At 41.4% G+C, this 72,089-nt stretch overlaps 1 protein-coding gene across 1 annotated transcript; it reads left to right on the top strand.

Moving 5' to 3' along the window:
- The first annotated feature begins 25,471 nt into the window (after nt 1-25,471).
- Nucleotides 25,472-67,136, top strand: LOC138090305 (membrane cofactor protein-like). The gene is made up of 8 exons (XM_068985790.1): nt 25,472-25,610; nt 26,164-26,208; nt 31,290-31,478; nt 31,819-31,921; nt 42,789-42,874; nt 45,185-45,379; nt 55,747-55,929; nt 66,679-67,136. Exons 1-8 carry the CDS (start codon nt 25,472-25,474, stop codon nt 67,134-67,136), a joined length of 1,398 nt encoding a protein of 465 aa, XP_068841891.1.
- The last annotated feature ends 4,953 nt before the right edge of the window (nt 67,137-72,089 follow it).

The raw sequence follows: 72,089 nt of genomic DNA, 5'->3' as shown, positions 1-72,089 counted from the left end.
TCTTAAATGCTTTGGTCACGTGCAGGTTAAAATATGTAAAATGTAACTTGTTTATCACATGATAGTATTCTTTTATCATGGAGATTTGTAGATACATTTTCTTTCTGTTGGTGTGTTGTATACACAGCCTTATGTACCATATTTGGGGATAGTTTTTCTATAACAGGCAGGGGTGGGACACTTCAGCTTGTCTCCCATAGTTCAGACAGTACGTGGTCAAGAACACGGTGAAGTACAGTGGTGAAGTTAGTTGGAATATAAAGATTTCTGGATAAGAAGATGAAAAGATTTCTTGATAAGAAAAGATCTATTACTTTTCTTTATATTAGAGTGAGGTAGTCCAGCTTGTCTTTTCATCCAGTGCACTTCGGGCTTGTTACATTTCCTTCTGAGAACTGTGGTCAACTTGCCAGTGTGCCAGGTGAACCCAGGGCCATTTTTCTTTTTTGGTGGGGGGAGGTGGTAAAGCTGGTTGAGCTTTTCTTCTCTCAAATGTATTTGTGTATTTTTATCTTTGGTTGCACGGGGTCTTCATTGCTGCGTGTAGACTTTCTTTAGTTGCAGCGAGTGGGCACTCCTCCGTTGTGGCACACAGGCTTCTCGTTGTGGTGGCCTCTCTCGTCGCGGGGCACAGGCTCTGGGCACATGGGCTCAGGAGTTGTGGCTCGCAGGCTGAGTAGTGGAGGTTCGTGGGCTCTAGAGCTCGGTAGGTATGGCACCCAGGCTTAGTTGCCCTACGACATGTTGAATCTTCCCAGAGCAGGGGTCAAACCTGTGTCCTCTGCATTGGTAGGTGGATTCTTATCCACTATACCACCATGGAGATGTGGTGTCGTCGTAAGATGGTTACAGTTAACATGAAATAAAAAGAGCAGAACTACCATGACATTTTATACTCTGAGTTAAAGGTAGAAGCAGAGGTCCTACTGACAAACGTTCATAAAAACGTGTTAGCATTATTTCTTGCCCTCTGGATTGTCAACAATGCATGTTTACATTTTTGCACAAATTTTTTTCCATGTGCCCTGATGTTTCATTAGCATTATTAGACAAAATCTTCTTATAATTAGAACTGTGTCTTAATCTGGGGACAGGGAAATAAGAAGGGTTGATGGTAAGTTAAGGCATTGTTTGTGAAAATTGCAAATAGCATTTGTGTGATAAGAGTTATAGAGCTTTATTGCCATTTATTCAAAAATCACACTATTAGAATAGTGTGTTAAATTCTTAACAAAATCATAAGGACTAGATTGAATACCAAACTGTAATAATAACAGAAGCAGAAGATATTAAGAAGAGGTGGCAAGAATACAAAGAGGAACTGTACAAAAAAGATCTTCATGACCCAGATAATCACGATGATGTGATCACTCACCTAGAGCCAGACATCCTGGAATGTGAAGTCAAGTGGGCCTTAGGAAGCATCACTACAAACAAAGCTAGTGGAGGTGATGGAATTCCAGTTGAGCTATTTCAAATCCTGAAAGATGATGCTGTGAAAGTGCTGCACTCAATATGCCAGAAAATTGGGGAAACTCAGCAGTGGCCACAGGACTGGAAAAGGTCAGTTTTCATTCCAATCCCAAAGAAAGGCAATCCCAAAGAATGCTCAAACTACAGCACAATTGCACTCATCTCACATGCTACTAAAGTAATGCTCAAAATTCTCCAAGCCAGGCCTCAGCAATACGTGAACCGTGAACTTCTTGATGTTCAAGCTGGTTTTATAAAATGCAGAGGAACCAGAGATCAAATTGCCAACATCCGCTGGATCATCAAAAAAGCAAGAGAGTTCCAGAAAAACATCTATTTCTGCTTTATTAGCTATGCCAAAGCCTTTGACTGTGTGGATCACAATAAACTGTGGACAATTCTGAAAGAGAAGGGAATACCAGACTACCTGACCTGCCTCTTGAGAAACCTATATGCAGGTCAGGAAGCAACAGTTAGAACTGGACATGGAACAACAGACTGGTTCCAAATAGGAAAAGGAGTATGTCAAGGCTGTATATTGTCACCCTGCTTATTTAACTTTTGTGCAGAGTACATCATGAGAAACGCTGGGCTGGAAGAAGCACAAGCTGGAATCAAAATTGCCAGGAGAAATATCAATAACCTCAGATATGCAGATGACACCACCCTTATGGCAGAAAGTGAAGAAGATCTAAAGACCCTCTTGATGAAAGTGAAAGAGGGGAGTGAAAAAGTTGGCTTAAAGCTCAACATTCAGAAAACTAAGATCATGGCATCTGGTCCCATGACTTCATGGGAAATAGATGGGGAAACAGTGGAAACAGTGGCTGACTTTATTTTTCTGGGCTCCAAAATCACTGCAGATGGTGATTGCAGCCATGAAATTAAAAGACTCTTACTCCTTGGAAGGAAAGTTACGACCAACCTAGACAGCATATTAAAAAGCAGAGATATTACTTTGCCAACAAAGGTCTGTCTAGTCAAGGCTATGGTTTTTCCAGTGGTCATGTATGGATGTGAGAGTTGGACTACAAAGAAAGCTGAGCGCTGAAGAATTGATGCTTTTGAACTGTGGTATTGGAGAAGACTCTTGAGAATCCCTTGGACTGCAAGGAGATCCAACCAGTCCATCCTAAAGGTGATTAGTCCTGGGTGTTCATTGGAAGGACTGAAGCTGAAGCTGAAACTCCAATACTTTGGCCACCTGATGCAAAGAGCTGACTCACTGGAGAAGACCCTGATGCTGGGAAAGATTGAGGGCAGCAGGAGAAGGGGAGGACAGAGGATGAGATGGTTGGATGGCATCACTGACTCGATGGACATGGGTTTGGGTGGACTCTGGGAGTTGGTGATGGACAGGGAGGCTTGGCGTACTGAGGTTCATGGGGTCGCCAAGAGTTGGACATGACTGAGCAACTGAACTGAAAATAGGATAATACATTTTAAAACAATTTTCTTCTAGTGAATTCTAATTGTTTCGGCCACCTTACTGAATAAGCTGGTGTGGTCGCTATAGCACACTGCAAAGAGTAAGGTTCCTGCTGAGAATTTCATGAGACAGACCCTAACCCAGGATAGATTTTGAAGTGTTCTGTGGTCAAAATGACCTGGATTCACTAGCAGTCATGCTGAAACCAGGTTGGTAATTTTTTCTTTGTTGTAATGATAGCTGATCTATGATCAGATCATTAAAATGCAGCAGCTATTTGAAGACACCTGTGTGTTTAATTTTCATCAATTTTTTTTTATTTTCCCCAAATATAGCACTGATTACAGCAATTGTTCTTTCTGTGTGTGAGTATCCCAAACTTTGATATGACTTAAATCAAGATATTAATGTGAAGTGCATTATCTTTTTTAGTGTTTTTTCAGTTTCTTTAATTTTAATAGTGTGAAATTAAGTAAAGCTGTTTATGAAAAATAGCCTTTTATATAATATACTACTTTTTGTTGGTGATCGTATATTCTTTTATGTTCTATATGTCCACCTACGAACAACCATAAATAATACATGTTGTCTCAAGATGCATAGCCATATGAGTTTGCATCCCAAATATGCTTTGGGTAATTTTCTAAATTAGTCAAGGACTGCTCTGACTTACTGTGAACTGTTTAAGTGATTCCAGGGAACTGGATTCAAATAGTAAAGAGATCAGACAGAATAAAAATGTATATGTGGTTAAATAAAATATCATTTTCTGACCACAGGAATCTAACCAACATTTTTTCCTTATGTTAGATTTTGAACGTTAAGCAGTGATTTTTCAGTTACATGCCATTTGTTTCCTGGTTTCTTGTAGTTGGTGCTGTTGCAATAGTTACTGCCTGTCTGTACAGATTTTCCACACGGCGGACATAGAGGGTACATTAAAGCATTTTTCTTTAACTTATTGGTCTTTCTCACTCTTAACATAATTTTATGCAGTTTTATTTATACTCTGTTTTATATGCCAACTTAAAAAAAATAACTGCCTGCATGTGTATGCTGTTTGGGTTGCATTTCTTTACTAAAAATATTTTTAGCTGCTTTTAATGTCAATTCAGGAAAATAATCCATGCTGGTCACTTCAGCTATTATGATGTAAGGAAACTTTCTGTGGGACTAGAGGTTTAAGTGCTGCAGCAAGTCATGGACTGTCATGGGACCTTCCCGCCCCTCCATATACCCTACTGCCCAGAATGGACCAGTATCCAAGATTAAATTTGAAACAGTTCACTGTGGATTTAAAAACTCTAGTCCCTGATATTCTTATGGTGAAAGTTTCATTTGCCTGTGTAACTTAGGTAGTTGTAAGAAGGTACATAGCTGTCAAATTAAAATACCTTATTTTATTTTTTTCTTTTAAAGTTGTAATTTATACAAGTTAAACTAGGGAATTAAAAGCAATACTATTTTATTCCCCTCTTATGTTCTTTTAATTTGCTGGATTGTAGTAAAGCTGATGGGGTTAAACTAAGTTGCTGAGTGGGATAAGATTTACACGTCACCTCATTAATATTATCTCTGTTTATCTATATAAGTGAACAAAAAGGAAGGGAACTTAGATTTTTTTTAAGTACAAATGCATATATTCTAAGCAGAATAGGATTTTTTAATCAAGCTTAGATTATAATGAAGTAGTTTACAACTCAATGAAAGACCTAGCATAAATCATGAAGCATAGACTAAGATTATGATTTATTGTTTTTAATGATTTCTTTCCTCCTTTAATGCTTTGGAAGTAGTTTTTAAATAAAACTAATACTTTTAAGACTTTTGCAACTCATGGTTTATTTGTGATTTTAATATATAATTTTTATATTAATGGTTTTACTTGTTTTAATATTATAAAATTTTTATATTGATGACTGGGCTTGAACTAAGTATAAAAATATCTTCTTCACTCATACGGAGCTCAAATTTTTTCAGTGTTGGTTGGTTATCTTTTTAAAATACCCACAGTGCCTCGATTTGGATCTTAAACCTTATAGTTATAGAATACATGATGGGCATATTTGATTTCTCTGTCCGTGTTTATTTTTAAAAATACACAAGCACAGCAGTCTGCATGGAAAGTTCTATGGGTGACTTTTTCCCTTTTCTTGACTGTGCTATGCCCCCTTGTGGCCCGGGGGCTCTTCACTGCGCCATGTGGGCTTTCTCTTGTTACTTGCAGGCTTCTCCTGTCGCAGAGCGTGGGCTCTAGAGAATTCAGGCTCAGTGGCTGTGACCTACAGGATTAGTTGCCCTGAGGCCTGTGGGATCTCAGTTCTCTAATTGGAGATCGAACCTTCATCCCCTGCAGTGGAAGTTGGATCCTCAATCTCTGGGCCACTAGGGAAGTCCTAGGTGAAATATTTTTAAAGGTCCAAAAGACCTGTGTAGAAATAACCTCTAAAGAAACGAAATAAAATAGCTTTCTGCTCCTCACTCTCCGTCTTTTTTTTTTAAACATCACTGCACCAAAATACTTAAAAGTTCTCAAACAAGTATTAACCAAGCTCTCTCTAGCTGTAACTAGTCTTTTAAAGCCAAACAATTATCTGAGCAACGTACCCCCAGAATAAAGTACCAGTAGCATTAGAGTTCTGAGACCCCATTTCTAATGAGTCCCCCAGTGAGGCTGCTGTTGGGCCTGGGCGATACTGAGAGAAGCCAGGGTGTACACTGTGAATGATGTGCCCACTCTCTTTCGCTTTGAAAAATCACCAAGCTTATTGGGAAATGGCTCACCTGTTCAAGATAACTGGATTTTTGAAAGACTGCTCGGCTATGTGTGTGCTTTCCAAAAGAATGTGGGGGTAATAACCTAGCTTTAGTTTGCTTTCCTTTTAAAAAAGTGAATATTTTTATTTTGTTATTTGCACTGTTGAATGCCCACTTTCTCTCCAAAATTGCATTTGCTGTCCATTCGAATTACGATGAAAAATGGCCACAAGGTTCAAGCATTCTGCTGTAGCTTTCTGTTTCTTAGCTCTCATTTAAGGATAGACTAGGATCCCAGTTGGGCTCCGTCTACACCTTTTTCCCCTCCCGGGCTGCTTTCTTAACTAAATCTTCTAACACACTTTCCAGACTTGTGAATCACAGTCTTTGCCATCTCTTTTGTCACTGCCTGAGTCCTATCTTGCAAGTCCTGACTGTGTGGTTCCAAAAACAAGATACCCTTTGTTTATATGTTTTCACTCATTTGTAGTGATTTTTCTTTCATAAATGAATGATTTAGCTTTCTCCAATTAAATCACCACAGGATAAATAAGAGTTTGCTGAGTTCATTAGAATTATTCTGTAATTTATGTATTTTATAAATGAGGACACTTTTTTTTCCATTAAGGAGATTTATTATTTGTTATAAATTATTTTATTGAAGTGTAGCTGGTTTACAGTGTTGTATTAATTTCTGCTGCCCAGAAAAGTGATTCAGTTACACATATAAATACATTCTTTTCATATTATTTTCTGTTCTGGTTTATTACAGGATATTGAATACAGTTCCCTGTGCTATGCAGTAGGACCTTATTTATTCATCCTATATATAATAGTTTGCATCAACCTAGACAGCATATTCAGAAGCAGAGACATCACTTTGCCGACTAAGGTCCGTCTAGTCAAGGCTATGGTTTTTCCTGTGGTCATGCATGGATGCGAGAGTTGGACTGTGAAGAAGGCTGAGCGCCGAAGAATTGATGCTTTTGAAGTGTGGTGTTGGAAAAGGCTCTTGAGAGTCCCTTGGACTGCAAGGAGATCCAACCAGTCCATTCTGAAGGCGATCAGCCCTGGGATTTCTTTGGAGGGAATGATGCTAAAGCTGAAACTCCAGTACTTTGGCCACCTCATGAGAAGAGTTGACTCATTGGAAAAGACTCTGATGCTGGGAGGGATTGGGGGCAGGAGGAGAAGGGGACGACCAAGGATGAGATGGCTGGATGGCATTAGTGACTCGATGGTCGTGAGTCTGGGTGAACTCTGGGAGTTGGTGATGGACAGGGAGGCCTGGCGTGCTGCGATTCATGGGGTCGCAAAGAGTCAGACACAACTGAGCGACTGAACTGAACTGAACACCAGACTCACAAACTATCCCACCTCCATCCCCTTGCCCTTGGCAACTACAAGCTTGTTTTCAGTGTCTTCCAATACATTGATTCTTTGCTTTGTTTTCAGTCCCTTATTGTATGTTTCAGATCAGTCATTGTATTCTTCAGCTCTGTGACTTCTGTCTTTACTTTCTTGTATTTTCCATCTCCTCCTTGGTGTTCTTACTAGGTTCATCCATCCTTCTCACCAGTGGTGAGCATTTTTATGACCATTACTTTAAATTCTTATTAGGTAAATAACTTACCACAATTTCATTAAGGTATTTCCTGAGGCTTTTTCTCATTCATTCATCTGAAGACATCCCTCAATTTCTTCACTTTTTTAGACTGTTTGTCTTTCAGTTCAGTCACTCAGTCGTGTCCGACTCTTTGTGACCCCGTGGACTACAGCATGCGAGGCTTCCCTGTCCATCACCAACTCCCGGAGCTTTCTCAAACTCATCCCCATCAAGTCGGTGATGCCATCCAACCATCTCATCCTCTGTCATCCCCTTCTCCTCCTGCCTTCAGTCTTTGCCAGCATCAGGGTCTTTTCCAATGAGTCAGTTCTTCGCATCAGGTAGCCAAAGTGTTGGAGTTTCAGCTTCAACATCAGTCCTTCCAATGAATATTTAGGACTGGTTGCCTTTAGGATGGACTGGTTGGATCTCCTACAGTCCAAGGAACTCTCAAGAATCTTCTCCAACACTACAGTTCAAAAGCATCAACTCTTTGGCACTCAGCTTTCTTTATAGTCCAACTCTCACATCCATACATGACTGCTGGAAAATCCATAGCTTTGACTAGATGGACCTTTGTTGGCAATGTAATGTCTCTGCTTTTTAATATGCTGTCTACGTTGGTCATGATTTTTCTTCCAAGGAGCAAATGTCTTTTAATTTCATGGCTGCAGTCACCATCTGCAGTGATTTTGGAGCCCAGAAAAATAAAGTCAGCCACTGTTTCCACTGTTTCCCCCACCTATTTGCTGTGAAGTGATGGGACCAGATGCCATGATCTTAGTTTTCTGAATGTTGAGTTTAAGCCAACTTTTTCACTCTCCCCTTTCTCTTTCATCAAGAAGCTCTTTAGTTCTTCTTTGCTTTCTGCCATAAGGGTGGTGTCATCTACATATCTGAGGTTATTGATATTTCTCCTGGCAATCTTGATTCCAGCTTGTGCTTCATCCAGTCCAGCATTTTTCATGATGTACTCTGTATATAAGTTAAATAAGCAGAGTGACAACAAACAGCCTAAACATACTCCTTTCCCAATGTAGAGCCAGTCTGTTGTTCCATGTCCAGTTCTAACTGTTGCTTCTTGACCTAGCATACAGATTTCTCAGGAGGCAGGTCAGGTGGTCTGGTATTCCCAGCTCTTGAAGAATTTTTCAGTTTGTTGTGATCCACATAGTCAAAGGCTTTGGCATAGTATAAAGCAGAAGTGAATGTTTTTCTGGAACTCTCTTGCTTTTTTGATGATCCAGCAGATGTTCGCAATTTGAACTCTGGTTCCTCTGTCTTTTCTAAAACCAGCTTGAACATCTAGAAGTTCACAGTTCACATATTGCTGAAGCCTGGCTTGGAGAATGTTGAGCGTTACTTTACTAGCATGTGAGATGAGTGCAATTGTGTGGTAGTTTGAGCATTCTTTGGCATTGCCGTTCTATGGGATTGCAATGAAACCTGGCATTTTTTAGTCCTGTGGCCACTGCTGAGTTTTCCAAAAATTCTTTCACAGAATCAGTTTTTAGGATTTGAAATAGCTTAACTGGAATTCCATCACCTCTACTAGCTTTGTTTGTAGTGATACTACCTAAAGCCCACTTGACTCTGCATTCTAGGATGTCTGGCTCTAGGTGAGCGATCACACCATCTTGGCTATCTGGGTACAGTTCTTCTGTGTATTCTTGCCACCTCTTCTTAGTGTCTTCTTCCTCTGTTAGATCCATACCATTTCTGTCCTTGATTGTGCCCATCTTTGCATGAAATGTTTCCTTGGTATCTTTAATTTTCTTGAAGAGATCGCTAGTATTTTCCATTCTGCTGTTTTTCTCTACTTCTTTGCATTGATCACTGAGGAAGGCTTTCTTCTCTCTCCTTGCTATTCTTTGGAACTCTGCATTCAAAAGGGTATATCTTTCCCTTTCTCCTTTGCCTTTTACGTCTTTTCTTTTCTCAGCTATTTATAAGGCCTCTGCAGACAACCATTTTGCCTTTTTATATTTCTTTTTCCTGAGGATGGTCTTGATCACTGCCTCCTGTACAAAGTCATGAACCTCCATCCATAGTTCTTTAGGCACTCTGTCTGTTAGATTTGATCCCTTAAATCTATTTTTCACTTCCACTGTATAATTGTAAGGGATTTGATTTAGGTCATACTTGAATGGTCTTCTGGTTTTCCCTACTTTCTTCAATTTAGGTCTGAATTTGTCAATAAGGAGTTCATGATCTGAGCCACAGTCAGCTCCCAGTCTTCTTTTTGCTGACTGTACAGAGCTTCTCCTCTTTGGCTGTGATGGATATAATCAATCAGATTTCAGTATTGGCCATCTGGTGATGTGTAGAGTCTTCTCTTGTGTTGTTGGAAGAGGGTGTTTGTTATGATCAGTGCATTCTCTTTGCAAAACTCTGTTTTTTTTTCTTTGTCTTTATAGTAGATGAAACCACCACCTCTCTCAGTATTGAGGGAGTAGTTTCATGTAGGAAACAAACCATGTTCAACTCTTTCTCAGCTTCTCATTTTCTCTCAAATCTCTGTGCTTGGCCAAGCTACCCACTGTATTTTTAATAGCTCCCAACAGTTAAGGATGTGCCAAGACATGTCAGTGACCCAAAAGGCAGGATCTCAGCACCTAGATTCGGGCTGACTAGAAGACAGACTGTCAGGCATCAGCTTTTAACAGTATGAAATACATACCGTCTTTTGGGACCACAGGCATAACCTCCACTGATCACCAGAGCCAGCCAATCTGGAGGTGCCCCTTGAGTAACCATCACAGACATTAGGGCTTCAGACAAATGTGTAAACTCTTTTCCAGTCCACGGGGTCACAAAGACTCAGACACAACTGAGCGACTGAACAGCAACAAGATCCCACCTTGTTAGATTCCCACCCCTTGAGCAGAACTCAGGATGACCAGTTTAAAAACCTTCACAGGAAAACCAAGCTCCTGAGCCTGTTGCCTCTTGCTGTGGCCAGGGGATGGTGCTTAAAAACTCTCTCTCCATGGATTACAGGCCTGTGACACCCACTAGGGTAAGTCCCACTGGCCTCCAGAGCCAAGTGTCGCAGAAGTGTCCCCTGGCAGCAGTCTGGAAAATCAGGGCACCAGATAGAGATATGAAATCCTTTCTGGGTGATACCAAATATTAAAGAAACAAACGTTAAAGAATAGGAACACAAGCTTCCCCCAGAGAAATGAGCCATGGATGAAGAGATGTTCCCAAGAAAGAAGCCACAAAAAGCAGGAGCGCTAGACACATGCAGAAGCTCCCCTCCCGGAGACAGCAGTGATCTGGGGCATAGTGGCAGGATGAGGGTGCACACAGCAGCTTGTGTTCTCGGGGTGCCTGAGGCTCCAAACGTCTGCTTAATTAGATGCCTCCCCCTTAGCCCTCGGCTATAATGTAAGCAGGTGACCCTTTTCACTTTAAGTCTGGACACTATTGGCTGACTATGAGCTGGGCTGTGGAGTGGGAAACTCTGAGTGGGAGCCCTTTAAGAGTGGCCTGTCATATCGCTACCATCTTGTGGGTCTTGGGAAGTGATCCTATTGGTTTTCAAAACCAGATAATTGGAGGCTCCTCTCTCAAGTGTATGTCTGCAAAGTGGGAATCCCTGATGTGGGGTCTGAAATCCTTGCCCTTCAGGGAGAAACTCAAGGTTCAAAGGTCCTGGTTGTGGAACACCATACTGAGGTAGGGTTTATGGTAAGATGGTTTCCTGGGGTGTCCTACCCACTTCGATGTCCCCAAGTGAATTTAGACAATGTGTCACTCAGCCAGGTCTTCACATGATTTAAGAGGAAATTGTTCATACGTAGCTATAGACTCAAGTGTGTCCACGGGAGGATGTGAGTGCAAGACTTTATGCTTCCATTCTGAAATAGACCCTATTTGTAATTCACTTGTAAAACCTTGCATATGGTTAAGATAGAGACTCAAATGTGTTCTGATGCCATGAGCACACACCAGTTGGGCTGTGAATGGAGGCAGCTACAACCTGAGTCAAAATTTGCTCTACACAGGTGGCGCAAATGGTAAAGAACCCGCCTGCCAATGCTGGAGATATAAGAGAGGAAGGTTTGATCCTGGGTCGGGAAGATCCCTTGAAGGAGGGGATGGCAACCCACTCCAGTATTCTTGCCTGGAGAATCCCATGCACAGTGGAACCTGGTGGGCTACGGTCCACAGGGTCGCAGAGTCAGACACGACTGAAGTGACTCAGCACACGTGCATGCTCTATACAATGTATTCTCAAAGTGATTTTTCTTTCATGGAGATTTTGTTCCTGGTGGCTTCTCTTGCCTTCTTATGTTGAAATGACTGATTTAGCTGTGGAATGGGAAGAAAACAGGCTGAGATATACAGACCAGGCAGAGGCTCATGGTACTGGAGGAGAAGCTTGGAGTAAAGATGAAGAGGGGTGCAAGGCTGACATACAGTAAGCTAGGTGAGGGGCCTGTTCAATGACACTTGGGCAAATGTGTCCCCTGTTGAGGCCAGAAAGGAGAGCTTTCTAGAAAGTGTAAGAGCGGAACAACCCACCAGCACTCAGTTCTGTCCTGCCTAGCCAGTCCTGGAAAGCAAAGGAAAATTCTACTTGTCGTCTTCAGAATGTTTTAGTAGAAAGCAACACAGACAAGGTGTTGGAGAACTGTTCATACTCACAGCTCTGCCCCATGGCCTTAGTTTGCTTATCAGTAAAACATGGGTATTCTCAAAGGAGATCTTTGAGATCCACTTCTGTAAGTCAGATCTTTAAGCTCCCTAGTAAGCACGGGGCTTCCCTGATAGTTCAGTTGGTAGAGAATCTGGTGCAATGCAGGAGACCCCGGTTTGATTCCTGAGTCAGGAAGATCCCCTGGAGAAGGGAAAGGCTACCCACTCCAGTATTTTCGGGCTTCCCTTGTGGCTCAGCTGGTAAAGAATCTGCCCACAATGCGGGAGGCCTGGGTTCGATCCCTGGGTTGGGAAGATCCCCTGGAGAAGGGAAAGGCTACCCACTCCAGTATGCTGGCCTGGAAAATTCCATGGGCTGTTTAGTCCATGGAGTCGCAAAGAGTTGGACACGACTGAGCGACTGTCACTTTGACTTTCAGCTCAGGATACAGCAGAAACTATTCTGCATAGTCGAAAGGCACTTTGCTACTCTTTCCTCACTATGCCAGCCACCTCCAGAAATCCTGTCTGGTCAGCACATCCCAAGACACAAGGCTGAATTTAGTCCTGGGCAGGAAGTATTTCACAGCTGTGGGCTCTGGGGGTCTGCTTCTCTGCACTGTTCCTCCCAGTGAGAGTGGAACCAGGCAGCCCCCAGAGGTACAGGTGCCCATATCCTCATCTGGTTTGAGGATCAGCCTGTCTCTCCTCCGTGTGGATGTCTCACTCCTGTGTTATTTTTCCCTAGTGAAAGCATGTGCTGACTTCCTGGACCCACTCCTTCATGGATACGTGCTCTTTCCACTTCATTTCCAACTTGGCATAAAAGTATCCTTCTTTGGCAATGAGGGAATCCTAGAATGGAGGCCAGACCCTGTGATGAATAGTGACTCTCTTGGGTTCTGGGGTTAATCCACAAAGGGATGCTGACCTATGGAAGAGAAGTACCCAGACTGCCTGACTACTCGGCAGTTTTGAAGAAAGGGGGCACCACTACTAAGGACATAAAGAATCGGTTCTAATGAGGTGGATGAAACTGGAGCCTATTATCCAGAGTGAAGTAAGCCAGAAAGAAAAACACCAATACAGTATACTAACACATATATATGGAATTTAGAAAGATGGAATGATAACCCTGTATGCGAGACAGCAAAAGAGACACAGATGTGTCGAACGGACTTTTGGACTCTGTGGGAGAGGGAGAGGGTGGGATGATTTGGGAGAATGGCATTGAAACGTATACTATCAGGTAAGAAACAAATCGCCAGTCTATGTTCGATACAGGATACAGGATGCTTGGGGCTGGTGCACGGGGAAGATCCAGAGAGATGATATGGGGTGGGAGGTGGGAGAGGGGTTCAGGATTGGGAACTCATGTACACCCATGGCAGATTCATGTCAATGTTTGGCAAAACCAATACAGTATTGTAAAGCAAAATAAAGTAAAAATAAAAATTTAAAATAGAAAAAGAAAGAAAATGCCGCATGTAATTCAATGTTGCATACAACCATAAATATAGACACTGAGTTTGAATTCATGGTTAGAACTTGAAGTAAATGGGGAGATAGTAGTTTGAAGGCAGGAGCATGTACTTTTCTGGGAAATCTGCTATATATATAGGACATATATTGGCCATATAGGACAAAAATTGTTTGAAATGTGATAAATCAGGCAAAGGTTGCTTCAGGAAAATAAAAACCAATCAAAAGTGGAATTGGTAATAGTGTATGGATAAGAATTAATTCAGTCACGTGCTTGCATCAGCAGTGTGTTGGATTTGGGGATTATAATGGCCAATGTCACTGTTTGAGGGAGCAGTATTAGTTGCTTCTCTGGATCTAGTTCTGTCAGTAAAATTCAGTCTGTGGGAGCTAATGCCATCGTCCACTATAGTAGTTATTTAAACAACTCCCAATGAATCTTTGATGTTTACAAAGTCTGCCACCCAATAACAAAGAGCAGATTTCATAAGAACGATAGGATACAATAATAATCTGGGCATTTCAGGGTGGCAGAGACCGCTGTGAGCCTCTCTCGGCCATTACAACCATAGCGGTAAGAACAATGTTGCTTCATTTCCAGATGTTCTCTGCTTTGCTTCCCCAATCAGGAGCCGTTCTTGCTCAGGACCCACTAATAAAGATGAGGGGGATGTCAGAGTTCTGTCACTGAGACACAGGGGAGGGTCTCGGGCACAGGGGAGAATCCAGTCTAAGTTCAGAAACTCCTGAAGTGACACTGGGGTATGATGTCTGTTTGACTATTAAGTGTACACATTCTGATTGCTTTGTCTGTCACAGGACACCACGATACTTTAGCATAATTTGGCTTCTGAATTTCTGGCAGCTACTAAATTCAGGTGCTTAATGAACTGAGACTTCCAACTGGTTCTGAGCCTAAGAACCAAATGGTAATAGGCTGAAGTGAGAAAGCTGAGCATGTATCAGTGGAGAGATGGAGAGATGGGAATTTCTCCCCTACTTGCTACCGTTTTTCCCTTAGGTTCCAATTAAAAGGCAGCTCTGCTAGTCATTGTGTTTTGGTTGGGATGAAAAGCCCCTGGACCAGCAGCATTCCTGTGTGTGAATAGCAGTGTTCCTATGAGTATAAAGAATGACTCTGCAGCCTGGGTATCTCGTTTTGGTTTTTATCCACTTCATGAAATCACCCATTGCCTGGATCTTTATTTAACTGAATTACTGGCAAAACACTTCTTTGCTGTAAGAATTTTTGAAAGATCTGGTATGTCTCATACATCATATGCTCATGTTACCAATATGGTGAGTCATTTGTTTGCTGCCGGTGTTGAATTTTGTAGGGAATATGTGGGGAGAAAGAAAACATAACTACACATCAAACTTTAATTACTCACTTTTTTTAGTTTCACTGCGAAGGAGTAATCTCTCTTGAACGTTTGTGTCCTTTTATCCCCTCACATATTTGAGCTATCTATCCAGCCTCTCGTTTAGTCCATAGTATTTATCAAGGATGCCTTTCCTGGTGGCTCAGCTGGTAAAGAATCCGCCTGCAATGCAGGACATTTGGGTTCAACCCCTGGGTTAGGAAGATCCCCTGGAGGAGGGCATGGCAACCCACTCCAGCATTCTTACCTGGAGAATCCCCATGGACAGAGGAGCCTGGCGGGCTGCAGTCCATGGGGTTGCAAAGTCAGACAGGACTAAGCGATTAAGTACATTGATCAAGGAAGGCTTTCCATGTGCCAGAACTATCCATGTTGGGAAAGTGCTAAATAGGAGAGTCTTATCCCTACTTTCATGGAGCTCATTTCTATCTGGGGAGGCAGAAAATAAACAAGAAAATAAATCAGTAAACAAGCTTAAAAATGAATATACAAAATGGTATGTTATGAGAAAATATGATATGTTATGGGGAAAAGAAAACAGAGTTTATCATAAATTAGTATGGTATAAGGAGTTGAGTCCCTTGGACTGCATGGAGATCAAATCAGTCAATCATATAGAAAATCAGCCCTGGAAGGACGGATGCTGAAGCTGAAGCTCCAATACTTTGTCCATCTATATAAGAGGTGGCCAATAAGAGCCAACTCACTAGAAAAGGCCATGATGCTGGGAAAGATTGAAGGCAAAAGGAAAAGAGGACAGCAGAGGATGAGATGGTTGGATGGCATCACCCACTCGGTGGACATGAGTTTGAGCAAACTCCAGGATATAGTGAGGGACAGGGAAGTTTGGAGTGCTGCAGTCCATGAGATTGCAAAGAGTCAGATACAACTTAGCAACTCAACAACAACAACAACAAGGAGGTGAGACAAATCAAAATGAAATAAGGTGCCCTAAATCTCCAAACCATACACTACAATAAAATATACCAAAAATTTAATCATTAAAAATAGGTAAAAGTGTGGAAGGAATGATGCTAAAGCTGAAAGTCCAGTACTTTGGCCACCTCATGAGAAGAGTTGACTCCCTGGAAAAGGCTTTGATGCTGGGTGGGATTGGGGGCAGGAGGAGAAGGGGACAACCGAGGATGAGATGGCTGGATGGCATCACGGACTCAATGGACATGAGTCTGAGTGAACTCCGGGAGTTGGTGATGGACAGGGAGGCCTGGCGTGCTGCAATTCATGGGGTCGCAAAGAGTCGGACACGACTGAGCGACTTAATTGAACTGAACTGAACTGAACTGAAAAGTGTTTTATAAATCAATACATTACTGAGTTATCCTACACTATTTACTAGAGCAAGGCAAGATTTAAAAAAAAATTTTTTCTTGATAATTGAAAAATGTTCATTTCATTTTGGTATTTGTTAAAATAGCTTGCTAGAAATCTATTTGGACATCTTACAGGATTATGGGGGAACTTTACAAGAACATTCAATGTGTGTAAAACTCATATATACAACAAACTCAACCTTTTAGAGACATAAAGCTGAATATAAATCAGTAATATAAATATATAATTAATATAAATATATAATTATACAAAGGGGTGTGTAGCCAAGATGATAGAGCAGGAAGACCCTGAGCTCATCTCCTACCACAGGAGATCTCCTACCAACTATATCTACAACAGCTGTGAATAAGAGACTGGAAAGCTAATAGAAAATATCTTCTACAACTAAAGTTCTAACGGAGTCAAAATAAGATAGGAGGGGCAGAAACATGGGTATAGTGGGGTCAGTATACGGGTGTAGTAGAAACCCATACACCCCCGGGGGGCACCCCTCAGACAAGAGGATAATTGCAATTGCAGGGGTCTCTCCAAGGAGCAGGGGTTCTGAGCCCCATCACGTTCCACGGCCCAGGCGTCCTGCACCAGGAAGTTGTGCCTCCAGAATGTTTGGCTTTAGAATTCAGAGAACTTCCATTTGGGAGACCCAAAGGGCTGTGAGAAATAGAGACTCCACGCTTCAAGGGCACACACAAAATCTTACACACTCTGGTACCCAAGGCAGAAGCAATCATTTGAAGTGATCCTGAGAGTCTCAGAGAGGCAGGATGCAACTGTACCTCCCCTTGGGAACACAGAGCCTCGTGGCAGTCTTTCGGGGGAGCTCGTTCTATCACGAGAACGCTGGCAGTGGAGCTCCTCCCTCTAGCTTATTAGCTTCGGGACCCCACCCCCCTCCCCAGACTGTCAGCACCAGTGATGGGATGCCTCAGGCCAAGCAGCAAGCAAGGCAAGGACACAGCCCCAGCCACCAGCAGGCTGGCTGCATTAAGACCCCTTGAGCACTGAACTGCCCAGGTCATGGCCCTGTCCATCAGAGTGTCCACGCCGCACACGTTTGTGCACCAGAACAAGCTCTAACTCACCAGACACCTGGCAACCAGAGACTCCGAGAAGAAGCTTCACTCACCAGTGGGCCAGTACTAGCCCCAAGACCAGCCTCACCCACCAGCGGAGGTGTGTTGCAGCTGCTGTTCTTTTTTAATCATTCAGTCGTTTCCGACTGTGATCCCGTGAACTGAAGCTCACCAGTCTACTGTGTCCTTCACCATCTCCCGGAGTTTGGAATCACATGAGCAAGTCACAGACAGCAGTAACAATCATAGCTCAGTTTTTGTTCCAGCAAAATGTAACTAATTACTAACTTGGCTAATGCAGTTATTTTATGATTTTGGTGATCAAACACAAAGAATTTGTGACTGATGTAATTACCATTTAGATAGTAAAAGCTCTTTGATAAATTTAATTAAACCTATCCTGGAGTTTGCTCAAACTCATGTCCATTGAGTCACTGATACCATCCAACCATCTCATCCTCTGTTGCCTCCTTATCCTCCTGCCCTCAATCTTTCCCAGCATCAAGGTCTTTGCCAATGAATCAGTTCTTCGATCAGGTGGCCAAAGTATTGAAGCTTCATCTTCAGCACCAGTCCTTCCAGTGAATATTCAGGGTTGATTTCCTTTAGGAGCACTACCAGTAAAGATAGTCATCCAATCCCAGGGGAGGAGGACGAAATAAGACAAAATATAAAATAGAACTTAAAAAATAACCAAAATAATGAAATAGCAACAATTACATACCTATCAATGGTTACTTTATATGTAAATGGACTAAATAATCGAGAGACATACACTGACTGAATAGATATAAAATAAGACCCATATATATATATTCCGCCTACAGGAGATTCAGTTCTGATCCAAAGACACACACACAGAGGAAGCAAGAGGATAGAAAATGGTACTCCGTGCAAATGAAAATCAAAATAAAGCCAGGGTAGCAATACTTATATCAGTCAAAAGAGACTTTAATACAAGACTGTAAGAAGAAACAAAGAAAGCCATAAGGTTAAGGGATAATTCCAAGTGGAAAATATAGAATTGTGAATATATATATATATATATATATATATATCAGATTGGCCACCTAAACACATAAAGCAAATATTAATAGATAAAAGAAGAAATGGACAGCAAAAAAATAATAATAGGGACTTAATACCCCACTTAGATCAATGGACAGATCATCCACACACACACATGTATGTCTGCTGCTGCTGCTGCTAAGTCGCTTCAGTCGTGTCCGACTCTGTGCGACCCCACAGACGGCAGCCCACAAGTCTCCCCCATCCCTGGGATTCTCCAGGCAAGAACACTGGAGTGGGTTGCCATTTCCTTCTCCAATGCATGAAAGTGAAAAGTGAAAGTGAAGTCGCTCAGTTGTGCCCAACTCTTAGCGACCCCATGGACTGCAGCCTACCAGGCTCCTCCGTCCATGGGATTTTCTAGGCAAGAGTACTGGAGTGGGGTGCCATTGCCTTCTCTGATATCTATATATTATACATATACATATACATATATATATATATATATATATATATATATATATATATAGAGAGAGAGAGAGAGAGAGAGAGAGAGAGAGAGAGAGAGAATACTACCTAGTCAGGAAAAAATATGAAATCTTGACAATTGCAACGACATGGGTGAATTTTGAGGGTATTACGTAAGTGAAAAGAGTCAGATGGAGAAGATAAATACATATGGTTTCGTCACATATGGAATATAAAAACCAGCAAAATGAATCAACCAGGCAAAAAGAAACAGGCATATACAGAGACGGAGGAGCTGTTCGCAGAGGGGAGGAGTAGAGGGGAGAGTGGGATGGGCAAAGGGACCGGCTGTGTGATGAGAGATGGAAACTAAGGTTCTGATGCGAGCACGCTTTAGGAGCACAGAGCCAGGAGTAAAATGTGACGCACGTGAAATTTATATAATGTTATACGTTACCTAAATTTACATGTTTTTCTTTAAAAAAATTGAGAAATCAAAAATTCACAAATAAAATAATGACATAATGTCAGTGAGTATTTTAAAAATAAATCTGATAGGGAAAAATGGAGTGTCTGGATAAAATATGATTATCCATATGTTGACATTTGTTGAATGCAGTGATGGGGACACTGGGTTCATTACCTTCTCTCTCTGCTTTTGTATATGTTTGGAATTGAATTGGGAGCTAAGAAACAGAAAGCTACAGCCGAATGCTTGAACCTTGTGGCCATTTTTCATCATAATTTAAATGAACAACAAATGCAATTTTGGAGAGAGAGTGGGCATTCAACAGTGCAAATAACGTAATTAATAAAAACATTCACCTTTTTAAAAGGAAAGCAAACTAAAGCTAGGTTATTACCCCCACATTCTTTTGGAAAGCACACACATAGCCGAGCAGTCTTTCAAAAATCCAGCTATCTTGAACAGGTGAAACATTTCTCAATAAGCTTGGTGATTTTTCAAAGCTAAAGAGCGTGGGCAAGTCAGTAACAGTCAACACCCTCGTTTCTCTGTGTCGTCCAGGCCCAACAGCAGCCTCACTGGGGGGCTCATTAGAAATGGGGTCTCAGAACTTTAATGCTACTGGCACAGGAATCACACTGTGTGATATACGTGACCTGTGTGTATTCTGGAATGAAGCTCTTTTTATTTAATTGCTCAACTCTAATGAACACTCTTTTGCTGACAAAGGAGCCATGCCGAAAAGTCAGGTAATCTTTCTCTTTTCTGCTCAGTGTTACAGTATATGCCATACTTTCTAGCACTCAGCACAGTGCACGTGTGTCAGTCAGGCAGTTCAGTCGCTCAGGCATGTCCGACTCTGCGACCCCATGAATCGAAGCACACCGGGCCTCCCTGTCCAACACCAGCTCCCGGACTTTACCCAAACTCATGTCCATCAAGTCGGTGATACCATCCAGCCATCTCATCCTCTGTCGTCCCCTTCTCCTCCTGCCCCCAACCCCTCCCAGATCAGGATCTTTCCCTATGAGTCAACTCTTCGCATGAGGTGGCCAAACTATTGGAGTTTCAGCTTCAGCATCAGTCCTTCCAATGAACACTCAGGACAGATCTCCTTCAGAATGGACTGGTTGGATCTCCTTGCAGTCCAAGGGACTCCCAAAGTCTTCTCCAATACCACAGTTCAAAAGCATCAATTCTTAGGCACTCAGTTTTCTTCACAGTCCAACTCTCTCATCCATACATGGCCACTGGAAAAACCATAGCCTTGATTAAATGGACCTTTGTTGGCAAGTAATGTCTCTGCTTTTTAATACACTGTCTATGTTGATCATAACTTTCTTTCCAAGGAGTAAGTGTCTTTTAATTTCATGGCTGCAATCACCATCTGCAGTGATTTGGAGCCCAAAAAAATAAAGTCTGACACTGTTTCCACTGTTTCCCCATCTATTTCCCATGAAGTGATGGGACCAGATGCCATGATCTTCGTTTTCTGAATGTTGAGCTTTAAGCCAACTTTTTCACTCTCCTCTTTCACTTTCATCAAGAGGCTTTTTAGTCCCCCTTCACTTTCTGCCATAAGGGTGGTGTCATCTGCCTTTCTCAGGTTATTGATATTTCTCCCAGCAATCTTGATTCCAGCTTGTGCTTCTTCCAGACCAGCATTTCTCATGATGTACTCTGCATATAAGTTAAATAAGCAGGGTGACAATATACAGCCTTGACATACTCCTTTTCCTATTTGGAACCAGTCTGTTGTTCCATGTCCAGTTCTAACTGTTGCTTCCTGACCTGCATATAGGTTTCTCAAGAGGCAGGTCAGGTGCTCTGGTATTCCCATCTCTTTCAGAATTTTCCACAGTTTATTGTGATTCATATAGTCAAAGGCTTTGGCATAGTCAATAAAGCAGAAATAGATGTTTTTCTGGAACTCTCTTGCTTTATCCATGATCCAGAGGATGTTGGCAATTTGATCTCTGGTTCCTCTGCCTTTTCTAAAACCAGCTTGAACATCTGGAAGTTCACAGTTCATGTATTGCTGAAGCCTGGCTTGGAGAATTTTAAGCATTACTTTACTAGCGTGTGAGGTGAGTGCAATTGTGCAGTAGTTTGAGCATTCTTTGGCATTGCCTTTCTTTGGGAATGGAATGAAAACTGACCTTTTCCAGTCCTGTGGCCACTGCTGAGTTTTCCAAATTTGCTGGCATATTGAGTGCAGCACTTTCACAGCATCATCTTTCAGGATTTGAAATAGCTCAACTGGAATTCCATCACCTCCACTGGCTTTGTTTGTAGTGATGCTTTCTAAGGCCTACTTGACTTCATATTCCAGGATGTCTGGCTCTAATTATTAGCCTATTAATTCTAGGTAATTCAGTTGTTGATCATGCTTTCATCTGAATGAAAATCTGTTATTTCAGTGTCCTTTCTCAACAAAGTACTACAAAGCTGAAAAACACCTCAAATTAAAATATTGATTGGGAAGGAGCCAATTCATGTCACCAGAGTGAAATCTGAGACTCATAAAATGTTTGAAGTGACTTCACAGAAATGCAAACATGTACCCTTGAAGATGCTGAAGCTCTCCCAGCATGCAACGAAGCTCCCTCCTCTTACTCTGGATTCTGGTCACCCCTTCACCCTCTTCTCTTGTGCTGAAAGTATAGATTATCTAGTCAGGGAAAACTACACTTAGGATTTATAAGTAGTTACAAAGACCAACCTAGATAGCATATTAAAAAGCAGAGACATTACTTTGCCAACAAAGGTCCATCTAGTCAAAGCTATGGTTTTTCCGAGTCATGTATGGATGTGAGGGTTGGACTATAAAGAAAGCTGAGTGCTGAAGAATTGATGCTTTTGAACTGTGGTGTTGGAGAAGACTCTTGAGAGTCCCTTGGACTGCAAGGAGATCCAACCAGTCCATCCTAAAGGAGATCAGTCCTGAATATTCATTGGAAGGACTGATGCTGAAGCTGAAACTCCAATACTTTGGCCACCTGATGCAAAGAACTGACTCATTGGAAAAGACCCTGATAGTGGGAAAGATTGAGGGCAGTAGGAGAAGGGGATGACAGAGGATGAGATGGCTGGATGATATCGCCAACTCAATGGACATGAGTTTGAGTAAACTCTTGGAGTTGGTGATGGACAGGGAGGCCTGGCGTGCTGCAGTCCGTGGGGTCACAAAGAGTCGGACACGACTGAGAGACTGAACTGAACTGAACAATGACTTAAAGAAAGATGTCACCCAGGATTTCTGTTTACATGTTTGTCATTTTTCTTGTGAAAGTAAAGTGAAAGTCAAAGTCGGTCAGTCGTTTCTGACTCTTTGGGACCCAATGGACTATACAGCCATGGGGTGGGTAGCCTTTCCCTTTTCTAGGGGATCTTCCCAAACCAGGGATCGAACCCAGGTATCCCCCATTGTGAGCAGATTCTTTCCCAGCTGAGCAACAAGGGAAGCCCAGTCATTTTTCTTACTTATTGTCAAATATTTTAATTAATATTTTTAATATAGAACGGTAATTGAGGAGAATTTGGAAAATGCATGAGGAAGACATGTAAAACTGTCAGTTATGTGTAATTATAGTACCTAGTGATAACCACTGTTAATCAATATTTTAATTCTTTTTCTGATAATCTTTCTTCATGTTTCCTAATGCACATACTTATGTTAAATAGTTATTTTTAAATAGGTATTATTCTTTTAAGATCAGAATATATTTCTCCAAATAGAGTAATGCATGGTGTGTCAATAATATGCTGTCACAATAATAGGCTGTATCAATTCACACTTTCTCAAGGGAAAAAATGTAATTTCTAGAGACACATAATTTTTTTAACTTCAGTTATCTATAGGGAATATTTTATATATTGCTGCTGCTGCTGCTGCTGCTGCTAAGTCACTTCAGTCGTGTCCGACTCTGTGCGACCCCATAGACGGCAGTCCTATACTAACTATGGGTAAAATACTATTTTGCCTGACTTTGCTTGTATTATTGAGAGGCTCTGCTCATCTCTGGCCTTACATTTTCATCTGAAAAGCAGGAATTGGAACAATGGGTCTTGAAGTTATTCTTAGTGATAGCATTCTAATTTTTTCTGTTTCATTTGCCTTTTTGCACAGTTATGTGTGAGTTGTAAGTTAAAGTCTACGATGTTTAAATGTACTGTCCCCACCATTATAATGAGAAAGGAATAAAAGATACTATCTTTGCAAGGCTACTTCTGGAATACGGTTTGTAACATATTTTCGGTGTGAAGCTTCCGAAAGCCAAGAGGAAACAAAGTGAGTGCGTGGTCCTTCTGAGCAAGGCCCTCCCCTCTGTGCCTGGCGGTTCGGATCCCTGTGTCGGGTGTGGCTCCACAGTGATTCTCCTGAGGTCTGGCAGGCGCCTACCAGGTACAAGCAGAGGTGGCGGGGCTCCCAGGACCAACATCAGAAAGGCGGCTTAACTGTGCTTCGCTAAGCCATTCTCTTTCAGGTTTCCGCAAATGCCTAACCTGCAGAGAGGGGCAAGCCCCTTCTGAGAGCGTGCACAGGTCCCTTCATGCTGCTGTGTCCACTTCTGAAAAGCAGAATGCAAATATACCCACTGAGAGGCAAAGGACCATCTAACATCACTTTAGCTGAGTGACCATCCCCAGACACCTCCCTCTACTTACCACCATTCCTAAAGCTTGCAGAAGAGCTACCGCATTGTTGAAAACCTGGTCTACCAGCAATCATGTTCTCCATTCTCTCCTCATTTTCCTGTTGGCAGTTTGTTGGAGAGACCACTAGTGTTTAAGCCCCTACTTCACTCAAAGCCTAGACTCCTGAGTTCTGTTCCTCTCAAGACCTTAGGAAGTTCACAGTCAATACCCTCCCTTTGAACTCTGTCACTAAAATGATCTCAAGGCTAAATGTTAAACAGTGAACAGATTCACTTCATAGGTCAGCTTGTCTGCCTGATTTAGGAAAGTTTTCTGTGCAGACAGTTGTAGGTCATTCCTTTCAGAGACAAATCCTGCTTTGTTTTTAGTGTCTAACCTTATTAAAATCAAAATTTCTCAGAATTTCCCAGAATTTGGTAAATCCAGGCAAGGGGAGGATCAACAGACACATGTTGAATGCATTCGATGGCAACACTCACTTATTTCCTTCAGTATCTAGTGGGAACTTTCATGCACTCAGTATAGGCCTAGAACTGTCTCAGCACTGGAGATACAGCAAGAAAACGACATCTTTGCCTCATGGAGCTTGTTCAGAAAAATAGGGAACACGGCCCAAAATCTTTCAAATGGAACCTCCGTTGGGTCAAATATAATTTCAGAAATCAATGCGAAGTTTTCAATTATACTTAGAATGATTTGATGGATCCTAGGTACAGAAATTTCACTGGTCATAAAGTTTCAATAGACACAACCTTTGAATCTAATCTATCACCTGTAAATAGAAAACCATGCTAAATTAAAAAGAAACTTACTTTCAAGCCTAAAAATAAAAGAGAAGTTAGTTCAGCTTTGTGATATATACTTTAGATGGAATATTGTGTACAGATGGTTGCAGAGAACAATAAAAGGATTCCCTCTTCTCATAAAGTATTGCCAACACTGAGCCACAAAACATTTCCTTTATATCAGTCTTTCACAACTGTAAGAATTAAAAGAAATGACAATGCCCTCTCATTATATTTTCTTTCATTTGTCTCCTTATATCTCATTTAGTTGTGTTATCATGGAAAGTCTGGATTTTTTAACCCAAGATACTAAGGTGTGGTCAGGTGTGGTAAGGTGTGGTAAGGTGTGGTCTGGATTTTTTAACCCAAGATACTAGGTGTGGTCAGGTTACACTCATTTTTCTTCTGCTAGTCATACAGGTTTACTTACAACTTTACACATAAACTGTGCTCACTCTTAATTTTTCAGCATTGTGTGTAAGAGTGTTTCAACAGAAAAGTTTTCCCCTTTATCCATTTCACCCAACCAATTCCTACTCCTCCCAACTATAATGACATTCATTGCTTCCAAGAATTTGGCCCTTAATGCACCTTTCTTTCCTTTTTCGTGTATGTATATTTCATCTTCCATAAAACATTTAGTGCCTCAATAGCAAGGCTTCCACAGAGTTGAGACCCATTATGCTAACGGCCCGGGGTTGTTTAACCATTTACTTTCCCAGACATGCTTTCCTGGGAACATAGGGTAGAACAAACGGATTTTAGCAGTTGGGAGAGCGATGGCCAAACCTTTCGTGATTTTGGAATCTATCCGGCCATGAGAGGCTTCAGTAGCAGAGGCTCAGCCACGGAAATTTCAAATACTGTCGTGAATGATGCCTGACTAATGGCAAAGATCGAGCAAGGAGGGCCCAGGTGTCCTGACAATCTGGAGGGCCCCAGGTCCAAAAGGAGTCATGACGGGTGTCTGTCCCACAGTGACCACTGCCTAAGCTCTAGATTTCTATCTTCAGGTCGTTACGCTTGATTTTTCCGGAAAAAGGACAATGATGACCACGCCAGCCCTTGATTCCTTTCCACCCTTCCTGCGTAAGGTGGTTAACAGTCTTTTCACCAATAGCCGGTGAACCAGCTATTCCCGCCGAGTCGCCGCTGCTCTCCTTCAGGTCTGCAGGCAGAGGAACTAGAGACACGCCGTGTGCCGACGTCTCCGCGCCCACGGGGAACCATCTGTAGCGCCGCGCCCCGCCTCGCCCGGCGCAGGAACCGCCCCTAAAGCGCGGGGACCGCCCCTCCAGGAGCAGGGACCGCTCCTGGCGCCGAGGCCCCTCCTTTCAGCCCGCTCATTGGCCCCGCTAGACACTAACCCCGCCCCCGGCACGGCCCAGCCACGCCCCACCGCGTTACAGCTCCGGACACCTGTGAGTCCGGGGATTGTTGCGTCTGGCAACCGAGCTCAGAGGTCCACCGTCTGGGCTCAGCTTTCCCGCTGGTCTCCCCGAAAGTGACAGAGGCTTTCGTATCGCGCAAGCCCCTCCTGGTCGCCCCGGGAGTCCCCCTTTTTTTGGTGCCTCATAGGGATGCTTTTGGTGGTCCTCGTCCTCCTGCTGCCCACAGTCTCCGGTAGGAGCCTGCAGAGTGTGCGCGCTGGTGGGGAACCGGAGCGGCTCGCGAGGCCGGCCGACAGGAACCGAGGGTGGGAGATTTGCTTTTAGTCTCTCGTGAGAGTCGCGGGGCTGGATCCACTCCGGGGTCATAAGGAATTGGGGTAGAAAGCATGACCAGCGCGTCCGCGGGTCGTGCTGCGTGGAGTAGGGACCACATAGTGCTGGAAGAGAAGTCTTGCTTGCGGTGGGCACTCAGCGGTGCGAGGTGATGGGCGAAGCTGAGGCTTACCAAGGGCCAGGCTGGTGTTCTTCAGTCGCTAGTCGTATCTGACTCTGCAAACCCATGCACTGCAGCAAACCAGGCTTCCCTGTCCTTCACCATCTACTGGAGTTTGCTCAGACTCGTGTCCATTGAATCGGTGACGCCATTCAACCATCTCGTCCTCTGCCGTCCCCTTCTCTTCCTGCCTTCAATCTTTCCCAGCATCAGGGTCTTTTCCAATGAGTCAGTTCTCATCAGTTCAGTCGCTCAGCCGTGTCCGGCTCTTTGAGACCCCATGAATCGCAGCACGCCAGACTTCCCTGTCCATCACCAACTCCCGGAGCTCACTCAGACTCGAACCACAGGACTGCTGATCCGGCTCTGGTGGTGACGGTTTGCTCAGGTGCCTGGGAATGTAGTTAGGCTGCTGTTGTGCCTGTGGGGAGGGTTTGCCCTATATTCTCTGGGCAGTTTGATAACTTGGGAGTAGGGGTGTTTGTGCCCCTGGAGCTTGGCTGGGCTAGGGGAGCCCACACAGAGTGTTCCCTAGTGTGTACTTTGTAGAAGTGGCCATCCAGTGGTGCCAAGTGTGGGCCCAGGAAGCTACTGCTTGCTTTGTGTGAGGCTGGGAAGTTCATTTGGAGGTCGGGTAAGAACGTGTGCTGGGTGGGGCCCCCACCCGTGGGGCCCCCACCCACTCCCCCCACCCTCCCAGTTCCTCTTTGGTGGTGGAGGCTGTAACTCAGGATCCTGGAAGCAGCGGAAGTCACCATCCTTGTGCCCCACGTGGTGATGCCATTGACGCTGGCAGCAGCAAGGCACCAACACCCAAGACGTATAGAAAGTAATAAGGTGGCCACTGGGCAAGACCTGTGAAAGAGGCAGTGGAGGATGAAAGTGCCCACTTGCAGATATTGCCAGAGGCAGCACAGAAGAGAGAAACCAAAGACTTGTGCTGTAGTGCCACCTGCTGGGGAAAAAAATCTTTTAATTTCTAACGGGTTGAATCATTCTCTTCCTGCCTTATTGCACCTGCTGCTGCTGCTGCTAAGTCGCTTCAGTCCTGTCCGACTCTGTGTGACCGCATAGACGGCAGCCCACCAGGCTCTCCTGTCCCTGGGATTCTCCAGGCAAGAACACTGGAGAGGGTTGCCATTTCCTTCTCCAATGCATGAAAGTGAAAAGTGAAAGGGAATTTGCTCAGTCGTGTTCGACTCTTCCCGACCCCATGGACTGAAGCCTACCAGGCTCCTCCGTCCATGGGATTTTCCAGGCAAGAGTACTGCAGTGGGGTGCCATCACCTTCTCCACCTAATTACCCTCATACTTTTTATGCATGTTAAAGTTCCAAAGAAGTAAGTTAACCATGTATAGGGGTGAATTCTAACTAATCAAAATACTGTATGTGGTGTTTTATAAAAACATTAAGCCTTTTATACCCCAACCTACCTGCTGGGGGCCTACCTGCAAAGGAAGGCAAACAGACAGAAAGTAAGAAACAGTCATGAATTGTTTCTGAAGACTTGGATTCAGTGTCTTTTCTTTACAACTGATGATGCATCTACCATCCAGTTTCATCTTCCCCACTGACTGGAACCATGATTTTGTAGCACATTTTCCAAGTTTGATAAAAAAAGGTGTGCAGAGTTATAGAATGTGGATGTTCTTGCTTACAAGCATTGTGCCAGCCTTCTAAAAAGGTCATTAATCAAGCTTGGACATTAATTTCAATAAACTTTTGTTTTTTATATTCATTAAAAAAAATAGTTTGTGTAGACAATGAGAGAAGGGGGCAAGATGGTCAGGTTTCAATGAGATTTCACTTTGATCAGAGACCAGAATTTTCCTGAAGGTACTACCTGGGCAGGGATCTGGTTTTGTGCTCGAGTACCAGAGTAATGTTTAAATTTAGTGAGCAGGTAGAGAGTCTCTGCATGACTTTTCTAAGTGTACAGAAAGTGAACAGTTCTCTTGATATGTAGTACAGACTGTTTCATCTTCTTGAAACTCATCTGGAAAACTAGGGAATTTTATGAATGCTGCCTATCATATTATATAATGGCATCTGCTGTTAATGTATAACATTGCAACCTAATAATTATTATATTGTAAATTATCTAGAAATAAAACTTAGTCACTATTTTTCTGAAATGAGAAATGTTTAGTTTGAAAATCCTCACAGGAGTAAAGAGTTCAGTATTCTGAGTAAGAGAAGAAATTTGGTAATTGAAAAGCATGATATTGGACTCAATCATTACAGTGTTTAAATCTTGTATTCAACTGGCTACCAAAGCATACATTCCAAAATGTATATAGTTGAAAGTGTGCCTTTCATGATGCTTGTTAGTGGGAAGAAATACTCGTTAGCTGAATGGATTAAGCCATCACATTGACATTTCTTTTCTTTTCATATTAGAAATTCTTTCATGATATGGTTTCGAGATAGGTAGTGAAATCAAATACATAAACAAATGACACTTGTATAATTTAATTATGGACATGCTATTAACTTGATTTCTCTCTTGGTTCCAGGAAACTCTGAATGATGTTATATATATGTATCTATTAATAGGAATCATATTGCATTTCTAATCCATTTTTTTCCTATTCCAAAATGATGATGTATGGCTCAGAATATTCAGTATATTTAATGTTATTAATAAAATTCAACACTATACTGATCTTTTTGTTCTTGTTCAGTCACTAAGTTGTGTTCGACTCTTTGCAATCCCATGATTTGCAGCAAACCAAGCTTCCCTGTCCTTCACTCTCTCCCAGAGCTTGCTCAAATTTACGTCCATGGAGTCGGTAATGTTATCTAACCATCTCATTCTCTGCCCCCCGGTTCTCTTTTTGCCTTCAATCCTTCCCAGCATCAGGGTCTTTTCCAATGAATTGGCTCTTCGCATCAGGTGGCCAAAGTTTTGGAGTTTCAGCTTCAGCACCAGTCTTTCCAGTGAATATTAGTATTGACTGGTCTGATCTCCTTGCTGTCCAAGGGACTTGCAAGAGTCTTCTCCAGCACCACAATTCCAAAGCATTAATTTTGGGGCACTCAGCCTTCTTTATGGTCCAATTCTCATATCCGTACATGGCTACTGGAAAAACCATAGCTTTGACTAGACAGACCTTTATCAGCGAAGTGATGTCTTTACTTTTTAACACATTGTCTAGGTTCGTCATAGCTTTCCTTCCAAGGAGCAGCCATCTTTTGATTTCATGGCTGCAGTCAACTGTCCGCAGTGATTTTGGAGCCCAAGAAAATGAAAATCTGTCACAGCTTCTACTTTTTCCACATCTATTTGCCATGAAGTGATGGGGCCTGATGCCATGATCTTGGCTTTTTGAATGCGGAGTTTCAAGCCAGCTTTTTCTCTCTCCTCTTTCTCCTTTAAGAGGCTCTTTAGTACTGATCTTTAAACAAAGTTTTTAATAACTACATCCTTGTTTGTTTGTTGCTTTTGTTTTGGGCAGCTGATTGAGGAGAATTCATATATTAAGACCAGAATACTGGAAATGTTGAAAACATTTTGCCAGAAGTGGATTTCAGCACGTGGTGTAGTGAACTGTTGGACCAAATGTCAAGAGAGGAGCTTAGAATTTAGAAAATGACGAAAAAAGAGGGTAACATTCACTTGTTTAGAGTTCTCTCTTGACTAGTCTTTCGATCTAAAGACCTAGACCCAAAGAATAAGAAAGAAAATTTCCCTCGGGATCAAAACAGTCTATCTCCTTCTCCTTAGGTCCTATAACCTTGTAGGAGAGGCCTCTGCATCATTTTAGCACTTCAGGACTTTAACCAATGTGTCTCCACCATAATATTTTACATTATTTCCTAACAGATTTATAAGATTTTCAAGAGCACAGTTAATTAAAAGGAAGAGGACTTGCTGAAGTAGCAAAAACACTATTCTAGGGAAGAACCACCTCCCCCTACAAAAAAAGGACAGAGTTAAAAAAAATTCTAAAAGCGTAACAATATAACAGCTTTACAGTCCGGATGCATATTCCGGATGCATTGGATAAACAGCCCAAAGAGCTACTGCAGGGGGCTTCTAAGGGAATTCACAATTCATTAATCAGTGAAAGAAGATTAAATTATTACTACTGGAAGATCCAAGAAACCAATTTTTACTAAGGCTATTCAAAGTAATAAAATTTGATATTTTAAGGTTTCCATTTATTTGCAAAATGCTCAATTCACTAATACAAAACACATAAGAGGAAGTCATAATTTTAAATATTTTAGTCAATATTTATTTTGATCTCTGATATCCACAAGGCTTATTTGATATTTACCTCTTGCCATAGCATGTCTTGAGCACCGAGTGTGTACAGGCTGTAGTACAAAAAGAAGGTATATGCTCTCTGCCCTCCAGGGCCTTGCTTTCTGAGAGGAAACTGAGGCCGAAGTGATAGGTGATCATAGGTTTGTGTTTCAAACTATGGAAGCATAATCTGAGCAGAGTGCCACAGACTACAGAAGACCTCTTAGAGGAGAGGTGAATGTCAAAATAATGAATTTAGAAAGAAGTGGGGAAGGACACATACCTATAAACATATTTCAAAACCAAAAACATTGATGCTATCTCTTCAATTTAGTTTTGAACGAAACTTCACCTTAATCCTCCACAAAGATTATAGATTATCATTTAAAATAAGCAAGACACATCCTTTGCTACAATTACCACTTGGGTAAAAGCAAGAACAGTCATTTAAAACCTTGCCAAGAATCTTTCGATTTATTCTGTGCTACCTACCTGATGCCAGGCCACAGTCCCTCCCTGATGAAATAAACTACTTTATTTTCATGCTCTTATTCTCTATATTCCTAGATGCCTGTGGTGATCCACCAAGGTTTGAAACTATGAGGCTCCAGGGTGCGCCTAAGCCCAGGTATCGTCCTGGGGATCGTGTACAATATGACTGTCGCCTAGGTTTCAAGCCCATAACTCCTCTTCGTTCCAGATCTGCTGTTTGTGAGGATGACAATACGTGGTCAGCTCTCGAGGAGGCCTGTACAAGTAAGTAAACTTTTTTTTTTTATTATTGCTCTGGAGAGTTTCACACATTTTAGTGCACATATTCACCTACTTCAGTGATAGTTTTCTCATGCGAATATAGGTTTTAGATGGTAATGCATTTTTTCAGGCTTAAAAAATCCCCAGAGAATAATCTTCTTGGCAATTGGTTACCTGGGTAGATATGAATCATGTTTGGCCATATAATAGGGAAAGAAAATAATAATTAAATGAATAATAAGATCCCCATGGGTTCAAACAAGAACTGTAGAATTTTGAATTTGATTTAAATCTATTTTTTGAAATTGCTGTAAACCAACAAATTTTTAATATTTTCTCTTAGGAAAATCATGTCCTAATCTGGGAGATCCAGTGAATGGTCAAGTTTACTTCATCAATGGAAGTGTTCTGTTTGGTTCACAGGCTCACTTTGTTTGTAATCAGGGGTAAGTAAGATGTTACTTACAGAGAATAAGGTTCAGTTCAGTTCAGTCGCTCAGTCGTGTCCGACTCTTTGCAACCCCATGAACTGCAGCACGCCAGGCCTCGCTGTCCATCACCAATTCCCAGAGTTCACCCAAACCCATGTCCATCGAGTGGATGATGCCATCCAACCAACTCATCCTCTGTCATCCCCTTCTCCTCCTGCCCTCAATCTTTCCCAGAATCAGGGTCTTTTCCAGTGAGTCAACTCTTCCCATGAGGTGGCCAAAGTACTGGAGTTTCAGCTTCAACATCAGTCCTTCCAATGAACACCCAGGACTGATCTCCTTTAGAATGGACTGGTTGGATCTCCTTGCAGTCCAAGGGACTCTCAAGAGTCTTCTCCAACACCACAGTTCAAAAGCGTCAATTCTTCAGTGCTCAGCTTTCTTTGTAGTCCAACTCTCACATCCATACATGACTACTGGAAAATCCATGGCCTTGACTATACGGACCTTTGTTGGCAAAGTAGTGTCTCTGCTTTTTAATATGCTGTCTAAGTTGGTCATAACTTTCCTTCCAAGGAGTAAGTGTCTTTTAATTTCATGACTGCAGTCACCATCTGCAGTGATTTTGGAGCCCCCAAAAATAAAGTCTGACACTGTTTCCACTGTTTCCCCATCTATTTGTCATGAAGTGATGGGACCAGATGCCATGATCTTCGTTTTCTGAATGTTGAACTTTAAGCCAACTTTTTTACTCTCCTCTTTCACTTTCATCAAGAGGCTTTTTAGTTCCTCTTCATTTTCTGCCATAAGGGTGGGGTCATCTGCATATCTGAGGTTATTGATATTTCTCCCGGCAATCTTGATTCCAGCTTGTGCTTCTTTCAGCCCAGCGTTTCTCATGATGTACTCTGCATATAAGTTAAATAAGCAGGTTGACAATATACAGCTTTGACAGTCTCCTTTTCCTACTTGGAACCAGTCTTTTGTTCCATGTCCAGTTCTAACTGTTACTTCCTGACCTGCATACAGGTTTCTCAAGAGGCAGGTCAGGTAGGTTTTAATTGTAATCTCCTCAAATATTTTCTCATAATTTTCTTTTTCTCATTCTCTCCCGGGACCTCTGTAATTTGAATGTTGGTTTGCATAATGTTTTCCCAGAGGTCTCTGAGACTGTCCTCTCTTATTTTCATTCTTTTTTATTCTCTCCTTCAGTTATTTCTCCCATTCTATCTTCCTGCTCACTTACCTTTCTTTTGGCTCAGTTGTTTTGCTATTGGCTGCCTCTAGTGTACTCTTTGTTTCAGCTATTGCCTTGCTCATTGCTGATTGACAATTCTTTATTTCTTCCAAGTCCTTATTAAACATTTCTCGTATCTTCTCTATCCATGCCTCCATCCTATCTGTCTATGCCTCCATTTTATTTCTGAGATTTTGGCTCATCTTTACTCCCACTACTCTAAACTTTTTCGGGTAGACTGCGTATTCTCTCTTCATTTGTCTGGTCTTGTGAGTTCTTACCAGGCTCTTTCATGTGCTACACGCTTCTTTGTCTTTTTAGTTTGTTTCGCTTACTGTGCTTGGGTCTACTTTTCACAGGCTGCAAGGATGTAGTTCCTCTTACTTGTGATGTCTGTCTCCCATGGGTGGGGTTGCTTTCCTGGTAGGGAGTGCCAGTGCCTGTTATGGTGGTTGAAGGTGGATCTTGTCTCTAAAGGGCAGTGCTATACATCCAGTAGTGTATTTTGAGATGTCTGTGAACTTGGTATGGCTTTGAGCAGACTGTCTGCTAATGGGTAGGGTTCTATTCCTGTTTTTCTAATTATTTGGCATGAAGTGTCCAGCACTGGAGCTTGCTGGCCTTTGTGTCGGGCCAGGTCTTATGGTTGAGATGGAGGCCTTTTGGAGACTTTTTGCCAATTAATATTCCATGAGGCTGGAAGTTCTCTCATCATGGATCAGGTCTCCTATCTCAGAGTTTCAGGCCTGACCCCATTGCTGGAGCACCAAGATTCCACAAGCCATACAGCACCGAAGAGAAAGAGAAAGAAAAAGACAGAAAAAAAGAAAAATTAAAACAAACAAAGGCCCAAGACAAATATTAAAAGCAGCACTTAACATGTAATAACATACTATCGAACTCACAAACTCAAAATTATTTTTTAAAGAATGAAAATGGGAACAAAAAAATGAAAAGAGCAATTAAACCACAAACAAACCCACAAATGAAAACAAACAGTAGAAACTAGACTAGCAAAAATACAGAATCAAAACCGTGGGGAAAACTGTAATATAATGAGAAGTACTGTGGAAATAGGAAAACCATTTTTAAAATTTATTTAAAAGCAAAAAGCATTAAGTAAAGGAAAAATAAAAGCAGTAGTAAAGAATAACAATAAAACAATACAAAAAAGAAGAGAGAAAAAATATATAGAGAGATACTGTAGTAAGAATATTTTCCTGTGGCTTTCATTTGTCCGTGTCCACGTCACCCTGAGAGCTAGTAAGTAAGTCTTACCTACTTGCCAGTAAGTCTTGCCAGTAAGTCTGCCTACTCAGAAAGGCCTCCAAAAATTCTAGGAAGGTCTCTGAAACCTGCTGTGGGCACTGTGGGGTCAACTCAGATTCAGATCTGGTTTTACTCCAGCTTTTACTTGCTTACAAAGTCTCACAGTCCACAGCCTTAAGCTAATTGTGGGGCTTTAGTTGGCTGCTCCTGGGGCTACACAGGGAATTCCCTTCCTCTGAGTCCCTGGTGCTCAGTCTTGGTGTTGGTCCCATCTCCTTTTATAGACCGTCCTCTGGTGTGTGTTCCCCACCCAGGCAATGGCAGCAAAGGCTGTGGCTTATTGGAACTCACTTGCTTAGTCAGTCCGGGCAAAGGGAGCAATATGCCGGACACAGTTGGGATGTGCAAGAAAAACCTGTGGCAGCAGAGACCTGTAGGAAGTTAGTACAGCCTCAGGCAGTTGTCTGCCCCCACAAGGGAACTGGCCCCAGGTCGAGGGTCCCTTGGCAGCGCCAAGCAGCACAGGTACGGGCAGTGACTTTTGCCTGCTGACAGCTTGGTGGAGGCTGTGGTGGACGTCATGCCAACCTCTGGGGCGGGGGTCTGCCATGGCACTTTGTCCCCTATCTCTGGCACGTGCTTTGGTGGCAGCCAGCCTGCTTGCCCACCTCTGGGACCACAGACCCCAGCCCATCTCACCTCTGGCATTGATGACGGCAGTGTCTTGCTGTCTGCAAGCCCACAGAGTTGGAAGGTCCCCACAGCAATGATCTCTTACCTCTCTGGCTGGCACAGACTTTTCCCTGGAATCCCTCAGCTGTGCTGCACGGGGCCCTTCAGGCTTTCATCATGGCCCTCAACCCCAGTCCTCTCGCAATGGCCCAATCTCCAAAGCCCGAGCCTCAACACCCAGCCACCACTCACCACGGCAGGCACGCAAACAAATGTCTCAGACTGGGAAGTTCTGTCAGCACTGAAGTCTGTGGTGAATTCTTTCCACTTCTTTTTCCAAGGACCTGTTTGTGGGCTCCCCTCTGAGGTTCTGAAGCTCACCCCTATCCCCTCCCATTAGGGGATTTGCTAGTGTGTGGAAATGTTCCCTCCTTCATAGCTCCCTCCCAGAGGCACAGGTCATGTCCCTATACCTTTGTCTCCTTTTAAAATTTCTTTTGCCCTACCCTGTTACATGAAAATTAGCTTGCCTTTTTGAAGTCTGGGGTCTCTGCCAGCATTCCAATATGCTATAGAAGTTGCTCCACGTGCAGATTTACTTTGGTGCATTTGTGGGGAGGAAGACGGTCTCTATGTTTCACTTCTCAGCCATCTTCAAATCCCCGTCTCATAGAAGGATTGGTATAACTTCTCTTTTAAACATTTGGCAGAATTAAAGAGTTGAAAAGCATCAGATCCAAGACTTTTTTTATTAATGGAAGATTTTTGGTTACTGACTCAATCTACTCACTTGTCATATTCAATTCAAATTTTATAATTTTTTAATGACGTCATGGTAGATACTGTGTTCACATGGATTTGTTCGTTGTATCTAGACTATCATTTGTTGGCATAAAATTATTCATAGAGATCTCCATATTTTTAATTCTGTAGAAATAAGTGATAATATCCTCATTTAATTTCTGATTTGGGTAGTTTAGATTTTTCTTTTTTTCTTAGTCCATCTAGCTAAGGGCTTGTCAGTGTTTTTGCTCTTTTGGAAAACCAGCTTTTGGTTTCATTGACATTCCCTACTAATTTCTCTTCTCTATTGTACTGCTTTAATCTTTATTATTTACTTCCTTCTGATACTTTTGGGTTGATATCTTCTTTCGCTAATTCCTTAAGTTGTAACATTAGGTTTCTTACTTTAATTGAAGAATAATTTACCTACAAACTAAATTACTTCAGGCACATCCCATAGGGATTGATATTTCTATATACTTAAAAGTGATTACCATGATGTCTATTTATCATCTGTCACCATACGAAGTTGCTGTTGCTGCTGCTAACTCATTTCAGTCGTGTCTGACTCTGTGTGACCCCATAGACGGCAGCCCCCCAGGCTCCCCCGTCCCTGGGATTCTCCAGGCAAGAACACTGGAGTGGGTTGCCATTTCCTTCTCCAATGCATGAAAGTGAAAAGGGAAAGTGAAGTCGCTCAGTCGTGTCCGACTGTTCCTGACCCTATGGACTGCAGCCTACCAGGCTCCTCCATCCATGGGATTTTCCAGGCAAGAGTACTGGAGTGGGGTGCCATCGCCTTCTCCGCCATATGAGGTTATTGCACAGTTACTACTGGTTTCCCACTTTCATCCTCATAACCTCTTTCTTTCATAACTGGAAACTTGTACCTCCTAGTTTCACTCACCTAATTCATTCCTCCCTCCACCCCCTCCCTCCGACAACCGCTCTTTTGTTCTCTGTGGCTGGAGTGCGTTTCTGTTCTGTTGTCTCTCACTTGCTTTCTGTGTAATTGCACTTATAGATGAAGTTATGCAATGTTTATCTTTCTCTTTCTTACTTTTCTCACTTTGCATAATATTCTCTCAGCCCATCCCATGTTGTTGCTAATGGCAAGATTTCCCTGTTTTCATGGCTGAGCTATAGTCCACTGTGTTTGTTTATCCATGAGTTCTTAATCCCTTTAGTCTCCTGAAGGCATATAGTTAGCTACTGTATCATCTCTACTTTATGCAGCAGTGAACGTAGGGGTGCTGAGAAAAGTTGAAGGCAAGAGGAGAAGGGAACGGCAGGGGATGAGATGGTTGGATGGCATCACTGACTCAATGAACATGAATTTGAGCAAAACTCCAGGAGACAGTGAAGAAGAGGGGAGCCCGACATGCTGCAGACCATGGGGGTCGCAAAGAGCAGGACACGACTTAGCGACAGAGCGACTTTTCAACTCCAGAAGTTCCTTTCGGCTTCTTTCTGGTTTTTCTGTCTCCTGTTTGAGATTTCCATGTTTTACACATATTTTCCTGATTTTCTAGTTTTCTTCCTTTAGTTTTTTAGGCCTCATTAAGGCAGTCATTTTTTTTTTCTGTCAAATTTCATCGGGGGCCCAGGACCTTGGGGTTTAGGCAAGAGACCTCCCTGCCGGCAAAGAGGTACCATGGTATGGGAATCATTTAATGTTCTTCTGGAGGCGCAGGTTGTTGGTGTGGACACATTTCTTCTTGTGGCAGTCGGGCAGCATTGAGATGGAAGTGAGCAAATACTTGTGAGAGATCATTTAGTAGCAGTGTATTTTGGGGCAAACTTGCAGAAGGAAGGCTCAGTGATGCCACCCCACAGGCAAAGCTCCAGGTACAAGTTGAATCCTTTCTTGAATTTGTGGTCTGAGAGTGTGTGGTCAACCTCCAGCTATTTGCCCCCAAAATTCAAAACTGTTAGGCAAACAGGATGTCTCCCTTTTCTTGGATTTTAGCTTTGATATTCTCAGTGATGACATTGAACTTGACCCTGAGAGTGAGGTTCTTACTTGCAGAATGTTCATAAAGATCTGCAGCTCTATGTCTCTCACTTGGCCCCCTCACTGAAGAAAGAGCAGACAGCAGAACTGGCATTAATCGATTTGCCACCGCAAGTGCCTTCATAAGACAGTTTAAAGTCTTTGTCCAGTTCATCTGCCATCAGCTCTTTTTCAAAGACAATGTATTTTGATTTATTTCTTCCTTTGAATGACTCATACTCTCGTTTCTTTGCATGTGTTGTGATTTTCTTACTGAACAAAAACCCCTTGAACCTAACACTTTGGTAATTCTGAAAATTAGATTTCCCCTCTTACCTGGGGCTTGCTCTTTGGTGTTGATGTTTTTTGTGTCTCTATGATGAAGATCAGCCTGCTCTATAAACTGAAGATTGTCTCAGGTCTTTCCTGAGCCTTTCCCTGGGCGCACACTATCACTTACTTATTTCCCCTACATATGCATTTGCTTTTGAATGTCCTGATGTTGAATGTCTGCCTCCTGAAAGGGGAAAAAGCAAACAATGGAAGGGGGAACAAAGGCCACTAAACATTTGCTAAGTCACTTCAGTCGTGTCCGACTCTGTGCGACCCCATAGATGGCAGCCCCCCAGGCTCCCCCGTCCCTGGGATTCTCCAGGCAAGAACACTGGAGTGGGTTGCCATTTCCTTCTCCAATGCATGAAAGTGAAAAGTGAAAGTGAAGTCGCTCAGTCGTGCCCGACTCTTAGCGACCCCACAGACTGCAGCCTACCAGGCTCCTCCATCCATGAGATTTTCCAGGCAAGAGTGCTGGAGTGGGGCACCATTGCCTTCTCCTAAATATTTAAGCCCCTTTAAGTTACTTCATACTGTTCCTACTGTTGATGGGGTTCTCAAGGCAAGAATACTGAAGTGGTTTGCCATTCCCTTCTCCAGTGGACCACACTCTGTCAGACCTCTCCACCGTGACCCGCCCGTCTTGGGTTGCCCTGCGGGCATGGCTTGGTTTCATTGAGTTAGACAAGGCTGTGGTCCTAGTGTGATTAGATTGACTAGTTTTCTGTGAGTATGGTTTCAGTGTGTCTGCCCTCTGATGCCCTCTTACAACACCTACCATCTTGCTTGGGTTTCTCTTACCATGGGCATGGGGTATCTCTTCACGGCTGCTCCAGCAAAGCACAGCCACTGCTCCTTACCTTGGACAAGGGGTATCTCCTTACCGCTGTGTTCCTGACCTTCAACGTGGGATAGCTCCCTAAGGCCCTCCTACACCTGCGCAGCCACCACTCCTCGGGTTGCTCCTCCCGGCCGCCGCCCCTGGCCTCGGGCGCAAGGTGGCTTCTCGCGGCCGCCCCTGGCCTCGGACACAGGGTAGCTCCTCTGGGCCACCACCCCTGAACTAGGTCTTGGGAAGCTCCTCTCGGCCATTCCTGCGCCGTCACAGCCTGGCACTCTTGGCCGCTGCCCCTGACCTCGGACGTGGAGTAACTCCTCTCCGCCACGCTCAGTGCGCTGGGTCGCAGCCGCCTGCGCTCAGGGCGCGGGGTCAGTATGAAAAGGCAAAATGATAAGTTACTGAAAGAGGAACTTCCCAGGTCATTAGGTGCCCAATATGCTACTGAAGATCAGTGGAGAAATAACTCCAGAAAGAATGAAGGGATGGAGCCAAAGCAAAAACAATACCCAGTTGTGGATGTGACTGGTGATAGAAGCAAGGTCCGATGCTGTAAAGAGTAATATTACATAGGAACCTGGAATGTCAGGTCCATGAATCAAGGCAAATTGGAAGTGGTCAAACAAGAAATGGCAAGGGTGAACATCGACATTCTAGGAATCAGCGAACTAAAATGGACTTGAATAGGTGAATTTAACTCAGATCAGGAATCCCTCAGAAGAAATGGAGTAGCCATCATGGTCAACAAAAGAGTCCGAAATACAGTACTTGGATGCAGTCTCAAAAACGACAGAATGATCTCTGTTTGTCTCCAAGGCAAACCATTCAATATCACAGTTATCCAAGTCTATGCCCCAACCAGTAATGCTGAAGAAACTGAAGTTGAACGGTTTTATGAAGACCTACAAGACCTTTTAGAACTAACACCCAAAAAGATGTCCTTTTCATTATAGGGGACTGGAATGCAAAAGTCGGAAGTCAAGAAACACCTGGAGTAACAGGCAAATCTGGCCTTGGAATACGGAATGAAGCAGGGCAAAGACTAATAGTTTTGCCAAGAAAATGCACTGGTCATAGCAAACACCCTCTTCCAACAACACAAGAGAAGACTCTACACATGGACTTCACCAGATGGTGAACACCGAAATCAGATTGATTACATTCTTTGCAGCCAAAGATGGAGAAGCTCTATACAGTCAACAAAAACAAGACCGGAAGCTGTCTGTGGCTCAGATCATGAACTCCTTATTACCAAATTCAGACTCAAATTGAAGAAAGTAGGGAAAACCGCTAGACCATTCAGGTATGACCTAATTCAAATCCGTTATGATTATACAGTGGAAGTGAGAAATAGATTTAAGGGCCTAGATCTGATAGATAGAGTGCCTGATGAACTATGGAATGAAGTTCGTGACATTGTACAGGAGGCAGGGATCAAGCCCATCCCCATGGAAAAGAAATGCAAAAAAGGAAAATGGCTGTCTGGGGAGGCCTTACAAATAGCTGTGAAATGAAGAGAAGCAAAAAGCAAAGGAGAAAAGGAAAGATATAAGCATCTGAATGCAGAGTTCCAGAGAATAGTAAGAAGAGATAAGAAAGCCTTCCTCAGCAATCAATGCAAAGAAATAGAGGAAAGTAACAGAATGAGAAAGACTAGAGACCTCTTCAAGAAAATTAGAGATACCAAGGGAACATTTCATGCAAAGATGGGCTCGATAAAGGACAGAAATGGTCTGGACCTAACAGAAGCAGAAGATATTAAGAAGAGGTGGCAAGAATACATGGAAGAACTGTACAAAAAAGATCTTCATGACTCAGATAATCACGATGGTGTGATCACTAATCAAGAGTCAGACATCCTGAATTGTGAAGTCAAGTGGGCCTTGGAAAGCATCGCTACGAACAAAGCTAGTGAAGGTGATGGAATTCCAGTTGAGCTGTTTCAAATCCTGAAAGATGATGCTGTGAAAGTGCTGCACTCAATATGCCAGAAAATTTGGAAAATTCAGCAGTGGCCACAGGACTGGAAAAGGTCAGTTTTTGTTCCATTCCCAAAGAAAGGCAATGCCAAAGATTTCTCAAACTATCGCACGATTGCACTCATCTCACATGCTAGTAAAGTAATGCTCAAAATTCTCCAAGCCAGGCTTCAGCAATACATGAACCGTGAACTTCCAGATTTTCAAGTTGGTTTTAGAAAAGGCAGAGGAACCAGAGATCAAATTGCCAACATCCTCTGGATCATGGAAAAAGCAAGAGAGTTCCAGAAAAACATATATTTCTGCTTTATTAACTATGCCAAAGCCTTTGACTGTGTGGATCACAATAAACTGTAGAAAATTCTGAAAGAGATGGGAATACCAGACCACCTGACCTGCCTCTTGAGAAATCTGTATGCATGTCAGGAAGCAGCAGTTAAAACTGGACATGGAACAACAGACTGGTTCCAAATAGGAAAAGGAGTACATCAAGGCTGTATATGTCACCCTGCTTATTTAACTTCTATGCAGAGTACATCATGAGAAATGCTGGACTGGAAGAAACACAGGCTGGAATCAAGATTGCTGGGAGAAATATCAATAACCTCAGATATGCAGATGACACCATCCTTATGGCAGAAAGTGAAGAGGCTCTAAAAAGCCTCTTGATGAAAGTGAAAGAGGGGAGTGAAAAAGTTGGCCTAAGCTCAACATTCAGAAAACGAAGATCATGGCATCTGGTCCCATCACTTCATGGGAAATAGATGGGGAAACAGTGGAAACAGTGTCAGACTTTATTTTTGGGGGCTCTAAAATCACTGCAGATGGTGAATGCAGCCATGAAATTAAAAGATGCTTACTCCTTGGAAGGAAAGTTATGACCAACCTAGACAGCACATTTAAAAGCAGAGACATTACTTTGCCAACAAAAGTCCATCTAGTCAAGGCTATGGTTTTTCCTGTGGTCATGTATGGATGTGAGAGTTGGACTGTGAAGAAGGCTGAGTGCCGAAGAATTGACGCTTTTGAAGTATGGTGTTGGAGAAGACTCTTGAGAGTCCCTTGGACTGCAAGGAGATCCAACCCATCCATTCTAAAGGAGATCAGTCCTGGGTGTTCTTTGGAAGGAATGATGCTAAAGCTGAAAGTCAAGTACTTGGCCACCTCATGCGAAGAGTTGACTCACTGGAAAAGACTCTGATGCTGGGAGGGACTCAGGGCAGGAGGAAAAGGGGACGACAGAGGATGAGATGGCTGGATGGCATCACCGACTCGATGGACGTGAGTTTGAGTGAACTCCGGGAGTTGGTGATAGACAGGGAGGCCTGGCGTGCTGTGTTTCATGGGGTCGCAAAGAGTCAGACATGACCGAGCGACTGAACTGAACTGATGGGATTTCTCAAGCTCAAGGCAGTCATGGAGCTGGAACTTGAATGCCAGGCAGGCAAGTTCTAGGGCCCTGATCTCTCTGCTTAGTCCTTACTGAGGAAAATGGTGTGAGCATAGAGTAGAAGTCAGTGTGTAATGCACTTGCCAGAGGGAGCAGAGGGGCTACACTGACCAGTGTGACAGTAATTTACACATTTACTGTAGGCCAAAGTGGGTCCACATGCAGAAACTCTCTTCAATTGAGTTCCAGATTTAGCATATCCATATTTTAAGAAACTTCTTTTTCAATTTACTATAGTGTAGAAAGACAACCCTATTAATATTTTTTTCATTTTTATCCACATCTTCTAATTGCTAAAGAACATAGCAACTGTTCTTTTCTCATTTAGTTTTTATATGATTGGAGCAAGAATTCTACATTGTGAAATTTCTGTAAATAATGTGAACTGGAATGATGATCCCCCAATATGTGAAAGTAAGTATATCCTCTCTTTAGAATATAGAGTGGCAGTTCTCAAAGTTAGATGTGGTGAGTGTGAGTGAGTGAAAGGTGCTCAGTCGTGTCTGACTCTGCAACCCCATGGACTATCCAGCCGATGGGATTCTCCAGGCCAGAATACTGGAGTGAGGAGCCTTTTCCTTCTCCAGGGGATCTTCCCAACCCAAGGATTGAACCCAGGTCTACCGCACCACTGGCAGATTCTTTACCAGTTGAACCTCAAGGGAAGCCCCTTTGATGCAGGGACCCCTTTATTCTTTTAAAATGAAGTAGACACCCAAGAGCTTTTCTTTATATGGGTTATGTCTATTGATATTAATATTATACTGGAATTAAAGCTTAAAAAATTTTTAAATAATTGTTAATTCATTTTTAAGAAGAGTAAGCACAATACATGTAAATATATGCAACAAATTTTTGTGAAAAATCAAAAAATTTTAAAACAAATAGTGAGAATTGTGGTACTGTTTTACCTTTTTCCATATTACTTAATTTTTTTCTAGATTCCATGCACACTTTTAAATTTTTTTAAGTTAATTTATTTTTGGTTATGCTGGGTCTTTGTTCCTATGCACAGGTGTTCTCTAGTTCCTGTGAACAAGAGGCTACTCTTTTTTATTTAATTTAATTTATTTGTTTATTTTTACACCAAAGTCATTTTGTATTGGATTGTAGTTGATTAATAATTTTGTGATAGTTTCAGTGAACAGTGAAGGAATTCAGCTGCACATACACGTGTATCTATTCTTCCCGAAAACCCCCTCCCATCCAGATTGGCACGTAACCTTGAGCAGAGTTCCATGTGCTGTACAGTAGGTTTTTGTTGGTTATCCTTTTTAAATACAGCAGTGTGCACAAGACCTTTTCAAAGTCCCCAACTATCCCTTCCCCTCGGCAACCATGAGTTCGTTTCCTAAGTCTGTGAGTCTCCTTCTGTTTTCTAAGTAAGTTCATTTGCATCATTTCTTTTTAGTTTCCACATACAAGGGATGACATATGATGTTTCTCCTTCTCTGTCTGACTTATTTCACTCAAGATCACGCTCTCTAGGTCCATCTGTATTTTGCTGCAAATGGCCTAATTCATTCTTTGTAATGGCTGTATATATACGCACCACCTCTTCTGTATCCGTTCCTCTGTCGATAAACATCTGGGTTGTGTCCACATCTTGGCCGCTGTAGACAGTGCTGCAATGGACACTGAGGGGCATGTATCTTTTTGAGCCAAGTTTTTCTCTATGCCCAGTAGTGGGATTGCAGGGTCATACGGTAGCTTTGTTTTTAGTTTCTTAAGGAACCTCCATCCTGTTCTCCATCGTGGCTGCACCAATTTACATTCCTACCAACAGTGCAGGAGGGTTTCTTTCTCTCCACACCCTCTCCAGCATTTGTTGCTTGTGGATTTTTTTGGTGATAGCCGTTCTGACCAGTGTGAGGTGGTATCTCACTGTTGTCTTGATTGGAATTTCTGTGATAACCAGTGGTTTTGCACGTTTCCATGTGAGGCTGATGGTCGTTTCGGTGCGCAGGCCTCTCTGTGGTGCGGAGCACAGCCTCCGGATGCAGGGTTTCAGCAGCTGCAGCGCAGGGGCTCACTAGTTGCGGGTTGCGGGCCTGGAACGCTCTGGCTTCAGTGGCTGTGGGCTGCAAGCTTTTGCGTCCCACAGCATGTGGAATCTTCCCAGACCAGGGATCAAACCTATGTCCTCTGCACTGACACATGGACTCCTATCCTCTGTACACCAAGGGAGTCTGCAAAATACTTTAATATCTGGCTTAAAGGAAGACATCTGGATTCAGCCTATTGCAAAATCACACAGTTTGTAACCTCTGAAGAATTTAACCATACTCTCATAGGGATGAAATTGAAAAATGACAGTAATACTCAGTATTAATGTTAACAATCAATTTGTTAGTGGAGATATTTATAAATCATAAAGGCTTTTCTTAGCACAGAGTTTTATTTTTAATCACAAGTACATTTTAGCATTAAGTTGTCAGCCTCTTTTATGAAGGTGAAAACAAAACTTAGAATGGCCTTGTAGATAAATATATGTATGTCATATTTTGGGAAATAAGCTTCATTCTAAAAGTTAATTTCTAAATTAATGCTTTGAATTTGAGATAATACATTTTGACATAGAGACTTTCTTCTAATTGGATATTGGATTCACAGCTAGCTTATATTAATCATATGTTATGAATTATTTGAAGGATGTTCATAGGACTTTGCTAATGCTGTCTTACTATTTTATCTTTGCTTCATGTCCTTTTCCCCCCTTTAAAGAGATTTTGTGTTCCACACCTGGAAATATAAAAAATGGAAGATTTACCATTTACAAGGATGAATATCATTATAATGAGGTAGTAACTTATATGTGTGATCCTTCAAATGGACCAGATGAATATTCTCTTGTTGGAGAGAGTAGGCTTATTTGTGTTGATCAAGACAGATGGAGCAGTGATCCTCCAGAATGTAAAGGTAATAATATTTCCATTTATTTCCTCCTGAGTCTGCAAAGACCATGGAAGCACTTCATAAATAGTTTTACCTATAAGTAAACACAACAGTCATAAATAGTTACTCCTCTTGCTACATTGACTTCTAATTTAATTTAATATTGGTCAAATCAAATTAAAAGATAATTCTAGTTGTAGAGTTCCCCACCAGTCACTCCACATGTCCTTGGCATTCCAATTTATACATCATGAGCTACTGTGTATATGCACAAGCTAGAACTTTTTGGTTTTCTTGTTTGTTTGAAAGCATCAGAAAACTCAACACACCCTGGCTTAAGAAATAAGAAAATTTTATCTTGTATTACAAGATCTCTGAGAGTTCTGGCTACAGGAATATTAAAAGACTAACCCACTAAGTATCCATCAATATATGAATAGATAAAGAAGATGTGGTGTGATGTGGTGTGGTATAGTGTACGTGTGTAATGGAATATTCAGTTCAGTTCAGTTCAGTCACTCAGTCGTGTCTGACTCTTTGCGACCCCATGAATCACAGCACGCCAGGCCTCCCTGTCCATCACCAACTCCCGGAGTTCACTCAAACTCACATCCATCGAGTCGGTGATGCCATCCAGCCATCTCATCCTCTGTCATCCCCTTTTCCTCCTGCCCTGAGTCCCTGCCAGCATCAGAGTCTTTTCCAGTGAGTCAACTCTTTGCATGAGGTGGCCAAGTACTTGACTTTCAGCTTTAGCATCATTCCTTCCAAAGATCACCCAGGGCTGATCTCCTTCAGAATGGACGGGTTGGATCTCCTTGCAGTCCAAGGGACTCTCAAGAGTCTTCTCCAACACCACAGTTCAAAAGCATCAATTCTTCGGCACTCAGCCTTCTTCACAGTTCAACTCTCACATCTATACATGACCACAGGAAAAACCATAGCCTTGACTAGACAGACCTTTGTTGGCAAAGTAATGTCTCTGCTTTTAAATGTGCTGTCTAGGTTGGTCATAACTTTCCTTCCAAGGAGTAAGCATCTTTTAATTTCATGGCTGCAGTCACCATCTGCAGTGATTTTGGAGCCCAAAAAGATAAAGTCTGACACTGTTACAACTGTTTCCCCATCTATTTCCCATGAAGTGATGGGAGCAGATGTCATGATCTTAGTTTTCTGAATGTTGGAAGTGAGAAATAGATTTAAGGGACTAGATCTGATAGATAGAGTACCTGATGAACTATGGGATGAGATTTGTGACATTGTACAGGAAACAGGGATCAGGACCATCCCCATGGAAAAGAAATGCAAAAAAGCAAAATGGCTGTCTCGGGAGGGCTTACAAATAGCTGAGAAAAGAAGAGAAGTGAAAGCAAAGGAGAAAGGGAAAGATATTCCCATCTGAATGCAGAGTTCCAAAAAATTGCAAGGAGAGTTAAGAAAGCCTTCCATAGTGATCAGTGCAAAGAAATAGAGGAAAACAACAGAATGGGAAAGACTAGAGATCTCTTCAAGAAAATCAGAGATATCAAGGGAACATTTCATGCAAGGAAAGGCACAATAAAGGACAGAAATGGTATGGACCTGACAGAAGCAAAAGATATTAATAAGAGGTGGCAAGAATACATAGAAGAACTGTACAAAAAGATCTTCACAACCCAGACAATCATGATGGTGTGATCACTCACCTAGAGCCAGACAACCTGGAATGTGAAGTCAAGTGGGCCTTAGAAAGCATCATTATGAACAAAGCTAGTGGAGGTGATGGAATTCCAGTTGAACTATTTCAAATCCTGAAAGACAGTGCTGTGAAAGTGTTGCACTCAATATGCCAGCAGATTTGGAAAACTCAGCAGTGGCCACAGGACTGGCAAAGGTCAGTTTTCGTTCCAGTCCCAAAGAAAGGCAATGCCAAAGAATGTTCAGACTACCACAAAATTGCACTCATCTCACACACTAGTAAAGTAATGCTCAAAATTCTCCAAGCCAGGCTTCAGCAATACATGAACCGTGAACTTCCAGGCGTTCAAGCTGATTTTAGAAAAGGCAGAGGAACCAGAGATCCAATTGCCAACATCCGCTGGATCATGGAAAAAGCAAGTTCCATGTATAAATTCCCAAATATTTGAAAAGTATGCAAGAGACTACTAAGGAACCCATGAGTCAAAGAAGCAGTCAGAAGGACAGTTAGACAGTGATGGATCGGATAAAGATTAGAGCACAGCAGATCAGTAGATCAGAAGATGTGGGCTACAGTGAAAGTGTTGCTCAGAAAGATATTTTTAGTGTGAAATGCTCATGTTAGAAAAACAGAAAGGTCTTAGATCAATCATCTAAGTCCTACCATAAGAAACGAAAAAAGAAGAACAAATTAAACCCAAAGCAAGAAAACACAAGGAAATAATAAAGTTAGAAATCCATGAAATTGAGAAGAGACACAAAACAGGGATAATCAAAGAAATGAGCCTGGCTCTTAGAGAAAATAGATGAAATAGATAAACTTATAGACAGTCTGACAGGGAAAAAGATATAAATTACCAATAACAAGAGTGAAAAGGAGACCACCGCAAAATATCCTACAGACATTTGAAGAAAAATAAGAAAGAAAACAAGGCACCGTATGCCTATACATTTGACAGCTTAAACCTTACAAAGAGTAGTGTAAACCCTGTGTCCTCACTGGGGGATTCTACCAAACATTTAAGGAATAGATGATAGCAGTTCTACACAAAGCCTTAAGAAAATACAAGAAGAGGGAATCCTCAGCTCGTTTCATGAGGACAGCATTGCTCTGACGCCGAAAGCAGATGGTGTACAAGATAGCGATTAGACATTTACAAGATCAAAGCAAGTTGATCACCATGATGTCTTGTTCCCACCTGTCGCTATTTAGAGTGAGTACAGAATTATTGACTGCATTGTCTCTTGTGTATATTGTAACCTCATGGCTTATCTGTCTGATAACTGAAGTCTGTGCCTTTTAACCCACTTCTTTTATTTTGTGCATCCTCCCAACCACCTCCTCTCCGTCTATCACTTGTTCTCTGTGTCCATGGATCTATTTCTGTTTTGTTTTGTTAATCCATTTGTTCTATTTTGTAGATCCCATATATAGATGAGATCATAGGGTATTTGTCTTTCTCTGACTGACATTTTACTTTGCATAATACCCTCTAGGTCCATCAATGCTGTCATGAATGGGAAGATTCCATTCTTTTTATGACTGGGTAATATTCCATTGCATGCATACCGCATCTTTTTCACCCGTTCCTACCCTTAGGTGGCTTCCATATCTTATCGTTCAGTCACTAAGTCACGTCCGACTCTTTGCAACACCATGAACTCCAGCACACCAGGATTTCCTCTCCTTCACTATCTCCCAGAGCTTGCTCAAACTCATGTCCGTTGAGTCGATGATGCCATCCAACCATCTCATCCTCTGTCGTCCCCTTCTCCTCCTCCCTTCAGTCTTTCCCAGCATCAGGGTCTTTTTCAGTGAGTTGGCGCTTCGCATCAGGTGGCCAAAGTATTGGAACTTCAGCTTCAGTGTCAGTCCTTCCAATGAATATTCAGAGTTGATTTCCTTTAGGATTGATTGGTTGGATCTCCTTGCATTCCAAGGGACTCTCAAGAGTCTTCTCCAGCATCACAGTTCAAAAGCATCAATTTTTTGGCACTCAGCCTTCTTTATGGTCCAACTCTCACATCCATACATGACTACTGGGAAAATCATAGCTTTGACTAGAAGGACCTTTGTTGGCAAGGTGATGTATCTGCTTTTTAATACACTGTCTAGGTTTGCCATAACTTTTCTTCTAAGGAGCAAGCGTCTTAATTTCATAGCTGCAACCACCATCCACTGTAATTTTGGAGCCCAGGGGAAATAAAATCTGTCACTGTTTCTGTTTTTTGCCATGAAGTGATGGGACCAGATGCCATGATCTTCTTGTTTTGAATGTTGAGTTTTAAGCCAGCTTTCTCACTCTCCTCTTTCACCTTTATCAAGAGGCTCTTTAGTTCCTCTTAGCTTTCTGCCGTTAGGTGGTGTCATCTGCATATCTGAGGTTATTGATATTTCTCCTGGCAATCTTGATTCCATATTGAGCTTCATCCAGCCCAGTATTTCACATGATGTAGTTTGTATATAAGTTAAATGATCAGGGTAACAATATACAGCCTTGACATTCTCCATTCCCAATTTTGAACCAGTCCATTGTTCCTTATCCGGTTCTGTTGCTTCTTGACCTCCATACAGGTTTCTCAGGAGACAGGTAAGGTGATCTGGTATTCCCATCTCCTTAAGAATTTTCCACAGTTTGTTGTGATCTACACAGTCAAAGGCTCTAGAGTAGTCAATGAAGCAGAAGTAGCTGTTTTCCTGTAATTCTCTTGCTTTTTCTACATGATCCAATGGATGTTGGCAATTTGATCTCTGGTTCCTCTTCCTTTTCTAAATCCAGCTTGTACCTCTAGAAGTTCTTGGTTCATATATTGTTTAAGTCTAACTAGGAGGATTTTGGAATGAAAACTGACCTTTTCCAGTCCTGTGGCCACTGCTGAGTTTTCCAAATTTGCTGGCATATTTGAGTGCAGCACTTTCACAGCATCATCTTTCAGGAGTTGAAACAGCTCAACTGGAATTCCATCACCTCCACTAGCTTTGTTCGTAGTAATGCTTTCTAAGGCCCACTTGACTTCACATTCCAGGATGTCTGACTCTAGGTGAGTGATCTCACCATAGTGATTATCCGGGTTGTGAAGATCTTTTTTGTACAGTTCTTCAGTTGTATTCTTGCCACCTCTTCTTAATATCTTCTGCTTCTGTTAGGTCCAGACCATTTCTGTCCTTTATCAAGCCCATCTTTGCATGAAATGTTCCCTTGGTATCTCTAATTTTCTTGAAGAGATCTCTAGTCTTTCCCATTCTGTTGTTTTCCTCTATTTCTTTGCATTGATGGCTGAAGAAGGCTTTCTTATCTCTTCTTGCTATTCTTTGGAACTCTGCTTTCAGACGCTTATATCTTTCCTTTTCTCCTTTGCTTTTCGCCTCTCTTCTATTCACAGCTATTTGTAAGGCCTCCCCAGACAGCCATTTTGCTTTCTTGCATTTCTTTTCCATGGGGATGGTCTTGATCCCTGTCTCCTGTACAGTGTCATGAACCTCATTCCATAGTTCATCAGGTACTCTATCTATCAGATCTAGTCCCTTAAATCTATTTCTCACTTCCACTGTATAATCATAAGGGATTTGATTTAGGTCATACCTGAATGGTCTAGCAGTTTTCCCTACTTTATTCAATTTGAGTCTGAATTTGATAATAAGGAGTTCATGATCTGAGTCACAGTCAGCTGCTGGTCTTGTTTTTGTTGACTGTATAGAGCTTCTCCATCTTTGGCTGCAAAGAATATAATCAATCTGTTTTCGTTGTTGACCATCTGGTGATGTCCATGTGTAGAGTCTTCTCTTGTGTTGTTGGAAGAGGGTGTTTGCTATGACCAGGGCATTTTCCTGCCAAAACTCTATTAGTCTTTGCCCTGCTTCATTCCGCATTCCAAGGCCAAATTTGCCTGTTACTCCAGGTGTTTCCTGACTTTTGACTTTTGCATTCCAGTCCCCTATAATGAAAAGGACATCTTTTTTGGGTGTTAGTTCTAAAAGGTCTTGTAGGTCTTCATAAAACCATTCAACTTCAGTTTCTTCAGCGTTACTGGTTGGGGCATAGACTTGGATAACTGTGATATTGAATGGTTTGCCTTGGAGACGAACAGAGATAATTCTGTCATTTTTGAGATTGCATCCAAGTACTGCATTTCGGACTCTTTTTTTGACCATGATGGCTACTCCATTTCTTCTGAGGGATTCCTGCCCGCAATAGTAGATATAATGGTCATCTGAGTTAAATTCACCCATTCCAGTCCATTTTAGTTCGCTGATTCCTAGAATGTCGATCTTCACTCTTGCCATCTCCTGTTTGACCACTTCCAATTTGCCTTGATTCATGGACCTGACATTCCAGGTTCCTATGCAATGTTGCTCTTTACAGCATCGGACCTTGCTTCTGTCACTAGTCACATCCACAGCTGGGTATTGTTTTTGCTTTGGCTCCATCCCTTCATTCTTTCTGGAGTTATTTCTCCACTGATCTCCAGTAGCATATTGGGCACCTAATGACCTGGGGAGTTTCTCTTTTGGTATCCTATCATTTTGCTTTTTCATACTGTTCATGGGGTTCTCAAGGCAAGAATACTGAAGTGGCTTGCCATTCTCTTCTCCAGTGGACCACATTCTGTCAGAGATGGGAATACCAGACCGCCTGACCTGACTCTTGAAAACCCTGTATGCAGGTCAGGAGGCAACAGTTAGAACTGGACATGGAACAGTAGACTGGTTCCAAATAGGAAAAGGTGTACATCAAGGCTGTATAAATAAGCAGTTCACCCTGCTTATTTAACTTATATGCAGAGTACATCATGAGAAACGCTGGGCTGGAAGAAGCACAAGCTGGAATCAAGATTGCCAGGAGAAATATCAATAACCTCAGATATGCAGATGACACCATCCTTATGGCAGAAAGTGAAGAGGAACTAAACATCCTCTTGATGAAACTGAAAGAGGAGAGTGAAAAAGTTGGCTTCAAGCTTCACATTCAGAAAACGAAGATCATGGCATCTGATCCCATCACTTCATGGCAAATAGATGGGAAAACAGTGTCAGACTTTATTTTGGGGGGCTCCAAAATCACTGCAGATGGTGACTGCAGCCATGAAATTAAAAGACGCTTACTCCTTGGAAGGAAAGTTATGACCAACCTAGATAGCATGTTGAAAAGCAGAGACATTACTTTGCCAACAAAGGTCTGTCTAGTCAAGGCTATGGTGTTTCCAGTGGTCATATATGGATGTGAGAGTTGGATTATGAAGAAAGCTGAGTGCCAAAGAACTGATGCTTTGAACTGTGGTGTTGGAGAAGACTCTTGAGAGTCCCTTGGACTGCATGGAGATCCAACCAGTCCATTCTGAAGGAGATCAGCCCTGGGTGTTCTTTGGAAGGAATGATGCTAAAGCTGAAACTCCAACACTTTGGCCACCTCATGCGAAGAGTTGCCTCATTGGAAAATACTCTGATGCCGGGAGGGATTGGGGGCAGGAGGAGAAGGGGACGACAGAAGATGAGATGGCTGGATGGCATCACTGACTCGATGGATGTGAGTTTGAGTGAACTCTGGGAGTTGGTGATGGACAGGGAGGCCTGGCGTGCTGCAATTCATGGGGTCGCAAAGAGTCAAACACGACTGAGCAACTGAACTGAACTGAGGAGGATTTTGAGCATTACCTTGCTAGCTATTATAAAAAAAAATGCTGTAATGGAAAAAGTACTGCACAAATCTTTTTAATTAATGTTTTATTTTCTTTGGATTAATACCCAGAAGTAAAATTGCTAGATCATATGGTAGTTCTATTTTCCTCTAGGCTATGGCTCGCTGTATTCATTTCTTTACACTGTCTTTCAAAGTAGAAATTAACTATTCTGTAAATGTTTATTGCAATTCACCTGTGAATGCACATAATCCTTATTTTGTTTTCTGGGAGTTATTTGATCACTGATTCAATTTCATTACTAGCAATCATTATATTCACATTTTCTATTTCTTCTGGACTCAGTATTGGGAGAGTGAATGTTTCTGAGAATTTGTCCATTTATTCTAGGTTTTCCAACTTTGGATGTATAGTTGTTCATAGTATTCTCTATGACCCTTTGTATTTTTGTGGTATTGGTTGTAACCTCTGTTTTTTATTTCATTTACTTGGATCCTTTGTTTTGTTTCTTGATGAGTGTGGCTATATGTTTGCCAATTTTATCTTTTCAAAGAACCATCTCTTATCGTCACTGTTTTTTAGCTCAATTTCAGTTATTTCCACTCTGTTCTTTATTATTCTCTTCCTTATACACATTTTGTGGGGAGGGTTGTTCTTTTATTGCTATGGGTGTAAGTTTAGATTATTTACTTGAGAACCCACTCCAGTACTCTTGCCTGGAGAATCCCCATGGATGGAGGAGCTTGGTGGGCTACAGTCCACGGGTCGCAAAGAGTCGGACACGACTGAGTGACTTCACTTTCACTTTTCTTGTTTCTGAGGTAAACCTGTGTGGCTATAATCTTCTCTTAGACTGCTTTTCCTGTGTTGCACAGATTTGAAACACACCATTTTCACTAATCTTAAAAATATTTTTATATTCTTTTTGATCTCTTTAGTGAATGATTGACTGTTTAGTAACATGTTTTTTGGTTTCCATGTGGCATTTTTTTTTCCAGTTTTCTTCTGTGGTTAATTTGTGATTAGAAAAGATATTTGATCATATATTCAAATGTAAGACCTGAACTCTAAGACTTTATGGGAAGAGATAGAAAATATTTATAAGTAACCAAAGATTTCTTTGAAAACCTTAGAAGCATTATCCTTTAAAGAAAAATAAATAAACCAGACTTCTTAAAATCTCAGAACTGCTGCTCTCAAACACATTGGAGAAAGAAAAAATAGCCATAGACTGTGATAAAATGTTTGCCAAGGACATTGCTGAATGGACTTCAAACTATGATAAATAAAGAACTCTTAAAACACAATATGAAAAAAGCAACCCAATTTACAAAAAAAGGGGGAACTTATTTGAATAGAATTTTTTCACCAAAGAAGAAATGTGAATGCCAATGAAGTATATGAAATGTTGCTCAATATCGTTAGTAATAACAGAAACTTAATTTAACATCATGATGAAAAACCACTAAAAACCTATTAGAATGCCTGAAATTAAAAAGAGTAACTAACAATTCCATGTTTTGGTAAGGATATGATGTATTTGAAACTCCAATACATTACTGTTAAGAATGCAAAGTGGTATGACCATTTTGGAACACAATTTAGCATTTATACAGTTAAGCATCCACTTAAGGGTTCAATCCCTGGGTCAGGAAGATCCGCTGGAGGAGGGCATGGCAACTCATTCCAGTAGCCTTGCCTGGAGGATCCGTAGACAGAGGTGCCTGGTGGGCTACGTTTCATAGGGTTGAAAGAGTGGGACGTGACTGAGAGACTAACACTTCAAGGTACAATTCAGCGATCCAAGTCAGGTGAAAACAGGTACAGATGGAAACCTTCATGAGAATGTTCATAGCATCCTTATTCATAATCATCCCGCACTGGAAACAAGCGAGAATTTCCTGTCAACTGGAACCTGCCGGGTTACAGTCTGTAGGGCCTCAGAGAGTTGGACAAGGCTGAGTGACTATCACTTTCACTTTTTCACTTGCATCTATTGCAGATTTAATCTCATAAAACATTCTCTGGAAGTCACTGCCCAGTCCAGCGCTTTTTGGTTTTGCTTTGTTTCCAAGTTCTGCAAAACCTATTAGTAGATCCTGAAGTCAAACTTGAGTGTCATAATCTGTAATTTGCTTCCGGAGAAGCAGAAAGTGAAGTGAAGTTGCTCAGTCGTGTCTGACTCTTTGTGACCCTGTGGGCTGTAGCCTACCAGGCTTCTCTGTCCGTGGAATTCTCCACGCGAGAGTACTGGAGTGGGTTGCCATTTCCTTCTCTGGGGGATCTTCCCAACCCAGGGATCAAACCCAGGTCTCCCGCATTGCGGGCAGACGCTTTAACCTCTGCGCCACCAGGGAAGTCTGGAGAAGCAGAGTAGAATGGGAAATAGCAGAGCACACTGGTGTGAGGGCTAAGTATTAACTTGAAACCTGATCTTGGGTCTGCATGCTTGGATACTGCTTTACAACTTAAAAATTATTTCTTGATCTCTTGATTGTAGTCCAAAATGTTTGGAAAACACTGTGCTAATTACACTGGCCTTTGTATTTCTTGAACATCCCAGTTCCTGTGTGTTTTTGCCATATGAAAACTTTTATTTTTCATATTTTTTTCATGACTGGCTTCTTTTAAACTTTTAAATTTGAGCCCAACTATTACCTTCTCCAAAAGTCTTTACTATCTTTCTAAAAGAACAAGGTATGTAATTAGCCTCAGCATGAGCTGAAAAAAATCGTAGAGCTGAAGAATAGCAAAAGTCACTTTTGAACTTACCCTGAATTTGTATCTGATAGTCAGACCTTTTCAAAACTTGCCAGCACTGGGGGGAAAAAAAAAATGTAGAAAAGTCAATAAACTATAATGATGGTCTGTTCCTACTAGAAAAACATTATTAGATTCCTCTAAATCTGTTTCCCTGAAGTCAAATGCACAAAAAGTCTTTTTTTTTTTTTTCCAATTAACATCCTGCCTTTCATGCTTTGCTTCTTTCTTCCCACTGGTAATTATTACTTTGCACTAGATTTTTGCTCCTATGTGAAGCGTATTTCCATTAATTTTGGAATTTCTCCCCTTTTCAGTGGTCAAATGTGACTATCCAGTTGTTGAACATGGAATGATATTATCAGGATTTAGAAGAAAATTTTACTACAAAGCGCAAGTTGTATTTCAATGTAACCAGGGTTTTTCCCTTCATGGCAGCAACACAATTGTCTGTAATGCAAACAGTACTTGGGAGCCCGCGATACCAACATGTACTAAAGGTATGAAGGTGTTTTTCTCCTTATTGTGGTTTTTTTTTTTTACAATAAATTTCAATGATACAGAATAACAGAAAAGAAACAATTTTGGTACTGATATCTCTCTTATAGCCATTTCCATGTTACATGCATAACAACTAATTCACAAAGAAAGCTGCTGTTTTGATTTTTCTGTACTTTTATAGGCTCTTAAAATGTGATGTGATGTACATCACAGCTGCATAAATTTCTCTTGTTCAGCATCTTTACATGTAAGGTGGATAGGAAACATTTTTCAGTGTAAATTAAAGCAATTACATTTTTATATAAATAAGTATGCAAATGAAAAGAAAGTGATAAATTCCAAGTAATTCAGTGAGTTTGTATTTTTGTTTTCCAGTGCCAGTTGCTGCTACTACTAAGCCTTCAACTACCCGTGTTTCAGGTTTCATAAAGCCCTGATCATATCTGTCAATATCCTTTTAATTCTTTGTGAATTTTCAAAATCCTTTAAATGTCTGGTGACTTACACTCACTGTAATTTTTGGTCATAGAAGGTGGGAGAATGCATTTACAGCCATTTTTGTACTTAGTCTAAAATTATTTACTAAACCAGATCTGTAAACTTAGGTAATGTGTATAAACTTGTTTACGTACACGGGTAACAGTTGAATGCCTCCCTCACTGTGTGATAGTAAAGTTACAATGGGATGCATCTAAAGCATTTGGCACAGGGCCTAGTGTCTAGAAAGCACTTAAAGGGAGCTCTGCTAACGCCCAGTTTCACTGTAATTAGTATTAGTATAGAGGAAAATCCACAGCTACTGGTTTTTAACACGTATGTTTTCTGTATCATCAACATCGATAATTTATTCACTTTAAAAGTGACCTGTTGACACCTGTACAGGGTATCATCTGGGTCCAGGAATGTGTTTCATTTTCCTGCCAATAGGGAATTCGGTTCTTTTTAAATAGTGTAATTTTAACTGAGAAATTTCTGCTGTCTTCGGAACAAGACTGGTGTTTCTTCTCCTCACCCCCAACACCTGCCAACCCATGCAATTATTATTTTTCTCTTTACTTGGCTTTTGTGTGTGTGTGTGTGTGGCAGCAGAAAATAAGTTTTATAACAACCGAAGGGCAGGAAAAGTCCCTACTTATTGAAATGAAATAGAGACTTTCTGGCAGCAACTACTGATTAGCTACTCTTCCTAAGACTTGAACGACTATTTTGATATTTCCTGACTTCAGGGCCACTGTCTCTTCTCTTTGGTTGCAGCAGAAGCAAGAGACAAGGGAAAGAGTGGGAAGACGGGATTTTTATGGTTTACCTTCCACATAATACAAAGCTATAGTGAACATTCTTACGTGTACAATTTTATGTACTTATATAATTGTATATTTAGGTTAACTTCCCAGAAGTAGAATAACAGAGTTTGGAAAATAAATCTATTTTTCATTTTGAGAAATAATCTTTTAAAACGTGAAAAACCAAAATCGATTCTATATTTTGTACTGATGAGACTGATGAATTGAATTTATTTTTCCAGGTCCTCGTCCAAGTACAACTGCAGTGCCAAGTTCGACAGGTCTAGTACCTCTTTATCCTATCTACACAGTTAGGACTTCATAAGGCAATGGGTGAAAAATGATATCCTGTGCTAATTTTGCATTTTTAATTATCAATGAAGCTGAATTTTTTAATCTACTTTCACTGATTTTTGGACCTCTGTTCATTTTTTCTGTGTGGTTTCAGAAGTATTTTCTTGTTAACTTATCAGAACTCATTATAAGTTAAAGTCCTTTTAACATGAAGTGGAATTTTCTTTTAGGTTTTTTTTGTCTTATTTTACTAGTCACTTGTATAAAATTGTAAGATTTTATACTATTGAATATAGATTGCTTTTTATAACTTTTAATTACATAAATAGTACATTTGTAAGATTTGCCCTTATTTATTGAAATGAAATGGAGGTTTTCTGGCAGGGACAGGAACTGATCAGCTACTCTTCCTTCCTAAGACTTGAGAGACTATTTTGATATGGTGGAAGGAATTGTCTTCCTGACTTCAGAGCTGCTATCTCTGTCTTCTTTTCTTTGGTTGCAGCAGAAGCAAGAACAGGAGAAAGAGTGGGAAGACAAGATTTTTATAATTTATTATTTGTTACCTTCTACATAATACAGAGCTATATGGTGAACATTCTTATGCATACAATTTTATGTACTTATATAAATGTATATTTAGATTAACTTCCCAGAAGCAGAATAACAGAGTTTGGAAAATAAATTTATTTTTCATTTTGAGAAATAATTTTTTAAAAACTGAAAAACCAAAATCAATTCTATAATTTTGTACTGACGAGACTGATGAATTAAATTTATTTTTCCAGGTCCTCATCCAAATACAACTACAGTGCCAACTTCGACAGGTTGAGTACCTCTTTATCCAGTCTACATGCTGCTGCTAGGCTGCTGCTAGGTCGCTTCAGTCGTGTCCGACCCTGTGCAACCCCAGGGACGGCAGCCCACCAGGCTCCCCCGTCCCTGGGATTCTCCAGGCAAGAACACTGGAGTGGGTTGCCATTTCCTTCTCCAATGCAGGAAAGTGAAAAGTGAAAGTGAAGTCGCTCAGTCATGTCCGACTCTTAGCGACCCCATGGACTGCAGCCCACCAGGCTCCTCCGTCCATGGGATTTTCCAGGCGAGAGTACTGGAGTGGGGTGCCATTGCCTATCTACACAGTTAGAACTTAATAAGGTGTTGGGTGAAAAATCATATCCTATGCTGCCGGGGTCCAGCCCCAGTGGATCCAGGGTGATTCGAAGGTGGGGGGACGGAGTCGGCGTCTTTGGAAAAATACATATTTAATCACAGATAAAGAGAGATTAGAAATGGATAGTGTAGTAGGAAGATCAGCGGAGAAAAAGAGGCTGAATAACTTGGATTATGTGGAATAGCATCCATGCTCCAGTTGGGAATTCAGCCAGAAAAACGGGAGCAAGAAAGAAGCGACATGGGGGAATCAGTCTTTCCAGAAACTGATCCGATTTCTTTATTTTTGGGTTTGCTTATATACCTTTTGTTACACATAGGGATGAATACAGAGTCACGCGGGGGTCAGCAGTCCTGACCTTTATCAAAATCAGGTGCTTCACATAAATGTATAAAAAAAAGGTGTTAGGGATATTACATCATCTTCTGGCCATGAGTGAGACCTGCTGACATTTTATGATCCTTTCTTTCTGATAACCAAAAAACTTATTTCTTCCAAGGGTGTTTTTTCTTAAACCAGGCACCACCTTCCAAATAAAGTTACATTCCTATGGGGTGAGGGTGTAGTGAGTTACAATCAAGAAAGGAATTTATTTAACCCAAGGTTAACATGATTAATCTTAAAGGTTAATACTTATTTCTCCTATATGCTTAAAGGTTAATACTTATTTCTTCCTATATGCTAGTTATATTCATTATAAGTGTAGGGAACATGGAGATTTAGCAGCAAACATCAGCCCAACAAATGAAAATCCTTTCACCAATGCTCCTCTTAAGATCTGTTTAGTCTTAAGATATGATAAAGTTACATTCTTACATAGCAAGGACACAGTGATTTATAACAAAGTACAGTGATCTATTACAAAAGAGAAAATCCATTAACTCAAAAAGTCTAGTATTGCTAACATCAAAAACTACTGTATTTCCTTTTCTATATTCCAAATACATTAATTAATATATTCCCAGGTGCCTAAGGATATAGAGGCCTGGCAGCAATCATTGACTCAACAAGAAGAAAAAGCCCTATGCTAATTAAGACTCTCCAAATACTCCAAAACTCTCTGTGCTGTTTATGGTTGAGAGGTAGTAAACAATCATGTGGCAGGAGTATGGATAATCCTGTCACACAAGCTAGTCTGTCAGCAGAGAGGTTTGACCTGAGACATCCTTGTCCCACCCAGAGCAGGGAATTAGCAGCAATTATTGACACAACAAATGAAAGAACCCTTCACCAATATAATTCCTAACCAACCCATTATACTAATAATTTCTAACTCCACAAGAGAATTTGCCTTTAGTAAGTCTAAAACATCTCGTGCCTCTCAGATTGGGAGGCTATAAACAATCACATGTGGCCGGACGAACCTATACAGGTGGGCTAGATAGCCTTCAAAGGAATCCATAGGCTGAAACACTCTTGTCACGCCCAAGAATTTTTTATTGCCTTGGAGCTGCACGTTTACTCCTTCTCCGAGAGAAACGGTTATGGGGGAGAGCCCCCCGTAAAGTCAGAGGTGTAGGTGAGAGCATAAAACAGACTCTGGTTTTGGGGTTAGATGCTCGGGAACAGGGGGTTTCCTGAGGCTTGATCACGCCTTTGCGTATGCCAAGCCTCCTTCCTCATGACCTTTGCCATGGGCGGAATTCCTCACGCTGGCCCCCGGTACTATGCTAACTTTGCTTTTTAAATTATCAATGAAGCTGAATTTTTTATCTACTTTCACTTATTTTTGCACCTCTGTGCATTTAACTATGTGGTTTCAGAAGTAATTATCTTGTTGACTTATCAGAATTCATTATACACATTAAAAGCCTTTTAACATGAAGTGGAATTTTCTTCTAGTTTTTTTCTTTGCCTTATTTTTACTAGTCAGTTGTATAAAATTTTAAGATTTTATACTACTGAATATAGATTGCTTTTTACAACTTTTAATTACATAAGTAGTATACTAACATACATTTGTAAGACTTGCCCTTATTTATTGAAATGAAATGGAGGTTTTCTGGCAGGGACAGGACCTGAGCAGTTACTCTTGCCTAAAACTTGAGAGACTTTGATGTGGTGGAAGGAATTACCTTCCTGATTCCAGGGCTGCTCTCTTTGGCTTCTCTTAGGTTTCAGCAGAAGCAAGAGACAAGGAGAACAGTGGGAACAGCTTTAGCCTGGGCAGACCTCACTCAGGGTCCTAGTGTGGCTTGGCTCACAAGTAACATCATTGCTATAGGTTCCAGTTTCCCATTGTTTAATGACTCAAACAAATGTCGCTTACTGCCTTCTTGTTTGTTTTTTTCCTTCTGCCCTAACATTTTGAGGAAGTGAGGGGCATTATTCATGTTAACATGGTAATTGGAACATCTTTTTATAATTCCTATAAACCTGGTACCCTCACTGAGTTTAGTCATTGAGTACCTTGGTGAGTGCTGTGAAGTTTTGTGGGGAAAGAGGTTTTTTTTTTTTTGGTGGATGATATATAAAGATTGCATATATTTACTCATTGACCCACCAGTGTTTAATCACCTGTTCCTAATGGGAATATGCACTGTGGTAACTATATTTATATGCTCTTTTGAAAGAGTTGACTGTAAGCATTTCATAAAGCGTTTATAAAACACTGATCCAGTTTAGTGTTTAAAAGAACACAGAATTGTGAGGACAAGTTTATAAAGAAAGTAAATTACAGGGACCTTTTTTAAAATATAAAAATCAAAATTCCTCATGAGAGGACATGAGTTAGAGTTTTTATCATCAGAACATGAGTTTTTATCATCAGTTAGAAAAAGACTATGAGAAGGACCATTAGTGAAATATAATGGTATAAAGTAGATGTGATTACGTGTGTGTGCTCAGTTGCATCTGACTGTGACCCCGTTAACTGTACCCTGCCAGGCTCCTCTGTCCATGGAATTTTCCAGGCAAGAACACTGAAGTGGATTGCCATTTCCTTCTCGAGGGCATCTTCCAGACCCAGGGACACCCCCATCTCTTTCATCTCTTGCGTTAGCAGATGGATTCTTTACCACAGTGCCACCTGGGAATTTTATGCCCTTCCAGGGAGATGTGATTATGTGATTATGAAAAAATGTGGGCAAAACACGAAGTGAAATAGAAAGGACACAAAATATGTAGTATGACACTCTGTGGATGGTATTTTTACAACATTGTATATTTATTCTGAATACATGACCTTTATGATTTATGATTTGTTAATTTCTAAGATTTCCATTATGCAATACAAAGCTATAGAGAACATTTTTATGTATACATTCTTATGTACTTATGTTAATAATATACATTTAGGTTAACTTTCCAGAAGTAGAATAGCATAGTTTGGAAAGGATGCATATTTTTCATTCTGAGAAGTAATTCATTTTGTGAAATAATCTTAAAGAATGAAACATCAGAATTAAATCTATAATTTTGTACTGATGAAATGGGTGAATTGAATCAAATCAATTTTTCCAGGTCTTCGTCCAACTACAGCTGCAGCATCAAGTCGTGCAGGTTCGGTACCTCTTTATCTTACTAACACTGGTTAGAATTTAATAAGGTGATGAGTGAAAATGATGTGATGTATTAATTTACATTTTTAAATTATCAATAAAGCTGAATTTTTTGTCTACTGTCATGTATTTTGGTACTTTGTTCATTTTTCTATGTGGTTTCTGAAATATTTTTTTGGTCAATTTATTATTTAAGCTCTTTTAACATGAAGTGGAATTTTCTTCTAGGTTTTTTCTTTGCCTTATTTTACTAGTCAGTTTTCTTTTAAGATTTTATTCTATTTCCTATAGATTCCTTTCTGAAACTTTTAATTATATAAGTAGATACTAATATGAAAAGTGAAATTTGAAAGTTAGTCACACAGTCCTGTCCGACTCTTTGCGACCCCGTGGACTGTAGCCCACCAGGCTCCTCCATCCATGGGATTCTCCAGACAAGAGTACTGGAGTGGGTTGCCATTTCCTTCTCCAGAGGATCTTCCCGACCCAGGGATCAAACCCTAGTCTCCTGCATTGCAGGCGATTCTTTACCATCTGAGCTAATCGCAAACGTTGCAAAAGCATACAGAGTAACATTAGTTCTTCCCCTCTTCCTCTGATCTATTATCTAAGCTAATATCTTTAGAGTTTAGGGTGTCTTTTTAATCTATTTCTACACATCAGCATTCTTATTTTTATATATATTTTAGCATTTTTTCCTTTTTTATCCAAAAAACGTCATTATGCTATTCATGTTTCTGAAATTTGCACTTTTTCCACTTGAACTGGAGCTGTAGCTAGATTTATTCCCATCTTTTTAAATGATGATTTTAACATGTACCATATTTCACTCAACTATTATCTCAGTGGTAATTAGCACAGAATTTTTACATTAATAGGAAGTTGGATGCGTTGATGTTTTCCCTAATGACTATGAGTGTTGTGTCTCTCTTAAAAAATGTTTCAGATCTTCTCCATGCTAAATTATATAAATGTTTCCACAATGTGACTGTGTGGTTGTGTTAGATCATTGATTCATCTCACATTCTTTATGGTATGGGAAATGAGATTACGCCTCTCCTCATTCCACCGACCTTAATCCAATTATAGGGAATATGCTGTGCACAGGCCTGTACTATGAGTAACAGGGCCTCTTTGAAAACTAAAAATGACTTTCTCATCACTCCCAGATGAAGGGCTGGGAGCAGTAAAAAGTACATTGTGGAAAGACATCTTGAAAACAAGATGTTGAAGTACTGATGTGAGTGATGGAAAACCATTAGTGACTATTCCCGTAACCAGAGCCTTAAGGGAGTTGCTGAGAAAGGGCGTGTCTAGCTAAACAAAGTCATGAAAGGCCTGAAGGTTTGACATTGAGGACTGTGCTTTGTTTATCTTTATCTGGGATCTGAGATTGTAAAGAACAGATATCTCTAGAGCTTATCTGTAGAAAGAAGTAGAGGTCAACATTAAAAGGCATGCAAAGATTAGGATCTGGGCTTTTGCTTGTGAATGGCATCAGCCCCCTGATCCCCACTTTATTTCTGAGCCTTATTTTTCCTCATTCTTCTGTGGCACTGCTCCCTCAGGTCAGTTCGCTGTTGGGCTGGTCCCGACCCCAGTGAGAAGCAGCATCTTCTGTTGAGTAAGTCGTCTCCTTTCCAGCTTGTGAAAGTGCCAGTTTTTATCACACGTTAAATTCATGCGTGATCTGATCTTTCTGTTCCCTTGAATTCTGCCCATTCCTGCCCCAGCACCAAAGCAATGCTTTGATTACAGCACAATGATGCGTTTAATATCTGGCAGAACACTTCCTTTTCAGATGTTCAGGCTACTCTCTGTGTTAATTTTTCTAGACCAACTTCTATTTTATTTTACTGACATTTTAAACTAGTTTAATTGTACATTTCAGTGGCATTAAGTATATTCACATGTTTGTGCAGCCATTACTACCATCTATTTCCAAATGCTTTTCATCATCTCAAAATGAAACATTATGCCTATGAAACAGTTTCTCCATTCTCCCTCCTCCAGCCCTGCTAACCATTGCCTCTTCTCTGCATCTATGAATTTCACTGTTCTTGGTACCTCACAAGACATGGAATCACTTCTGGTTTATTTCACTTCGCCTAATGTTTTCAAGGTTCATCCACCTTGTAACATGTATCAGAACTTTATTACTTTTGTAACTTAATAATATTCCATTATATAAGCCACATTTCCTTAATTCATTCATTCGTTGAAAGACCCTTGGTTTGTTTCCACCTGTTGGATATTCTGAATAACGCTGCTCTGAACATTGGCATTCAAGTATCTGAGTCCCGATTTTTAATTTTGGTGGTTATGTACCTAGGAATAAATTACTGGGTTATATAGTAGGCCTGTGTTAAATTTTTTTTTTGAGAAACAGCCATAGAGCCTTCCATAGCAGCTGCACTATTTTATGTTCCCTCCAGTGATGCGTAAAAGTTCTGTCTTCTCCATCTTTTTGCCAGCACTTGTTGTTTCTTGTTTTTTGATACAATCCATACCAATATATGAGAAGTAGTATCTCCCTGTGGCTTTTCTTTGCATTTCTGCAATTATTAGGGATTGATTATCTCTCCATGTGCATGTTGTTGGTCTTTTCTACATCTTCTCTGGAGAAATGTCTGTTCAAGTCCTTCGCCCAATTTTGAATTGGGTCATTTTTCAGTTTTTAAAAGCTCATAATATATGTTGAAGGTTAATCCCTTCAGTTCAGTTCAGTTCAGTTCAGTTCATTCCCTCAGTCGTGTCCGACTCTTTGTGACCCCATGAATCGCAGCACGCCAGGCCTCCTTGTCCATCACCAACTCCCAGAGTTCACTCAGACTCGCGTCCATCGAGTCAGTGATGCCATCCAGCCATCTCATCCTCGGTCGTCCTCGTCTCCTCCTGCCCCCAGTTCCCACCACCCCCCCAGCATCAGAGTCTTTTCCAATGAGTTAATTCTGAAAGAGATGGGAATACCAGACCACCTGACCTGCCTCTTGAGAAATCTGTATGCAGGCCAGGAAGCAACAGTTAGAACTGGACACGGAACAACAGACTGGTTCCAAATAGGAAAAGGAGTATGTCAAGGCTGTATATTGTCACCCCGCTTATTTAACTTCTATGCAGAGTACATTATAAGAAACACTGGACTGGAAGAAACACAGGCTGGAATCAAGATTGCTGGGAGAAATATCAATAACCTCAGATATGCAGATGACACCACCCTTATGGCAGAAAGTGAAGAGGAACTAAAAAGCCTCTTGATGAAAGTAAAAGAGGAGAGTGAAAAAGTTGGCTTAAAGCTCAGCATTCAGAAAATGAAGATCATGGCATCTGGTCCCATCACTTCATGGCAAATAGATGGGGAAACAGTGGAAACAGTGTCAGACTTTATTTTGGGGGGCTCCAAAATCACTGCAGATGGTGACTGCAGCCACGGAATTGAAAGACGCTTACTTGTTGGAAGAAAGGTTATGAGCAACCTAGATAGCATATTCAAAACCAGAGACATTACTTTGCCAACTAAGGTCCGTCTAGTCAAGGCTATGGTTTTTCCAGTGGTCATGTATGGATGTGAGAGTTGGACTATAAAGAAGGCTGAGCACCAAAGAATTGATGCTTTTGAACTGTGGTGTTGGAGAAGACTCTTGAGAGTCCCTTGGACTGCAAGGAGATCCAACCAGTCCATTCTGAAGGCGATCAACCCTGGGATTTCTTTGGAAGGAATGATGCTAAAGCTGAAAGTCCAGTACTTTGGCTACCTCATGCAAAGAGTTGACTCATTGGAAAAGACTCTGATGCTGGGAGGGATTGGGGGCAGGAGGAGAAGGGGACGACCGAGGATGAGATGGCTGGATGGCATCACTGACTCGATGGACGCGAGTCTGAGTGAACTCTGGGAGTTGGTGATGGACAGGGAGGCCTGGCGTGCTGCGATTCATGGGGTCACAAAGAGTCGGACACGACTGAGTGACTGAACTGAACTGAACTGAATCCTTTATCAGATATGTAATGCAGTTCCCTCCCATTCTGTGGCCTGCTCGCTCTCTGATGACAGTGTCCCTTTGTAAACAGCTGTGTTTGGTTTTGAGGAAACCCAGGGTGTCTGTGCTTTTGGTGACACATCTGAGAAATCACTGCCAGACCCCACATCCTGAAGCTGTCCTCCGTGTTCTCCTTAAAGAGTTTCGTGATTTTAGCTCTTAAATTCATGGTTCATTTTTGTTCCTTTTTTCTTTCCCTCTCTTCACTTGTGCTCTGATGACTATATTTAGTGTTATGTTGGATTCCTTACTCTTTCTATGGGTGTATCTATGATAGAGTTTTGTTTTGTAATCCTCATGAGATTTACAAATATCCAACATATGGTTATTTTAGTTGCTAAACTCTTAATTTCGAACTAATTCTAACAACACTGCATTTTTACTCCATCCCATCACATTTAATGTTTGTCCCATCGTATTTTACATGTTTTCGTTTTGCTCATCTTTTAACTATTTATGGCAGATGTGGATGATTCTACTGTAGCAGGGCTAGTACTGGCTGACTCGGTAGAGCTGGGGAAACAGGCTGTGAGCCTCAGAGCAAGTGTCAGCCTTCTGGTCCATAGGCCTGTGGCCTGGAGGGTCCTGGTGGGCTGGCCATTTCCTGACGTAGCTGACTATAGTGTCAGGGTGTCCTGGAGCGGTTCTTGTCCTGCTGGTGAATGGGGTCTGACCTTGGGGAAGCTGGCAGAGGGGCTGTCAGTTCCTGGAGCTGGTATCAGGCTGCAGTTGGTGGGGCTGCTGCCTGTGGAGTTCCAGGACTCATGCTGGCCCCCTGGTGAGGAGAGCCAGGGCCAAGGGTCTGATTGCAGCATACTGGGGCAGGTCCTGGACCCGCTGGAGGGCAAGGATGGGTCCCGGAGGACGACGCAAGATGACACTTCCCTGCTTGTGGGTGGGGTTGTGTTCCCAGTCCAGTAACTGCTCACTCTGCGGTGTTGAGACCATTGTGCCCACCTTCCTGGGGGGAAGGGTCATATCACAATCTTGGTGCTAGTAAGATAGAGTGAGGATTTCAAAACGATGCTTGCCAGCACCGGAGTCTTCGTGGCACGAGCTCCTAACAGTGGCTACTCCCAGCCTCTGGTCCCCAGAGTGAGTCCTCGCTGTCCTCTGCCTCTCCAAGATCAGCGAGTAGATCTGAGCCAAGATCTTTTCAAGTTGCTGCTTTGGCCCTGGGTCTCAAGAGTGTATGACATTTTATTTGCACCCTTTGGAGTGGAGTCTCTATTTCCTAAAACTCCCTGGATCTCCCAAAAGTATGCCATGCTGGCCTTCAAAGCCAAATATTCTGGGGTAGAGGGTGCTTGTCTTCCTGGTGCAGGACCCCCAGCCTGGGGAATCCCATGTGAAACCCAGACCCCTCCTTCTGTGGGGAGAGCTTCTGCAATTATAATGATTGCCATAGTTTGTGGGTCAGCTCCCCAGAGCTACAGGTCTTGTTTATACCATGTCTCTGGTCCTCTTTCCTGGCTCACATTGGTCCCTTCTTTATATCTCTAGTTGTAAAGATCATTTATTCTACTTTTCAGGTCATTTTCATCCGTTTGTTGTTGTTCGGTCGCTAAGTCGTGCCTGGCTCTTTGCAGCCCCATGGACAGCAGGATGCCAGACTTTCCAGTCCTTCACCATCTCCTGGAGCTTGCTCAAATTCATGTGCATTGAGTTGGTGATGCTATCCAACTGTCTCATCCTCTGTTGCCCCCTTCTCCTCCTCCCCTCAGTCTTCCCAGCATTGGGGTCTTTCCCAGTGAGTCAGCTCTTCACATCAGGTGGCCAAAGGATTGGCCCTTCATCTTCAACATCAGTCCTTCCAGCAAATATTCAGGGTTTGCTTCCTTTAGGATTGACTTGCCTGCTCTCCTTGCAGTCTAAGGGACGCTCAAGAGTCTTACCACAATTCAAAAGCATCTACTCATAGGTGCTCAACCTTTGGGGGGCTTCTCTGTTGGCTCAGACTGTATAGAATCTGCCTGCTGGAGATTAACACCTTCAACTTTCACTTCACGACCTTCTTTGTGGTCAACTCTCACATCCATACATGACTACTGGCAAAGTTTTGACTACACAGACCTTTGTTGGCAAAATGATATCTCTGCTTTTTAATACACTGCCTAGGTTTTTCATACCTTTCCTTCCAGGGAGCAAGCATTTTTAATTTCATGGCTGCAATCACTATCCACACTGATTTTGGAGCCCAAGAAAATAAAATCTGCCACTGTTTCCCCATCTATTTGCCATGAAGAGATGAGACCAGATGCCATGATCTTCGTTTTTTGAATGTTGAGTTTTAAACCAGCTTTTCCACTCTCCTCTTTCACACTTATCAAGAAGCTCTTTAGTTCCTCTTCACTTTCTGCCATTAGAGTGGTATCATCTGCACATATGAGGGTGTTGATATTTCCCCCAGAAATCTTGATTACAGCTTGTGATTCATCCAGCCAGACATTTCTCATGAGGTACTCTGCACAGACATTAAATAAATAGTGTGACGAATCTGTCCTATTCTATTGGCTTCCTCTATTCCTTTGCACTGTTTACTTATGAAAACTTTCTTATCTCTCCTTGCTATTCTCTGGAACTCTGCATTCAGATGCAGAAATGGAAATCTTTCCATTTCTCCTTTGTCTTTTGCTTCTCTTCTTTTCTCAAATATTTGTAAAGCCTCCTCAGACAATGACTTTGCCTTCTTGCATTTCTTTTGCTTTGGGATGGTTTTGGTCACCACCTCCTGTGCAATGTTTGGAACCTCTTTCCATACCTCTTGAGAACTCTATATACCAGATCTAATCTCTTTAATCAAAAATGACAGGATGATCTTGGTTGCTTCCAAGGCAAACCATTCAACATCATGGCAATCAAAGTCTATGCCCCAATCACTAACACTGAAGAAGCTGAACAATTCTTTGAAGACCAACAAGACCTTTTAGAACCAACTCCAAAAAAACAAAACAAAACAAAACACGGATGTCCTTGATTGGATTGCAAAAGTAGGAAGCCAAAAGATACCTGGAGTAAAAGGCAAGTTTAGCCTTGGAGTACAAAATGAAGCAGGGCAAAGGCTAACAGAGTTTTGTCAAGAGGTCACACTGCTCATAGCAAACACCCTCTTCCAACAACACAAGAGGGGATTCTACACATGGACATCACCAGGTGGTCAGTACTGAAATCAGGCTTCCCTGGTGGCACAGCTGGTAAAGAATTCGCCTGCAATGTGGGAGACCTGGGTTTGATCCCTGCGTCATGAAGATCCCCTGAGAAGGGAATGGCAACACACTCCAGTGTTCTTGACTAGAGAATCCCAAGGACAGAGGAGCCTAGCGAGCTATAGTCCATGGGACTGCAAAGAGTCGGATACGACTGAGCAACTAACACACATCCAGTTTTCCAAGATTCATTTTTTTAAAGATTGCCCTTTCACCATTAAATTTTCTTAGTACCCTTGTGAAGTGTCTTTTGACAATAAAAGTGAAAGTTTACTTCTGGGCTTTCTGTTCTTTTTTTTTTAATTGAAATATAGCTGTTTTACAGTATTATTTTCAGGTGTACAACATAATGATTTTTTTGTTTTTAAAGATCATACTCCATTTAAGGTTATTACAAAATAATAGCTGTATTTCCCTGTGCTGCGCAGTATATCCTGTTGTGTCTGGGCTCTCTATCCTGTTGTATTGGTCCGTGTGTTTTTCCTCTATGATTATACCAGTTTGTTTTGATTATTGTAGTTTTTTAAGTAAATTCTGAAATCAGAAAAAAAAGAGTCTTTTCTACTTTGCATTTCCTTATTAAGAGATTTTCTTGTCTATTCTACTCCCTTGAGATTCCATATAAATTACAGGTTTAATTTGCCTCTTTATGAAAAGTGCATTTTCAGTATGGCCAAAGGGTTGCATTTAATCTGTATATTTGCTTTTTACGGTATTAACATCTTTAGAATATTGTCTTCCAATCCATGAATGCAGGATTTGCTTTCATATTTTTATGTCTTCTTCAATTCCTGGAAGCAATGCTTTGTAGTTCAGTGTGCAAGGCGTTCACCTCTTTGGTTACTTTTATTCCTCTTGTATTTTATCTTTCTTGATGCTACTTTATTGGATTTTTAAAATTTTCTTTTTGATTGTTGTAGCTCAGCTGGTAAAGAATCTGCCTGCAGTGTAGGAGACTTGGGTTTGATCCCTGGGTTGGGAAGATCCCCTGGAGAAGAGAAAAGCTACCCACTTCTGTATTGTGGCCTAGAGAATTCCTTGAGCTGTATAGTCCATGGGGTTGCAAAAAGTCAGACACGACTGAGCAACTTACACTTTCACTTTTAGATTGTTCATTGGTAGTGTATAGAACTGCAACGGATTTTTATTTGTTGATTTTATAGCTTCCAACTTTGTTGAATTAATTTTTCTAATTGGTGTGTATTTGTGCATTTGTATGTATGTATAATCTTTAGAGTTTTCCACTTAAAAGATTATTTAATGTGGAACAAGATCATCTTATTTCTTCTTCCCCAGTTTGGATGCTTTTTCTTGCCTAATTGCTGTGATTAGGCAAGAAAAAGAAATTAAAATTTCATTTTATGTTGATAGAAATGGCAAACGTGGGCATCCTGTATGGTGACTTAAGGGAAAAGAATCAATCTTTTACTACTGAGTATGGGTCTTCCCAGGTGGCTCACAGGTAAAGAATGCAGGAGACACAGGTTTGATCCCTGGGTGGGGAAGATCCCCTGGAGTAGGAAATGGCAACCCACTCCGGTATTCTTGCCTGGGAAATTCCATGAATAGAGGAGCCTGGTGGGCAACAGTCCGTGGGGTCTCAGAGTCAGACACGACTGAGTGAGCATGAAAGCACTGTTGAGCATGTTGTTACCTATGGGTTTTCATAAATGATCTCTATTAGGTTGAATTTCATTCTATTGCAGATAAACGTTTAAATTATATTTAAGCCATCTTATGTCTTTTAATTTTAAGTGAAACCACATTAAATTCATAGCTAATTTTGGCATTATACTAATGATAAATTTGCTTTCTGTACCACAAAATATCCTAGGAAATGTTAATGGATAGTAAGAAGAATGCTTTGACATTGAATATAAATTTATGATTTTATAACACTAGCTTTAAAGAGAAGCATTAATATAATTCATGCAGGGGAAAATGAAATTAAGAATTTAATTTAGAAACAAATCAAACCCCTTAAATTTATAGATATTTTGACCTTTATAATTTTCTTCTTCTACCTTTTTTTCTTATACCTATTTTTTCTTCTTTTTTCAGCACATGACTCTCCAGCTGTTGACTTAGAGCCTGAATATTTAGAGGACCTCGGTATTATTTTGGTTATAAATAACCTTGCATTGTGAAACCCTAGTGTTCTACATGAAACTATGTCAATGATCTGTAATTAGAGAAGAAACATTGTGTCACAGATTGGTGGTTATTGGCACATATTATTATTTTCATAGTGCTAATCCCATGACTAATGTAAGCAGCGTTATGTGTAGACATGCAGATAACGCAGTTTTCAAGAAGTGTCCCAATTTAGGATTTCCAATAGGATGATGTAACTTTCTTAAATGCTAAGGTCATGTGTACATTAAAATGTATCACTTGTCATTTGAGAGTTATTTTGTGATGGAGATTTGTAGATAGGTTTTTTTCTGTTGCTATGTTATATACACAAGCCTCGTGGACAAGTGAAATACTTTTTCTATAACAGGCAGGAGTTGCCCACTTTATCTTTTCTCACATAATTCACACAATATATGTTTAAGAGCGTGGTGAAGTATAGTGGTGACAGTTAAATGAAATATACATATTTCTTGATAAGAAAATGAAGAGAAATAGCTATTATTTTTCTTTAGGTTAGCCTAGTTTAGTCAGG

The sequence above is a fragment of the Capricornis sumatraensis genome, chromosome 14 (assembly GCF_032405125.1).
Source record: "Capricornis sumatraensis isolate serow.1 chromosome 14, serow.2, whole genome shotgun sequence".
NCBI classification, from domain to species: domain Eukaryota; kingdom Metazoa; phylum Chordata; class Mammalia; order Artiodactyla; family Bovidae; genus Capricornis; species Capricornis sumatraensis.
The sequence above is the reverse complement of the archived record's forward strand: the minus strand, read 5'-3'. Positions and strand labels throughout refer to the sequence as shown.

Bases quoted from the DNA above. Each gene is read 5' to 3' on its own strand.
- LOC138090305 (XM_068985790.1), top strand. From the start codon at position 25,472: ATGGCAAAGATCGAGCAAGGAGGGCCCAGGTGTCCTGACAATCTGGAG. The intron at 25,611-26,163 runs GATTTTTCCGGA...GGTGCCTCATAG, and splicing joins ATCTTCAGGTCGTTACGCTT to GGATGCTTTTGGTGGTCCTC. The intron at 31,479-31,818 runs GTAAGTAAACTT...ATTTTCTCTTAG, and splicing joins TCTCGAGGAGGCCTGTACAA to GAAAATCATGTCCTAATCTG.